The 72,089-nt window shown below is 36.6% G+C and overlaps 1 protein-coding gene across 1 annotated transcript; it reads right to left on the reverse strand.

Moving 5' to 3' along the window:
- Positions 1 to 31,403: 31,403 nt before the first annotated feature.
- Positions 31,404 to 40,134, reverse strand: DSEL (dermatan sulfate epimerase like). Its single transcript, XM_072330211.1, has 2 exons — positions 40,019 to 40,134; positions 31,404 to 38,450 (listed from the first exon to the last, which is right to left on the reverse strand). Exon 2 carries the CDS (start codon positions 38,409 to 38,411, stop codon positions 34,761 to 34,763), a length of 3,651 nt encoding a protein of 1,216 aa, XP_072186312.1. The 5' UTR covers positions 38,412 to 38,450; positions 40,019 to 40,134; the 3' UTR covers positions 31,404 to 34,760.
- Positions 40,135 to 72,089: the final 31,955 nt, after the last annotated feature.

The following is a 72,089-nucleotide window of genomic DNA, read 5'->3' on the forward strand; positions in this document are numbered from 1 at the left end:
AACTACACAAAAATGAAGCACTGTCACAAGATTGATGTGGGTTTTGGAGTTCTTATGATCTAATGGATGCTAATATGTTCTGAAGGCAAGAGAGAGCACTTCACTTAGCTTGTACTTAGACCTACCTTCTGTTGAGGTTTTCAATTTGAAAAGTTCTCCTCTTTCATGGTTTCTTCTTTCCAAATACTCTTTTAGCTTATGTTTTGTCCTTTTTGCACGTTCTGTGTTTTGCATGGACAATCTACTTTCAACAGCATGATTTATTTGCATGTTAGTGGCCATTTGTGAAATGGTTGATTTGATAAATGCTGCTTTAAATGCTTTTTCAACTTTCTCCTGTGAGAACTCTTAACTTTGCCACAAAAGGAGGATATTACAAAACCAGCTTTTTTTTTTTCCTCTGTTTGATCCTAGTTTTCTGACTAGAAACCAATTCCAAGAAAGGCAAACTGGTTCCACAGAAAATCACATTATCAAAAACATAGCTACACATCAGGAGAGGTTTGGATGGAAAATATTTATTCCAGTTTCATTTCTTTCTGCACTAATATCTGCCTTAAATGCACAAAACCTTGAATGACTTCTAGTTAGATCCATGCGCGTTAAAGATTAAAAGCGTCTCCTTCCCAAACAGTTACCGTATTAGTAACTGCCTGATCAACACTGAGCCCTCAAGAAAAGAAAAAAAAGAAAAAGGAAAAAAAAGGGAGAACAAATTTAAGGGTGCATACCTTTTTCCTGTTCATAATAACATCCTTAACAATATCCTTAATTTCAAAGTTTTACTTATAGTCCGTTAATACATAATCCCTTAATAAATTGAATTTATGTAAAAACTATTATTTTACGGTTAAAAATATTATAGCAATCTGAAACTAGGCAATAACTTTAATTCTCTGTAGCTGTAATCCATTATGCAGTTTTGTTCACACACCTCACTTCAGTAGTTAGTGCATGTTTTATAATACTCCTACTTTTAATCACATTTTTTTATTGAAGGCCACTGATGACTAATGTTATGTTAATTATTGTAGTGGAATATTTTTAAAACATCTTATGCCTCTCATAAGTTCATTACTGGAATATAAAAATGAGATTAATATGAAGTAAATGACAAGCAAGGCTTGAAGACTTCAGTAAACAGTTGCACAATATTTGGGGGTACATGCTTGGAGATTTTACTTAAGTGCTGTGTGGTTTGTTAAAACAAAAGAGAAAAAAAAACTAAGAAAAAACAACAAAGTATGTCAGTGTGACTGATCATAGAATAACAAGGCTGGAAGGGACCTACAAGATCACCTAGTCCAACCATCTTCCCATTACAATAGCTACAGAAAACCACTAAACCATATCTTGGAGCTCCTCATCCAGACACCTCTTGAACACTGCAAGGGACTGTGGCTTCACCATCCCCCTGGGCAGGCCATTCCAGTGCCTGATGACTCTCTGTGAGAAAAAGTTCCTTCTTATGACTAGTTTAAACCTTTTCTTCAATAAGCTCCTATAATGGAACATGAAAAAGAAAAGAAAGAGAAGGGTAATGTGCCTGTAAATCTCAGTGAGTATAATAGTGTATAACTGACCACAGCTATTGGAAAGAAAGCTAACTGGTCAGAGAGCACTGGACTTTTAACAGTTCAAAATGTTCAAAACTTCAGTAAAATAAATTCTATGGCAGGCATCACAAAGGAGTGAGAATGTTTCAGAGAAAAATTGCTGAAATAAAACATCAGGGGAGACATATGTATAAGATTGTCTAAGAATAGTTGGTCAGACCTCTTGTACAATTTGCATGTGGGTGTGCTGCTGCTAAAATAAAGTCTTCTAGTTTTACCTGGCAACATCCAAGCACTTACAGAATTTACTAAATATGTCCATTTAGCCCCCCAGACCAAGTATAAGCTGAAACCCTGAGAGTGGCACTTGAAAAAGAATGAGTGAACAAGTAATGAGCAACCACAACAAATACTGTTGTTAAATAAATAAATAAATCCTCAGTCAGTTATTTTCTAAGGCTCTGTTTTTTAATACTTTTGGTTTCTCCTCCCAGTATGCATTGGGAAGTTTCTTGTAAGTCAAAAGTATTAGTTCAGAGCCAGTTGAGCAAACCACTTCAGCATAAATTAAAATATTCTCTCTTGACTACCCTTAAATTCTTTTCAAGTCTGTAGACCTGAAAAGTTACTAAAAATTGAGAATAAAATTACTTTTCAGAAATAAGAGAAAAACTATACTGGGGATTACTGTATAATCTGAAAGTGGAAAATCTATTTTTTTTTTATTTATTTATTTTTTTTTTTGCTTACTTTTTAACATTTCAGTCTGAAGGTTAAAAATAAAATCTCTACATTCTGAAAACACCTACAAGGAATAGAGAAAAAGGAGAGAGCAGAAAGTACTGCTTTTACAGAATTGTTATACTTTTCTGTTCCTGTATATTTTTATTCTTTTTCAGATACCAATTTCTGCATTTTTCCAGAGATTCTTATTTACTAACCAAAGGTGAGGCAGAGAAATGGGGATTGGAACCAACTGATCTTTAAATTCCCTTCCAGTCCAATCCATTCTATGACTCTACAATGCTAAATGTCTTTTCGTGATAAATGTCCCTGACAGATTTTATGGTGTTGTTTGTGAGTGGATGAGTCAGTCAGACTGCATCCCTCTGACAAATACAGGGTAGGACCACAGTGTGAGATAGAGTTGTTGGATATATTTTTCATGTTAGTAAGAAGCAGTTCCACTGAGCAGAGCTGTTTGAGCATGATTTTGAACCAAAAGGAACAATCTTTACTGAGAGGTACAGTGTGTTGTTTTGAGTGCTGTAGTGTTTTAAAGTGCTCTGGGACTGTAATCTCATATCAAAGTGGAACAGAAAGGATGGATGTCCATCCACATACTTAAGAGGTTGTTCTATGGCATTATCCGGCCTTCTGCTAATAGATACATTTGCTCTAGTGATAATAAGAGTGATTAATCTTCGTATTGAATTGCTATGGCATGTCTCTGCCTTTAATTTGCACACACTTTAAGACAGTCCTTCTGAAGAATACTAGTCGGTGATCATTCAGTGCTTGCCAGAATTGGCACACAAGTCATCCCATGAGTTGAGGGATTTTGCTAAGCCTGGGTCTCAAGAGACATGAGATTGGCAGGAAAAGTAACTACTGTTGTATGAAATTTCATGGCTTGTGCAGCCAGTAAACATCAAAATCATGTCTCATGACTGACAGAGAAGAAATACCAAGTCCTGTACAGGATAACAAAGGGTAGGCACCATCTGCTACTCTGTGGAGTAGAATTATAAAATATGTCAGTCACACCATTGCTGAGAAAAACAGAAAATGCTGCACGTTGCTGCATCTGCTATCATAGGTACAACTTTCAAGGTAGAAAAATATGCCTGACATCATAGTGCAGAGAAGCTGATGATGGTGTCAACTTCTGTGTGTGCAGAAAATAAGGCAGTTTAAAATAATTGGGATTCTCAGTTCATAGTTGCATGTAACACACAGGTGAGAATCTCACAAAGAATTTAATTTTCAGGGTTTATACTTTTTGGAATGTAAAATGAACAAAAGGATTTTGTTGTTGTTGTTTTGGTTTGTTTTTTTGTTTGTTTTTTTTTTTTCCTTTTGATATTTTATATTCTTCCATTCACATGTTTAGGGTACCCTAATCAAAGAACACTTCCCTGATAAATCCCAGTTCCTAATGGTCCTTTCAGATCATCTATCATTTCTGAAAGATTTAATTACATGTAAATCCATGGCAAAAGCCCTGATGATTAAATTCTGGCTCTGCATTGCTGTTTATTGCCATTTTCACTGATGTAATGTGTCTGAGCTCAGACAAGTTGCAGTCCATTTTTCACTTATCTAAGCCACAAACAGACCCACAACCATCTGATTTATTAAAGAGTGGGTAACAAAGATGTGTTTAGCAATGATGTAATGGATTTGATTTCCTCTGTCCTGCCCCTGCCTTTTTCCTTTCAGTACTCGTTCTTATTTTACTTCAATAATAGTTATATAGCCCTATAGATTTTGGATTCTGTATGTTCTTTCTAGAAAATCAGCGTATATATATATATAAAACCACATGCAGAATCTTAAAGAGTTAGATTTACATTGAGTTGAGACAGAGTTGTCGTTTGTATACCTTTATAGATTTCTTTTTTCATTTCAGAACAACCATGAACAACAGTTAAAATATTATAAGGTATCAGACTCGCAGAATCATTAAGGTTGGAAAAGGCCACTAGGATCATCTAGTCCAGCCATCAGGACGTCTTTACCGTGCATAATAACTACATCTCTTAGTGCCACAACTACACATTTCTTGTACATTTTCAGAGATGATAACGCTGTCACCATCCTGGGTAGCCTTTTTCAATGCCTCACCACTGTTTATGAAAATAAATTTTTAATTTTTCCAAATATCCAGCCTGAAGAACCCCTGGAACAGGTTAAGGCCATTCTCTCTTTTACTATCACTGTTAGCCTGGGAGAAAAAAAATCCTATTCTTACTTGCACCAAAGTAAGGAGGAAAAAAAAAAAAAAAGCTCTTTTGAAATTATTTTGCATTATACATATGCAAATGTATTAAGTGTATCTCTACCATATGTATACAGTCTATCATATAGTGATACTACTAGGAAAACTTGGCATATATGTAGTTAATTGTTCACAAATTACCTAATTCTTTTATTTATTTTTTTTATTCTAGCATCTATGTTGTTTAAAAGAAAAGAATCCTTCTTTCAGAAACTCAACAGCAAAAAAAAAAATCTCATTCTCTTAGATGCTGGGAGAAGTTATACTCTATTAACAACTGAAATAATTCTGTCAAAACTACTGAAACTATTTAACAAAAGACAGTGTGCTCTAATTTTTTAATTGTATAAACTTTACAGAATGCACAGTAGTAGTAGAAGTCATTTAGTACATAATAGTTACAACTACATAAGTATATTAACATACCTGTATATGGAACCCAAATTTCTACCTAGAAATTTGTCCAGCGAGCTTGGACAGCTAAACTCTGTATTTTTTATCCTGCTTTGTGAAAGAATAGGAAGAAAAAAAAAAAAAAGTTATGTACTTCTAAAATTAATTTGTACAGAATATAAATATGACTCATAGAATCATAGAATGGATTGGGTTGGAAGAGACCATAAAGCTCATCCAATTCCAACCCCTCTGCGATGGGCAGAGGTGCCAGCCACTACATCAGCCTGTCCTGGGCCACATCCAACCTGGCCTTGAACACCAGTAACTCTAATTGTCTGTCCCTTTAATTAATTCTTGCTTTTAATTGCAAAGCATTTTTTTTCTCCAGCATATTAAGTACTCATCTATCTTAACTTTCTTGATCTTGCAATTTCAATCCTTATAATAAAATTCTAAGCTTATCCAAACTCGCTTTGTTTTGAAAATTTAAGGGAAAGTTTATAATGAAAATAGTTTAAAAAATCACACTATCGATTCAGTGTTTAAAATGTTTTTCATAATTACTGAAGAGTCCTTCCTTTAGTTTTTCAACAATATTTCAATGTTACAAAGGTTTCTGATGAAAATTTATTTCTTATTTTCTAGTGAAAACAAGAATTCTTTTCACAACAGAAATCCAAGAAATAAATGAAAACAACAGTAAAAATGAAACCATGCTGTTTGATGTTTTGTGTTGCAAAAGCCTAAGTGCATTATACTCTCAAATATTAAGGATAAAAGGCTTTTGCAACACAATACACTGATACCAAGACAGAGGCATCATATTTAGTGCCTTAATATCATGAAAATATGAAGCCATTAGATCATACAAGGCTTATAATAACATTGCATATTGATTATTGTAGAATTGTTATATTAATAAATATGAAATGCATTTCTACGATTGCATTAAATTTCTATATGCTATATATCAAATCACAGGTTTGATACTGTTATGAGGAATAAGGACTGAGAAATTGTTGTCTGTTTTATAATCTGCAATTGTATTATGTAGTGTTGCTGACTATCTAAATTGCTGTACCTGATGGGAAAATCCAGCACTGCCTCCATGTAGGCAAATTCACTAATGGAGTTTTCTGGATTCAGCACTATTATTCTAATACAGGCTAATGTCCATTAACACCATTCATAAGCACTTCCAAAACTACTTACTTTTTTTTCTGAATATTGTCAGTTGTTTGTGATATGTTCAGTGCTGCTGTAGCAGTACATAATTAGGGGAACTGAAAGCAGAGATTTAATTTATCCTCCACTATCTATGATGAGCCAAGGCTAAGCTTAATATTGAGACACTGCTATTAGATTAACAATTCATACTGTAATATTGTGCCACTATAAGAATATATTTTTAGGTATCATGTATATGCATGCAACAAGCACATATATATACATAAACACACACACAACTTGCTGCAAAATTAATGCCTCCTTTCCATGGAAGCTACAAGAGATACAAAGAGCACAATAATGCTATTTGATAAAACAAATTCTCAGCTACAAAACACTGTTGTGCCACATAGTCACCACCATTAGCTACGCATTTTCACCAGTGATGAACAAAAGCCTGCGCTTTGTTCTCATAAAAATTTGCACCAGTAGAGGTGACTCTCTATCATGTCGCCACTGCTGAAATGCATCACAAACCACCTCACCATGCTCACATCCACTGGTTGGTCTCCATCAATGTTCAGCAAGCATTGATGAATGTTGATGGGTGCCATTTTTTCACATTCATTCACACCCTTTTGCCTCAGATGCCATTTTGTCAGACTGCCTCTCTGCTGCCATCTGTTGCATAGCAAGAAAACACAATGGAATACTAGTGGGAAGGTTCAACCTCTACTGCCATATCACCAACATTTGCCATGGATGTTGTGAACCAATGTTATAAAATAAGAGGCATTACTTTCAGAGCAACCCTTGTTTGTTTATCTGTCATAAGAGATTACTTCTGTGTGAGATGCCAACCTAGAAAGAAAAGAAAAAAAAAAAAAAAAAGAAAAAAGAAAAAAACACATTCACTTCCCTTCAAAATTTTTTCTACAATATCTGTTTTGTTTTCCATCTTCATTTTGCTGAAAATCCTTACAAGTTAAATTTCCACAGGAAGTGTTTTGTTTTTTAAAGGCTCTGTGCTTAACTGTGTGTGTTTGTGTATTCCTTATTCTTACATTATTTAATGATCATGTAAAATCTAGGCGGCCATGAACCTGAATTGTAGTAGCAGAGGATCTCTGGAAGGCAGCAGGCTGGGATCACTGCCAGCTATCTAAAGTGAGGCACACAGTACACGTAGCTAGCAAAGGCAGGCAAGAGTGTATCTGCATGCTTCAGAAGTATTTTTGTCGCAGTCAGAGTGGAAAAGCACTTTAGTCAAGCCCAGTAATGAACTGATTAGTCTGGTTGTGAAACCTGTTCACAGTCAATTCACGTGATAATGTAAACCAATTCAGTCACAACTAGGATAACTTCTACAGTGTCTAAGAAGTGATTGCTTCTTGAGGGCTACTGAACTACAGGAACAGGTGCACAGCAAAATGAAATCACCAAAGTAAAAGTAAAATGAGACAAGAAAAAAAACACCTCCTCCCCTCCTTTAAATAAATAACGTAAATTCCCTGCTGCTGTTCTGAGGAAAAGCTGGCAGACAGCATCAATAGAAGGTCATCATGACTTCCAATGAAATCAGAAGTCGACAGTGAAGATTTGCCATCTTGTGATTTAAAACAGCAAAAAAGGAAGAGAAAAAAAAAAAAACAAACAAAAAAACAAAAACAAAAACAAAAAAAAAAAAAAAAAAAAACCCACAGCTTTCAATCAATCCTCCCAAAGCCACAAACGACAGAGTGATTAGGATGAAGGGCACTTCTCTGAGCAAGAGATGGAAGAGGAACTGGGTCCATGAAACACAATGGATTTCTATCACTTCCATTTAGATGCCAAAACCTAAAATGACCATACATTTCAAAGTCAGGTAATTTGGTTCCCCCCAAGTGGCATCGCATGTGTGTGTCAGAGGGAGCCAGCACTTCATGCTTCATCTGAAAGTGGCCATAGTTATCATTTTAAAGACTTCAGTTATGCTGCTTTCTTCCTGTCCTTCTGCTGCTGGACTTTGCTGGATGTCTAAACTGCTAAATATTACGTGAGTCATATTTCATTACACTGTGCACTCTGAAACATCTAATACACTTTGATTTGCTTTATCACTGAAAATTCATAACGTAAATTAGAAGGAAGCACTTTGCTGAAACATATTTATAAATAAAAGGCAATCTTTTTTAAAGATATATATATATTCTTTTTTAAAGATATATATTTTAATGGTGAATTTAAAAGAATAAATAAGCAAATAAAGCACCACAGACACCACACTCCTATTAAGGATGCAATGCCAAATAAATCCTGCTCTGGGTTTTTGTTGTTTATTGTTTTGGTTTATTATTTTTTCAGACTACTACTCAAGCATACTACTACTTCCCCCTCCTCTCTCCTGCCCCTCCACCTCTCAGTTGCATCCAAAATAAGAATCAATTAAGATGGAAAGTTGCCCACAAAACTGGCTCCAGCTTAACTGTTGGAAAACCCAGATCAACTTCCTTCTGAATTACTGCATTGGCTCCTTTTGAATTGGCAATTTTCAGCCCTAGTTCCCAGCTTTCAGCAGTTATCAACATGATGCTTTGTTCTTTCAAATAAACAGAACTATCAATTCACAAAATTAAAGATAAATCATTTACAGGGACTCCTTAAACTGCCCACAGTTGCCTTCCTGGTAGAAAATGCTTTAACAATCAGTGCTTTTTTTTTTTTTTTTTTTTTTTTTTTTTCTTTTCCTTCTCCCCCTCAGGAAAGCGCAAGAAACCTGTAGAAGACAGGGAGCAATATATGACTTTGAGTTATTGTTATGGTTCTCCTCTAAAAAGAGAGAGAAAGCACTTTAAGCATTAAAGGTGAACTTCCACACCAAATTTCCCTGCTCCCCACATGATTTAAGGGTCTGAAAAGATTGAAGCAGAACTGAATTATCTATATACTGAAAACAGTATTGCTGTCTGTCCGATTAGTGCTAATTAGGGGTTACAGTTACTCACTGAACAAATAAACAGAGCAAACTCCTCAAATTTTTTGAAAGCTAAAAACTTGCCTTCCAAGTCTAAATAGATACCCATCATATTTTGCATGTCCTAAAGATGTTGCTATTCTTTTAAGGTCCCTTCCAACTCAAATGATTCCATGATTCTGTGATTTTTTTCTGTGATACAGGTGTGATGTTGAAGTAAATGGAGCTGTTGCTATTTGTCTATCTTCAGTTTTTAGCTCTGACATAAACTTTCAGTAAGACCACCACAGCTGTTCTATTTTTTGTAATACCATAACTTCCTCTAATGTTATAATTCCTAATTTCTAGTTTTAAGCAAGATGAGAGATCTGTTTCTTTTGTTCTTACACACTTGTGCCAAACCCTGACTACTTTCATCTTAAATAGGGATGGTGTATCTCTGGCAAGAAAGCAATAGATTTTCTGCCATATCTTATATACATTCAAGTTTTTCCTGCACAAATATAAAACTAGAATTGAACAAATGAATGGCATATCATGTGCATTCCTGTTTATAGATAATTTCTCAAAAAGTGGAAGCTTTTAAAAAAGTGTTTAAAAACAAATCTTCTGTGCTGCACACAGCAAATAAACACATTGCACAGGAAAATATGGATGCAAATATTAGAACATAAAATGTTTAATTTAATGAAAAGGGCCCCCAGAAGAATGAATTTAATTTATACGAGCAATAAGTTGATTGGGACATTTTAATATATAACTCAAGATTTAAGGAAGCCTTTATTAATAAAATTTACACAGCATATTTCATGCCTGTCTACAATAATAGCTGTTGCCAGCCATCATAGACTCTCTTCAACTCAAATGAACAACAACATAATACACTGAAAAATTAACAAGAGCCCACTGGCCAGCTTTGACCACTAGAGATTTTGATAAATTTTCAGGCATTATGTTATATTCAGTATGGAATTGCAGTATATTTTAAAGTATTTCTTCTAGAAGCCCATTTTTGTATCTCTTCAATGTTTTTTGTTGTTTTTTTTTTTTTTTTGCTTTTGACAGCAGGTGTATAATTTCTCATATCCTAAATTACCCTGAACCTCGCAGTATCCAATTAATACTTCTCCATATCCGTATCTATCATACCTACCACTATCTATCTGTCATTAAACTAGCAATTGGAGTGATCTTTGATTCAAGAAATGTTAAATATTTAATTAATACTTTAAGTAACGAGTGAAACATAACCTATGCAAAAAGGAAGTAGAATCCACATAACATATTCTTTTACAAAAATATTTTAGCGAATATTTGTCATTGGGAAAATGGGACATCATATATATGTATATATATATACCTCATTTATAACTGCATGTTCCCATGTAACTGATTATTCATAAACAGATATTCTGATATATTATGATGATTTTTACATGCTCAGATTCTAAGTTTTTCATAATTTCTCTACTAGGCTTTTGAATTAATTTCTCATTTCCACATTTTATTTCTGTCTTGGGCCATAAAAATGTAATTGTTACCACTGAAGTTGCAGCTCTTCCACTCCCAAAAGGCCAATTCACTTTACAAAGCACATATACTGTACAACTTATTGGCCTTTAATTTCATTCATCAAATGTTAATACTACTTGGAGGAAACTGTAAGTTAGGAAAATGCCAATGAGCAATGGAGATGGCTCCTATAATAATGATTTGTCACCCAGCATTATGAAGTGGAGCTTTTATTAGAATTCATTTCCCTGAGATTAACTATTTGATCTAGTACATCTTTTGCACTGCATCATGTGTCTAGGGGAGCTAATTTTCATATCAAACAAAAAGATGAGATGAAGTAGCCAGTACTACAAGTTCATGTGCAAGCTGCTGGAAAAGCAATGTCTCCTACTTATTTCCATGGAAATTACAACAGACAAAAGTTGTACAAAAGTACTATTTGATAGAGCAAATAGACTTTTGTTAGTTAGAACTACAAAACACTGTTTTCCAACATAATTAGTTGTGCATTTACATCTGTGACTAACAAGAGCAAAAGAATCTGCAGAGCCATCCAGAATGTGACTTGACATTCACATAACTGTTGCCTGATGAAATGCACCTCCCACTACCTCACTGTGCTCACATCCACCAGTTGGTCTCCATCAACACTCAGCAAGCATCAGTGAGTGTCAGTGGGTGCCAATTTTTCCACACAGAGGAATTCAGTGACAGACCTTTGCTTCATGCACACTTGCATGTCAGATGTCTTTCTGTCAGACAGCCTCTCTGCTGCCATCTGTCACACAGCAACAAAATCTAATGGAATAATGGTGTGAAGGTTCGAAGGTTCAGCCTCTACTGCCATACCACCAACATCTGCCTCTGACCTTGTGAACCAACATATTAAAACAGGAGGCATTACTTTCAGAGCAGCCCTTGTATATGTCCACATTGCCTATACAGCCATTACAGCCATTACAAAATGCAAGCAAAAGAGAAAGAAAGGATCAAAATAATTTGCAGCTAACCTATAATGTAAGGAAAAAAAAAAAAAAAATGGGTAAGATTCAGCGTTAGGATCTTATTATCAATTAACTCAAAGTCACATCAGTGATTTTACCTTTTATAGCTGCTGTAAATCTACATAACAGCACTGTCTCCAAAGGTTTTCATGGCCCTGAGATTCTGAAGTGATACACATATTTATGGAGGTGATACATGAGATTTACTGGCACTTAGGTACCAAAGAATAGAATTAGATAACATTTTCAAGCAACATTTCATGCTTTCTGATTCACGAAACATAGGTAAAGAATCACATCTTTGATCAACAATGATCAAAATGCATTTTAATAACAGCCCTCTTTATGTCAAATAGAACAAGGGTGGATATAAAATTTTAGAACACTAACTAGAAGGTAAGAAGGTACAGACAACAGATTTCTGATAGCTGAAATACACCACAGTTTGCAAAGTTTTTTTGAGTGACTTTAAATGTTCTGATAAACAGCTCCAAAGGAAACCTGTAAAATAACTGATTGAAGTATAAAGGTGAACATGATTTGCTAATGTAAGTTGTACGAATTAAGTTCAGGGGAAATGTGGATAAACTGATGTTTAGTTAATGACCTGGGAAATCAGCAACAGATAACAATTTTTAAAAGTTAATAGCAAAAACCTTACCAAATACAACTTGCAGTTGCATCAGTTACAAACAAATTCAATGCAAAAACACTGTGTTGAGGCATAATAAAAGTGTAGTATTTAATTTTTCAGAATGGTTTTTCATTGTTTAGTAATCAAAAATAAAGTAAATTAAAAAAAAAGTTAATTTACACATAGACTTCAAAACTTTTAAAGATTTTAATTCCAGTGCTCACTAAAAACTACAATGCATATTTTTTGAAAACCTAAAGGTTACATCATTCTCATACTTGACCTCTGTACCTTTACATTCTACCTGGGTTTTCCCAGGTGAACTTCCTAGATTCTAGGTTAAAAAGTGCTAAAGACACTACTCTTTCACTCTTGTGTGTGCCCCAGAAACACAATAAAATATGTTTGAAGAAAATATCTGTCCCAGGAGTGTTAGTTCTTTTGAATAATTTACACATTTCTAAATAGGGAAATAGATATCTAACTTTGGAAAGGGAAGTATCAAATGCCTTTAAAAATAAGAACCAAATAAACACTGCAACAAACATTATGGAACCTATAGGTGTTCTGCCCACCTAGTGCAGGGTCTGCAGCCATTACAGCCAGCAACTGTTTCAGCAGAAGATATAGCGATACCTATTAGACATTCACAGAATAGTTTTTCCTGAAGTTACAGTTCCTCCTATTTCCCTGAATGTACAGGTCAGTCTATAACCAGTGGGGACTTTTTACTCTGGATTTCTGCTTTACTTTTTATATTGAATGTAGTTGTATAGATAGACAAGAGAGGAAATGATAGATAAAGATATAGCTAAACAATTAGCTTTTTAGTTAAAGCTTAGCTTTTAAGTTCAGATTTCATTTGGTTCTACATACAGACACATTTCATGCCCATCAGATCATAGCTTCCCAATATAATTTCATAATAGGATTCACTGTAACATCTTAATTCATTTTTAATGCAATTACAGCAGCACTATTTAAGTATAACCCTCTACCTCTATTCACTGCAGCATTTATCTTTTTATTTATAAGTACCAGATGCAGACATTAGTCAAACATATGTGTTACCCAAAATAGGAATCCCATGAACCAAACTTGGCCTCTGTAAGAAGGTCACAAGTCAACTGAAATCATTTAGGTCACACAGTGGCTTAAACTGAACTGTTCCAATTTTCCTTGCTGTACATTTTGTTTCCTTTAAAGCACTTTTTAAACTTTCTCTGTCATGTTTTATTTTTATTTTACTGTGTTTTCCCCTAGGAAATAAAAGCATTCCGCAAACTTTTATACTAGTTCTTTTCTGTGTGCCATCTACTATTAAACCTTAGCAGTTACCCTTTGAGAGGATAAACATTCTTCTGACTTTGGTTGCCAACCTTATTATTTTCAATATACATATCCTTTTCCGTAATAAATATCCTTTTCCTTTAACCATTCACAGTCCTGCCTGCAGATCTTATTCTATAATCTTTGTACTTCTTAAGAAAATAATATTATGAGCAAATATAAAAATTTTAATCCATCATAAAACCAGAATAATGCAGCCTGTAAAGGAAAGGAAGTCTAAACACACAGCACAGTTCCCATTACTAAAGCAGTAAGGAATGAAAACTTGAGCAATTATAATCCCAACTCAATTAAGCAAAGTAGATAAGCAAACACTTATTTTCCTCATTAAGAATATACACAAAAGCTTTCCCAGCAGTGTTTTTCACTTCCTATCCAAATCACCCTGATGTTGAATATAAAATCAAATAGATCTACATAACTGAATCCATATTCCTAGGAAGGACAGATCAAAATCGTTTAGTACTGGGTTCATGGGACCAGACATGGAAGAATGATCCTCCAACACTGGCAGTGAATGATAATCACATAAAAATATCATAGTGTAGTGATCATTCTGACTCTTTCAAGCTTGTAAATGGGAGAAGAGGTCCATTTAAACCAAAAGCATCCTTATTTGTGAAATGCTGACTTTGTTATTCAGTTATTCAACTGAAGCTAGTGTGATGATGTGTGATATGTAGTATGTATTATAGAACTTTCCTGAAAGAGTTCAGAACTGTAACATGGTACATAAATAATATGTGTTCCTTAAATATTTGAGACCATGTGTTCCAGAATAATTGTTAAGAGCACATAGAAAAGAGTACCTTTGAAATATTACTAAGTGTTAAGGATGCTATTGTGTATGTATATTTGCATATACAATTAAGCACTAGTATTTAAAACAAACAAACAGTTGGCTCTGATTGGAAATTATTTTTGTAGGTGAAAAACAAAAAACAAAACAAAACAAAACAAAAAAACTTTCTCATTTGTTACTGTTTCATAACCTCTGAGAATTGTCTCTCAGTCCAGATGATAAAAACAGTTCTTCTGATAAAGAAGATTCAAGAGCTTCATAATGTATTCAAATACAAACGGTGACTATTACTCAATGTTAAAATATCACAAGCATTTCTGACATTAAATTTTATTGAAGTCTGTTTTCACCAACTGCTTCATACATAAGAGATGCACTGTACTGTGTACTAAGTACTCTGTAAACAACACCCAAAAAGGAGGCATGTTTGCATTCCATACTGGAAATCAGTAGCTATTTTCAGTAAGAAAGTGTTAACTTTTACACTGCTTTGAGTCTGCGTAAGTTAAAATGAATGCAGAAAATTGGCTCAGAGTAAGACATTACTTTTCTTTCTTTTTTTTTTTTTTTTTTATTTTTCTACCCAATTTAGTATGGCAATCATTTCAGATCCAAAAATAATTCATTCAACTCCTCAGGAATTCAAATTTTCTGAAATGAACAAAATAGGGACTGCTACAGAATGAAACATGAGTCAATGCAGAAGATTGAAGAAAGCAGCTCTCAACTGTAAGACTATATGATTTCACAAATGTTAGAAGAATGTAAAAAATATATACTTTTTTCCTAATGCTATATTTCATCTCACTAAGCAGATTACTCTGATTGAAGATTAGTAAATTATCTCAGATTTTTAATAATACCTTCTAAAACTGTCAATGGAAATTGAGCATCCACTGACAGTCTCAATTTCTGAAGAGCTTGAAGGCATAACATGGAGGAAAACCAGCTCTTATATAAATAGGATGTTGGGAAGCAGAGAGATCATGACCTATGGGACACACACAAAAGCACTCACTGGATAACATAGTACACCAGATATTCTTTGGGGCTCACTAAGATCTTGCTGGGACATCAAATTGCTGCAGAAAGCAACTAGGAAGGCTAGAGTTCTACAAAAGAGAGGGCATTACATCTATCCAATAAGATATCCCAGTGTTCATGAAGCAAAGGTCAGATGTGATGTTGCTTTTACCTTCATGGCAAATATCACATTTCAGCATCTCTCCCTCCTCCTGAGTTTAAGACCTTTAACTGTGTTCTCTCTCTCTTTCTCTCCATTCCTTCCAAGTTAATTTCCCCCAAATCAATTTCGCTGTTTCCATCACCTCTGGAGACACAGGATGTTCTTTCAATATCCCTGGTATCTAAAAAATTCATCCTTTCTCTCTCACTACATCACAGAGAAAACTCATTACACCCTGGAAGATGGCTGTCTTATTGCTGTTTTCACCCTGAAAATATACCTCCTAATATACTGTGAAGGGACACTTATGATATCAATCCTTACTTCAGACTTCCATGCTGGAAGATCCATGTTAGGAGTGATATAATTCTTTCAGATATAAGCATGCATCCTCCATAGACTGCAGTTTCACAGTAGGAATCTGGCATCTCTAGACTTCAACCTGCGTGGGGGGAAAAGCTGGTCAGTGCCAAGCATAAAGCAAAGAATCACACTTACACAGTTTGCTGAGAGAGTGCTACCCACACAGCACCTCTCTTGACTTTTCTGTTTTTTTCCAATTCCATATTTTTTTCTGGGTTTTCTAGTATTTACTCTCTGCCCTGACTGAATCCCAAATCCTCTTGAGAGTAACCAAAAGGACATGCATCTTTTAGAAAAAGGAAGTTCTTTGCTGCTTACACTGTACCTGCTTTTACACTGCAGATGGAAGAGTCCTCTAAACCACTGCCTGCAGACTGAAAAATATAGACTTGAAACAAAGGCTCTTGTCCTCTGCTAGGCAGGAGCTCGGCTATATCTTCACATGTGCAGTTTAACAGCAGATGTGTTTTGTTACCTTGTTTAAACCATAGACGAAATAGCAGAAAATGTGATGTGAGAGCTTGCTATTTTAACAACTCAGATGATGTGAGATTGCTTATATGAATATCAGTCAAAGTGTGACTCTTGCCTTTACACCATTTTCATAGCCACCTCACAGATTTATCCTATGATGACATCTTTGAATTCAGTACTCTCAGTGAAGGCTGTAGGTTGACAAATACACAGAAGCTGCTGTAATGACCTAGATAATTTGTAAGTCAAGAAACTGAATATCCTGCTTGTGTGGTAGGTAGAGAGTTTGGTTTGTTTGAAGTACAGGAGCTCGATGTGAAAGAACAGTGGAGGGGTCCACATTGTGCTACTTTGCCATCTGTGTATCAGAGGGGTAATAGAGGGAAAAGCACTGAAAGGTCCAGCGTGGAATCCTAAGCAGATAACTTTCTTTCACAAGAAGCATGTGCAAAGAAACACATGCCTTCACAGACAAGGTTTCATAATTTTGGGAATATTTTACTTGTGAGAAGCTTTTATATAAGTAGAGAGTGAGACAGGGAGAGTAAATCTCTTCAAAACACAACACACTGTACATTCCAAAAGCATGACAACAGTCTGTTGTGCATTTAAGGAGTTAATTAAATTTTCTGGTATCTTTTATTTTTTGTGCAATTCAGTGCAAAATCCCAAGTTGATTCCACTTTCAAATATAACAAGCAAAATCTTATGCAGATTAATAAGCTTGGTAAAAAAATCAGAAATATACAACTGACTTTGAATCCTAAATCGCATTAACTTTCAAAACAGAGACTCCTCTGTTAGTACTTGTATCAACTTATTAGATATTCCATGGCTATTTCATTTTGAAGATTCATCCATTCTTCTCCGTGATTAAACTGAAATCTAGTAGAAAGTTTCTATTCTAAGAAAAAAAGAAAAAAGAAAAAAAGCTTAATTTTCCTAGTATTACTGTTGTGTTTATCTGACGATTCTTCTTTGTAAAAAGAAGCCTTGCTTTGTAAAGCAATGTCTGAAGCATTTATCTATGACTTGAAAATACACAGTTAACATGATCATATTTATATCACTTTTGTGCTAAACAGAAAAGTGAACTTCAAAATCTGAGAATCAGAGAGAGAGAGTGCAAAATTTCAGTTCTAGAAATATATAAAAAATGTGATTAGACGTGTGATTAACATTAACTTTCACCACCAAAGGCAAACTAATTCAGAATACAAGAGAGAGATATAATGTTACCATCAAAATCTGTGTTTGCTCACATATTCAATATTATGCATAGCTCTCACCCCCTTAGGTATGATAATAATAAACAAAACAAGACAAAATTAGAAAAAGGAAGCAAAGATCATTACAGGAATGCAATGCTTTTGAGGCAAAAGAACAACCAAACAAACAAAACAACAACAACAACAAAAACCACTAAAAGATGGCTTTTAAAGTCAGGAATAACTGCCTTGTTGGACTCTTCGTCATGATGGATTCTAAACTTTACATGGATTCAAGGGCGGACTGAAAAGTCTAATGGAAAAGAAACCCACTTAGATTTGCTAAATAGATGAGCCTGGGAAAGGGATCATACAAAGAATCCTATTTTGCCCTATCCCATTCTTCTCTATTTGTCCAGATAAGGCAACTACTGGAAGCAACACACTAAGTTAAATAGTCCTTCACCTTGATCAAGAACAGCCCTTTTTACCTTCTTATAACCTTAAACTGACCCTTCCTTTTTATCCAGTGGAAAATTGTATTTGTCTTCAGTAAGAGTTACATTATGTGCTTAAACTACTGCTAGCCTTTATATATGGAAAGAGTGTTTTTTTGATTACACCTTGGCTCTCACTGAGGAGTAAATCTTTTCCACATCAGCAAGTAGTACATGTTCTGTGCAAGCAAATGATAGAATATCCCAAGTTGGAAGTGATCCACAAAGATCACTAAGTCCAACACAGATTCCGCAAAGGAATGTCCAAAATTCAAGCCCTTTATCTGAGAGCATTGTTCAAACTCCTTGAACTCTGGCATCTTGGGGCCATGATCACTGCCCTAGGGAGCCTGTTCTAGAGCACCACCCTGGACCACCCTCTGGTGCAGCACCTGTCCCTAACACCCAGCTGCCTCTCCCCTGTCACGGCTCCATGCCTTTCCCTCGAGCCCTGTTGCTGTCACAGAGAGCAGAGCTCAGCACTGCTCCTCTGCTCTGTGTGAGGAGCTACAGCCACCATGAGGTGTCCCCAGAGCAACTCTGCACTGTGGCACCCAAATTGCATGCAGTGCTTAAGGTTAAGCAGCACAGTACAGGGCACAGCAAGACAGTCCCTCCCCTCACCTGATGCAGTGCTGGGCCTGATGCACCCCAGGTTGTGCTTGTCCTTCTGGCTGTCAGGGCACACTGCTGACTCATATTCAACTTCCAGCACCCAAAACCCCCAGATCCCTTCCCTTGGGGCTGCTCTCCAGCCTCTCACCTCCCAGTCTGTACATAGTTTCAGGTTTGTCCCATCCTATGTGCAGAACTCAGCAATTGTTAAACTCTACATGGTAGTTCACTGCACAGCCCCCTAGTTTACCAAAGTGTCTTTGCAAGACCTTTCTGCCCTCGGGGAAAGTCAACAGCTCCTCCCATTGTAGTGTACATTCTCATCAAGCACTGAGAGACAGTTCAGGCAGAGATCTAGGTGGCTGCATGTTCCCTCCGGAGCTCTGTATGGGTAGCTGTGTCAATTTCTGTGGCTGAATAGGCCACAGAGGACAGAAAGGACATTGCTTTGTGCCAAGTGGGTGACATGACCAGAGCTCCTTGTGAGTGGGTTACAACCACTGCTGGAAGGAGCAGTGACAGCACTCTCCTTAATGCCTGCCCTTAGCTTCAGCCCTCCCCGGGGCCACCTCCATCTGTGTAGGCAGTGACTGCTGTGCTCTTGGCCCCATGCACGTCCTGTCAGCCTCTCTCTGAGCAATCAGAAGGATCTCTGCCTCCCCTGGGGTTTCACTGACACAGGAAGCCCCCGTGTGTCACCATCCCCTGCTGTGCTTCAGAGTGTGCCCACCCTGGAGCTGATAAGGTTCCCCTGAAGGTTTGGTTAATTACTCCATTCTTTTATCTGTCTTGAAAGTTGCAAGACTTTCAAACTGCAATTTGAGGATTTTTTATTTGTGTTATTTTTTGTCTGATTTACTTGGCCATTCTTTGTATGACTTTTCTTAAAATAAATACTAATCTCCCTGTTGTTCTTATATAACTAGATCTTCCAATCCATTCTACTTGCCTTTACAGAAACACAAGCAGCATTGTGCATTCATGCAGCAGAAAAGGCAGCCAGCAGCATGAACTGCTGTGCACTTTAGAAGAATCAAGGAAGCAAATCAATTAGAATAAACAGCTACTTTCCCAGCTACCTTGCCTTTACTTTTTAACATATAGAGTGGCAATCAACTTCAATGATGTCAGTTTTCAATCTTTACTTTGTTTTCAAATGCACAGGTTTGCAATCCAAGGATATTATTTTGAATTCTAAGCTGAAATTCAGAATCATTAGATGAGACAGTTGAAACCACTGGGGGCTTCATGGTTTTACCATTTGAAAGCAGCATAGGTATCATCCCTTCCTCTTATGCTCTGTAGAACAAAATCCTGTTGGCAAGGCTTTTCAGGATACAACATTATCAGATCTGAGATATGTACCAAGTTTCAGGATTTGGGTACATGACGTAGCTGTATGATAAACCTGGACCTGTACATTCAGAGCTCATGCAAACATACTCTGAATAGAAAACAGCCCCAGGAGTATGCTATCCCGGGGTTTATCACATAGGTACAGATGTGATCTAAAATAGTCAGTTCCTCACAAAACCACAGTAGGTATGCTACAAAAAAAATCCCTCATCATTATGAATTGAATCAGATTTTCAGAGATATAAATCTAAAGCTTAGCAACAACTTGGCCTGTCTTTCAGTGCATTAAACCTACGTGATCTATGTTGCTGCCAATAGGTACTATTCAACATTCACAGCTAAATACTCTGATCACATAAATAGGTACCCAGCTAGTTTTTGCACAGCTTTTAAATACAGATTCAAATCCTTCTTTATTGTCAGAACAAGAACTGCTACACTGCCTTGTAACGGAACAAAGTAGAATGTAGTTCAAGTGCCAGCATTTTCCCTTTGTGTTTCTGATTGCAGGCTGATTATACAACACAAATGAGAACTTTTATTTATTTATCTATCTGAACAGAAGCCAAAACAAAGAAAAAGGAAGGGGTTAAATCTTTAAAGAGATCACTTTTCCCTGTTGTAATGGAGCTGTGGGCAGTGTTCCTCTCACGGCTATAGAAAGGAAAGAGAGATGGAGAGAAGGGTATAATGCATTATACAGGCTTGTTTTGCAGTAGCTACCTTCTGACTCTCTTTCCTGATGCTATGCTGTCCTGTTATCATGATGAAGTCTCTGTTTCACACTGACATTTATTCTGCAGGTAGAATGCTACCTATCCTCAGCTGCTCATCATCACCATCTTCAGTGATACTGTGCTAATGTACAGGAATAGAGTATCAGACATTTAGGAAATAATATGCTCTCTGCCTGGATGTGGAGCCATTTTTTAAACAAGAAGGTGATTCTAGCCAAACAACAACAAAAACGACACCAATTTGGATGTTCCTATAATGACACTCTCAACCAAAGCTCTGTTGCAGAGAGAACCAGAGATTTTCTTCTTCTTCAATAAGGATAATGCAAAGCTTGTCTCAAGATGCTTCATGGGAATACAACAACCCTGAGATATGATAACAAAGTAAAGTTTGACTCAGGAACTGAATTAACAGGTTTAATCATTGGCCCAAGCTCGACGCTGTGGGACAGTTTTACTGATTTTTATTTACACTTAATTTAAAAGCAAAACAAATTTAGAACTTTCCTTTCCATTAACAGTAACAAAGAGATATCCAATCATACTTTGTACTAAGTAGCTATTTTATTGTGTGGTTGAGATGTCGGTGCTGTTAGTGGGTTTTAAGGAGAGAAAAATATAAGTGAAAATTAAGTCTTCCGACACAGTCCCCTGTGACATCCTTCATTCCAATTTGGAAACATATGGATTTACAGGTGAGCTGTTTGATGGATGAGGAACTGGTTGTGAGATCGTATTGGGGAGTGGTGGTCCATGGCTCAACATTCATATGAAGATCAGTGACAAGCGGTGTCTCTCAGGGATCAGTACTGGGACCGCTGCTCTTTATTATCTTCATCAGTGACATTAACAGCGAGGCCAAATGCTCCCTCAGAAAATTTGCAGATGACACCAAATTATGTGCTGCAATCAACATGCCCAAGGATGGTGTTCATGATTCAGAAAGACCTAGATTGGCTCAAGTGGTGGGCCTAGGTGAACATCATGAGGTTCAATAAATGGAACTGCAAGGTCTTGCACCTGGGTTGTGGCAATGCCTATTATCAGTACAAGCTTGAAGATGTTAGGATAGAGCACAGCCATGCTGAAAAGGTCTTGGGGGTACTGGTGGATAGGAAGTGTGAGCCAGCAATGTGCGTCACAGTCCAGAAAGCCAACTATATTCTGAGCTGCATCAAAAAAAGTATGGCTTGTAGGTCAAAGGAGGTGATTCTTCTCCTCTACTCTGTGCTGGTGAGACCTCACCTGGAGTACTGCATCCAGATGCAGAGTTCTCAGTGCAGCAGAAGCATGATCCTTTCCAAGATCATCTAAAGGAAGGCCACAAAAATGATCTAAGGATGGCACACCTCCCCTGCAAGAACATGGTGAGAGCTGGGACTGATTAGCCTGGAGAAGAGAAGGCTTTAGGGAGACCTGATAGTTGTTTTTCAACATCTAAAGGGGGACAATAAGAAAGAAGGGGAGAGAATCTTCAGCAGGGTCAGTTGTGTTAGGACAAGGGAAAATTGTTTCAAACTAAAAGAAGGGAAATTTAGTTTGGATATAAGGAAGAAGTATTTTACAGTGAGGGTGGTGAGACACTGGAACAGGCTGCCCAGAGATGTGGCAGAATCTCCACCCCTCGAGACACTGAAGGTCAGGCTGGACCAGGCTCTAAGTAAACTGATGTAGCTGCAGTTCTCCTTGTTCGCTGCAGGATAATTGGACTACACAGTCTTTCCAAGTCTCTTCCAATTCATAAGATTCTGTGATTCTATGAAACATAGCTTGTCAGTGTTTATTCACTGAAATAATAAAAACCCACATAAATTAGATGAAAAAAAAAGTCTGAAAACAAATGACTATACATGATAGGAGTTTGCTACATTAATTTATTTTGGTGTAATCTAATTTTGTAATTCTGAGATATCAGTACAGAGATTTTGCAAACTACACCCTACTTTTAAAGTATTTTATTTTAATTTCTTGGAACTAACAAAGTTCTCATCCTCTTTAATCTTTCCTATTATTTTTTAGTAGCTCATGGAGGTGCATATTTCATTCATCTATTCTTAATAGAAACCCGTAAATAAAAAGACAAAAAAAAGAAGAAAAAAAAAATATTAAATATTAAAACCAAAAGTAACTTTCACAATACTCTGAGACCTAATCTGTGGCTAAATAAACATAAAATATCCATCATTTTCATTTTTGCAAAATAATAATAATTATTATTATTATAAAATATCTTTATAAAATATTATTGTAAAATTAAATTAGACTTCTTTACAGAACAAATCATGCTGTTTTCCTTCGCACAAACCTGAAGATACAGCCACATTATGTAGTAGCTCATTTACATAAGTGATATCATTATAAAAATTAACAGCAAATTTAACATGTTTCAATTCTGCCTCCTTGCAGATGGCTGGAATTTCCTGTATGTCCAGTAGAGGTTATTCATATCTCCTTCCTTTTCCTTCCTGTTGTTCACCTCAATCTACCAGTGTGTCTGCATTCACACTATGTACTTCCCACCTCTCATCCCTAAGTCCTGAACTTAAGACTTCTACAGATCATATTTTGGATGTGCATTGGTGTACTGTGTTAGTTCAGAATCAGTTTGTTTAAGACAAACAATTATAGTGTTCACCAGCATAGGAAATTAAAGGAGTGGAGTTCATTCTTCTTAAGAATTCATACAACAACACTCCTCTTGCTCACTGTCTTAATCAGCAACTAGCTATGGGGATGACCCTAGCCACAGTTTATCACACTGAACCAGCACTGAACGCTGTGCAGAAATCCAATATATCAATTTATTTGTCTACCTTTAAGTTGTGCTGAGTCAGGTATGTGAGGCTTGATGAGCTGAAAAACATTTCTTATACTCCAGGAAACAATATTTTCTGTTACGGGACTTTATTCCACATTTGGGCAAATTCAATCAGTCAAGTCAATTACTTCACATATCATATGAGAATAAAATTAATTTTAAGTTTTTGCACGTTGCAGTGTTTTGTTGTCGTTTGCCTGTGCTTTTGTTTTCTTAATAAAAACACCTCATTTGTGAGTCTGCAATGTGTACACAAGTAAAAGATTTTCTCCATCTACTTGGAAGAAGCAGAAGCTCTCCTATAATTTGTATTTGTGGCACAGGAAAGGTGATACCCCCAAGGGTCATTTCATTGCATGGACATCTTGCCACGTATCTTTTCCTCTAGCTATGCCCTTTTTGCTCTGCTGTGCAGTCAGCAGGGAAAGATATGGCGCAAAAATCTCTGCAAAGTCTTCTGATGAAGGAAGAGGTGACTCTTTCCACAGCTTTAAGCATGCCCTATAAGCACAAAAAACTATTTATGATGTACTTTTTGTCAATACTAAAATGCATCCAATGAAAAGCTCTAGTCTACTCTGCCAACTAATCCTTCTGATACAATTGTCTCCCAGGTAAATATTTTAGGTAACTTCACAATCATTTGATGGTACAAATTGAATGGTACATTGTTTTAAAACTAACATACATGTATTTGCTGTTGCTTGAATGCAAAATATGAGGAACACTCAAATCCAGAAATTATGATTAATATGATGCACTAATGTAAAATCCATTAGAACGTTCAGTAGGATCTATGATGGCTATAACCCAGGAAATGTTTATATTTATAAGGATTACTAGGACATAAATTTGAGGTATTTATTTCTGAAGAAGTACATCTGTAATTCAAGGAAAAACACATGTAACCAGTACAGGCCATATGCTAAAGACATTTCGACGGGTTTAGCTCCTGATTACTTAATTTCAATACTATTGGGTAAATTAAATGAATTTAAACTTTATAGCTACCTTTTTTGTTTGTTTGTTTGTTTGTGTTTTGTTTTGTTTTTCACTATCAGAAATCTGTCTGCCAGCAAATCTTGCAGGGGCAAAGCTAAGCTAATTTACTGGCAAGGTTACTTAGATGAGCAGATTTTTTTTTCTGTCAAGATAAAACCAGAATATTCTGCTTTCTACTACAAAAAATCAGTAATAAAATATAATAAATACTGTTAAATTAAGTTTGTTTTCTGTGCTTTGCAGGTATTTTCAAGTGCTCAGAACAGATTTTGCCTTAGTGTGAAAAGTATTAAGTTGTTGGCCACTCTCATCACAGTTGAAATTCCAATGGTTACAAGAGATAATGCAGAAGATACAGTTTACTACAAAAAACCAGTTTGCACTACTCATCATTATCATTAACAGCAGTATCAGTGTAAACTGTATTATTTTAGAAAGTATAGTATTTTCATTGTTAAATAAAATCTGGTGTAACTTCAACATAAATGACATATTTATTTCATTATAGCATATGCTGTTATTAAATGGTTCAATTATTTTGCTTTTTCTCTGCTGCAAGAATAAATTTGGAAGTAATTGCTGCAGTTTGCAACCACGGCTATCTTCTATTTCTCAAATTTCCAACTTGAAGAAATTTTGATAAATTCCATCACAAAATGCCTGAAAGCAGGATTTTTCTCTTTCTAAAAGAACAGAAAGAAGTAATGAAAAAGTTTGTCATATTCACTCTTGATAAACAAATTTATACTTATGAAACAGATAAGTTCGAGCTTGTTTTAAGCTCTAAATTCAGAGCAATTTCACTTTGCTGCATACATTTTCTATGTATTTTCTACGAAGCTGTTGTTTGCCTATCACCATTCCTCTGAAACTTTTCAGGACATTGTGAATTTGATGATATGTATATACAACCTGTGTATTGCAAATGATTGCTGTTTATGTTTTGCAGGATTCAATCAAAAGACTGCAGTGTGAGCTAACTGAATTCAACTTCATTCTCCTATAGAATTTTCTATAAGTCTGATGAAAGTTACTTAACTTTTTCTAAAATGGAAATGTTAATGGTTATTTTAACACAAAGACTATGAGATTTACAAAACACTTCTTTTAGGGCTCATGCTTACTTCTGATGACACACTTGTAACTGTAAAAAAAAAAAAAAAGGGTTACCAAAACTTCACTGATTGATTGATAACATTACATAAAAGACAGTAAGTACAAGAGTAACTGCAGTATGACTAGATATGAGTAAGGCCATCTTTTTTCATGAGGCTATCGCACCTCTTTTCAGTTTAAAGTTATGTATCTACCTGATTCTGCTTCAAAAATCACACAGCAGTAGACTGGTCATATACTTGTTTTTCAGGATACATTATATAGCATGGATAGTAATACTTGAACAATGCATATAACAACAGCTCTGCTAAAAACTAACTCGACAGGTACTTTTTCTTTAAAATATAATAATGCCTAAACATCATTAGTTTTTTTTGTTTACACTTCAAAGGGAATTTAAAAACTTTTTTCTTTTTTTTCCTCATTTCACTTTCCTGGCACATTTAAGTAATAAATAAAATGAAACCCAGATTAATTTAAGAATTACAAAGGCAGTGGCAGATACTATCTACTGAATATTGCATTTTTGATTTCTGAACTTCTGAAAGGAGATTCTGGAAAGGATGCTGTGAGTCTGTTGTTATGCACAGACAACAGCACTAAATGCAGATGAAGCAGACTGCTGACAAGCACTTTCACCAATCTGTGAACATCAAATATCAGGGCTCACTCTTTATTGCCTAAGTTGGCTTTTTACTAATCAATCAGTCACTTAATATGTTAATTATAGTAATTATGTGGCTATTATCAGAAAAGCAAGGAATACAAATAGGCAAAGTCCAATACATTTAAGTCAACAAGACTGTTCATAAAGAAAATTTGCACGTGTACACTGGAGCAATTTGGAGGCAACAACATACATTCAAGTGACAGCAGCTTAAAAAAAGATATCCTAGTATATCAACAAAGTCATGATGCCTTCATGTGCACTTACTCTTTCGGCAGATGGAAAGAAATACAACCTACTCATCAATTACAAAGGGTAGTAAGTAGGCTATTCAATAAGTATGTTCTATGAATATATGAAAACACCAGAAACAAATGCATTGGCAGTGGAGGCATGGACATGCGTTCTGAGATGATCATAGAAATGTGGCACGGGAATGTAGGCATGGGATTATGCCTAAGCACGTAGGCAGAGATAGAACTAAAGTTGGCTAGGGACATAACGAGTAGCAAGAAGATTACCAAGCACAAATACAGGTTGGGCAGAGAAAGGCTTGAGAGCAGCCCCAAGAAGAAGGATTTGTCAGTTGATAAAAGACTCAACAAGAGCCGGCAATGTGTGCTTGCATTCCAGAAGGCTAATTGCACCCTGGGTTGCATCAAGAGATGCATGACCAACAGGTCGAAGGGAGGTGATTCTGATCCTTTGCTCTCATGAGACACCACTTGGAGTACTGCATCCAGTTCTGATCAGAGGAACGGAGCATCTCTCCTGTGAGGACAGGCTGAGAGAGTTGAGGCTTTTCAGCCTGGAGAAGAGAAGGCTCTGAGTGGATCTTATAGCAGCCCTCTAGTACCTGAAGGGGGCCTACAGGAAATCTGGGAAGGGGCATTTTGTAAGGGGATTTAGTGACAGAATGAGGGGAAATGGCTTTAAACTGGAAGAGGGTAGATTTAGGCTAGATATCCAAGGCCCCCATGTTGGATGCATTCCAAGGCCAAGCTGAATGGGGCTCTGAGCAGCCTGATCTAGTGAGAAGGGTCTGTGCCGAAAGCAGTGGGGTTCAAACTACGTGATCTTAAAACGTCCATTTCAACACAAACCATTCTATGATTCCATGATTCTACAGGTACATACAACAGCAAAGAAAGATAAAAGAAATTGTGCATCCCCTGAATAGTGAGATTGGGAATCTAGCTGGAACTGATATCAAGAAGGCTGAGGTACTGAACAACATTTCTGCCTTAGTTTTCATCAGCAGTTGCCCTTACCATACTTTCCAAGTCACAGAATCTCAAGGCAGTGACTGGGAGAATGAAGACCCACCCAGCACAGGGAAGATTAAAGTCCCTATTGGAGCGAGTCCAGAGAACCATTAAGATGATCCAAAGGGTGCATAATACATAATTCTCTGATTGTATTATTCTCTCCATATATAAATTTTAGTAAATACATGTGCTACCAGAAATTAGCAGTGCACCCCAATAGGCTCAGTGTTGAAACTTGGTAAGTTTGCTAACAACACAGATCTGGAATGAGAGACTGACACTCCAGAAGGCTGGTTGTCACCTGGAAAGACACTGTCAGGAGAAAAGGGATGACAGCAATCTCATGAAGTTCTACAAGAGGAAGTGCAGAGTTCTGCATCTGAGGAGATATAGCCTCAAACACCAGTGTGCTAGGGATCACCCAGCAGGAAAGTAGCTCTGTAGAGAAGTACCTGGGGGTCCTGTCATCAAGTTGAATATGAGTCAGCAGTGTACCCTTGTGACAAAGACTTATGGTATCCTGGGATGCATTACGAAGAGCACTGTCAGCAGGTTAAGGGGGATGATCCTTCCCTACAACTCAGGACTGGTGAGGCCAGTCCTAGTTCTGTGCTCCTCAGTACAAGAGAGACACAGACATGGTAGAAAATCAGAAAGAGTCCAGCAAAGGTCCATGAAGATAATTAAAGAACTGGAATGTTTCTCCTATGAGGAAAGGCTGAAAGAATTGAAACTACTTAGAAAAGAGAGATGAAGGCCAAGGGGGTTTATATCAAGGTATATAAATAGCTAAAAGAAAGGATTAAAGGAGACAGAGGCAGGCTTTTTGCAGTTGCATGCAGTGGAAGGATGAGAGGCAATAGGCACAGCCTAAAAGGAAAGAGATTATCTGAACATCAGCAAGTGATGGAACAATGGCACAGGTTGCCCAGAGTGGTTGTGGGGTCTCCTTAGGGATCTGCAAAAGTTATTTGGATGTGGCCCTGGGCAACCTGCTTTGGTTGCCTCTGTTTGAGCAGGGGGATTGAATCGCGTGACCTCAATAGGTCACTCTTAAATTAAACCATTCTGCGGCTGTGATTCTGTGGCTGTATCACTAAGCTTTTTGATACCCTAAATGTGAGATGTTTCATAACATTTTCTGTGGACAGTACATGCACTAGGAATGCTCCAACACAAAAATCTACTTAGAAGTAAGAACATACACATTTAAACCTAAATTAACCCTATTTCACTTGAGGTCTTTCAGCAGGCAGCTAAAGTAAAGAATGTAATCACCAGCGGCTTTTGAGGATTTACAAAAAGTAGTGTCTGATTACCTTCTGAAGGTGACATTTGTTCTCTGTTGATTGTAGAGCCACGGTTAAATTACCTAATGTAACGTCAGATTAATTTAGGTCATGTTTTTAAACACAACAATATCTTCCTCAGTAAAAAGAATAAACTAAATGTTGAAATTGTATCAGTGAAATGAATAATCTTTCACAAATTATCCTCTGTTTAGACAGGTGTGAATAAAATCAGAGTTTTTACATCACATATGAATCCTAGCATATTGTCAGCTCTAAGAGATGTAGTTTAATTTAAAACAGTATTATTTTAGTAATGTGAAACAGTACTTTCCCACTCTAAAATACTTTCTGACAACACAGAAAATAGTGAAAATAGTCAAGATTATTATATCAGAAATTTTCTCCTGACTAAAGAAATCCAAGTCCTGTTATTTGAAACCACGTTTCACACATTATTTGAATATATTTGTTTCTACATCTACTTTAATGAGTTTATAAGTATAACAAGGGGTAGCTTTGGTTACAGTACAGCACAATTTTTCGTACTATTAAAATGCATTTAATTTCCTCTTCTAATATTAAGTAATGTTCACTCATTGTAATTTTATTTGATCATTTGGATGACAGAATCATAGAATCACTTATGTTTGAAGAGACCTTAGCAATCATCTAGTTCCAACACTCTTGTTGTAGGCCCCAAGTTGTACATGGCCACATCCATCCTGGCCTTGACTATTATATGTCTGATGTTTTGAAATATTCAGGCAAGGTTGGTGATAATTCTCTAGATGGTAAAATTTATTTACAGAAGAAATAAAAATCCAAAGAAATCACATTTTACAGTTTTGAAAGCAGCCAATATTGTCTCTTTAATAAAGAATGATTTAGAGACATTTAGTCAATACATTTTACATAGTTCCTTCCAGAAATAAATATTTAGGATAGTTATTTTGGCCCTTTTGAAGTCATGTCAAAACATTCACTGAAGTCAGCAAGGCACCATTTTACTTACGGTTCAGATATGAATAGCTTACAATTTAAAGATTTGATCTTGTAGTAAATGATATTCCACACGGAAATTCAATGAAATGGAATCTGAGACTGTAAGAGATTTCAGACAGAATGTCAATTCAGAAAAGAGACCCTTGATGTTTGCATTTAAAGTAAGGTTTTACTCTGAACCAAATCTAAAATGAAGTTCAGAAGAAAAAAAAAAAAAGAAAAAAAAAAAAAGAAAAAAAGAAGGAATGATTATGTTATATATATATAATTATATATTTGTTTATATATATATATTTGTTTAATATATATTAATATATTAATATATATTTGTTTTTATATATATAATATAAATTACCTCTAAGTCCCCTAGAATAAATATCATATATTCTAGTTATAAAAGATACCTACACATAGACTCCAATATATGGGCCACTTCTTAATTTTTTTAACTCAAAGAATTATGGAGGTACCATATTTTTATCCTTAACCGGGAACTGTGAACTTACATTTTGTTGAGCAAATACACTATAGCATTCCATATTATATTTGTACGATCGTGCTTGTCAAAGAAAAATATAACCAATACTGATACTGGAAATACCTGTCAGGCAGAGCCAAGACTCCCTTAACAGTCACATCATGAAGTCTAAACAACATGTGAAACCATATTTATGGTTAAAAAAATAAGTCAGACCCATGCTTTATAAAATAGTTATTAATAACTTTATAAAACCTGAAGTACATTTTTGTTTTGCATTCTAAGACTATCAGAATGATATTTCAGTGACAAATGAATTGTGCTGTACATTTTACATATAACTGAGGATCTTGTCCAGCAACACAACCCTAGCTCCTGCAAATTAACAGTTCAAACATAAATTTCAGTGCAGAGGTGAATGGCAGTTGCATGCTAAGAGAGAGAAGGGAATCAATCCGACCATGAAACTGAGGCACATCTTCACAGATTCTGCACTTTGAAAATGCCTTACTGGGACAATAAAAGCATTTAAAGGTGTTCAGAGACTACAGATATGCAGTTTGATAGAACACTGAACAGACAAGACCCACGTGTATTGGCCCCAGGGCCAACGTCACTTAGTTACAACGTACGTAAACAACTGAAATTTATCCCTTGTTGTTTATTATCCTTAGGCTTCCAAATGAGATTCTGAGATATGTATTTAAATAAAGTCATCCTTTTTAATTTATGTCAAAATTGTAGCTCTCTCCTAATTGGAGAGTTCAACCTGCAATACAGTACACACAATTATCACCATTTAACTGAGGGAGAAAGAGGAACTAAAGTTAAGATATTAAGACTATTATCGTGAATGTCTTTCTGAAGTGTAACTGAAAACAATACAACACTCATCAATTCAACATACTGAAATAGACATGCTTTTCAAAAAAGTGTGATATTAATTCTCAACTGTTACTGAAATTCTGGAGCAATAATATGGAGATGTATGAGATTAAAGTCTACATCTGTTCTTCCTCCGGATGCAAGTGACTGAAGATAATTTTAAGGGTAACTGTGCACCCACAAAATCATCTCAGATAATAAAACTGCACTGACATTCTTTATACACAAAACCACAAGACAAAATGAATGCTTGTAATATGGAAAAAAGTTTGTTTAATGATCAATCTGACTTGAGATCAGCACAGATTTAAAATTATAATTTATCCTTTAATAGAGAAAGACAAGTTTATTTATCACCAGACCTTCACAGTATATCATATCACAACTGTAAACTTTATTCATAAATAAAATTCATAAATGGTGCCACTGACATTTATTCTGCAAAGACTCAGATTTGAAATAGGTATTCTCTTCTAACATATGCATGTTTTATTGTCTTGGGTTGCCATTCATGCAGTTACAAGGCCACAATTTCAATAGCCAGTCAACTCCATGACTGAGTAAACTCTTGTCCGGTACTAACTTCAGTGAAGTGCTTAAGCAATTTATCATCTCAAAGTGAACGAATAAATTTTTTTATTAAAAACTGGAGAGTTGACATGCCCCAGGTATTCTGATTCTGTTGTTATCAAAGGCATCACCTTTCCCTCTACATATTTTACCATAATTATTTTAATAAATTTGCCCTCACAACAAGATCCAAAAATAGAGAACAGAGTTCTCTTATCTTATTAACAGTGTACAAGGAACACACACTGCTTCAAAATCTGAATAATATATTATGCATTCTTTGACCCTGTAAAATAGAGAGGGAGAATAAATAACTCCTAAAATAAAGAAATGACAGCCAAGGCATGTATTATAAACATAAATGCCTGAGATAACCTGTATTCCAAAAGAAGCATGAATGACCCTCCTGAGAGATCATCCTCTCCACCTAAACTCCTCAAAAAACAAATAAGAAGTAGATTTATAAGCTATCATGACAGTTCAAGACTGAATTTAAAGGTCTCTTCTGCAAGTACACAGTCATCCTTAATTCTCACCTTCAGTTGCTTTAAAACATTTGACCAAAAAAAAAGAAAAAAGAAAAAAGAAAAAAAGAAAAATTTGCTTTTTCTGATTCTAGAGTGTAAATCCTGTTAATAGAAGGCAAATGATGAAACTTATTCTGTCAAGTACAAAAATGGTACAGACAATAATACTTTGTTCTTTTGTGTTTTTTTGTGTTTTTTTTTTTTGTTTTGTTTTTTGTTTGTTTTTTTTTTAAGCCAATTTGAGAAAATGATCGTGGGAAACCAAAGTTTCACTAGCCTGTCAGTGTATATAAACTTGTTTAATATTTCCTTTAACTTGACATCCAGCTAGTCAGCGGTGAGACCTAGAACTCAAGGAGGGGAAAAACAGCAGCTGCTGCTAGTAAATGACAGTTAAGTCTAGTGAGATTCTAAAATATCAATGTGTTTATCGTGCTAGAGGCCCATTTCAACATACAAATGATTGGAAGAGAAAGAATTACTTCTATCTAGGTCAGGATGAGATATCACTACATGCTCCAAAGAATATGATATGTATGTAAGAGAACAAGACAGTGAGGTAAGACAGGGACACAGTACTAAGACTGGAAGGAAAGGCAAGAACATGTTTATATTTTATAAATCAGATAGAGTATTGGTGTTCTGTACAAAAATACTCACTAAACTTTTGTTTTCATCTAATGGTTATCACCCAAATAAACAATATTTAAACACATATTTCAGTATAATAACCCAAAGCTCTGAACCCAGCTCCCACAAACCTATGGAAGCATATTTCAAGACAATTCAATACATAACAGAAACAAGTGGTAAAGGAAATAGATGTCTCTTTGTGATCTGATTTATACACCTGCAGACATTTGCTGTATACATTTATTAAAAAAAAAATCAAGAAGAAAACAAGTTGTGACAAACAGACATCTATCCAATCAAGCCTATCTGTTCTGTTTCCAAACCAATACTGTATTACAGCAAAGTGTTAAAGAAACAACAGTCACGATTTAAAAAAAAAAAAAAAAATAATAATAATAATAAGCAACTTTCAAGATATTTTACTGCAGGGAATCGCTCCTCAGATGTGAGGTGTTTGAGAGTGAATGAGTTTCAGATTTCTCCATTCTCTGAGGGGAGACCTGAGATTAACAATAGTTGTCCTTCAGAAACACATCATACAGAAACGCAAACCCCTCAGCAACACAGACATGGAGATTTATTTAAAAGATCTTCTCAATCTTAGATTTCCATTTTATGCAGACATTAACAACAGACCACTGACACTGACATCAAATATTTGCACTGGCCTCAGTGAAATTATGCACAAGAATCATCAGAGAAATGCTTTACAAAAAAGGATGGAAAAGTCTCACTCAAAGAGATCCTCAAAGAACTTCTTAGGCAATAAGAATAGGATAAAGCAGCATGTGGTGCCAAGACATAAACAACCTTCAAAATGAGTCAGGTTTAGGCAGGTCACACTACGCATTTAACTGATAGCTGGGGATATCTTGTTGGCTTCTTAGATTGTGTCCTATTTCTTCTTCTCTGGGTAGTTTACTTCAGGTTCACAAAAGGTACCATATTATCAGGAATGGAGAACAAAGTCTTCTCTTTAATCAAACCACAAAACCCAATAGAAGTGCTGTATCTCTGAGCTGAAAGAACCATATCATACAATTATATTTAATATCCATGTCTGCTGAGGCCACACTAAACTAGGGAACTAAATTCATTAAAATGTTCTGGCTGTTTCCACCCACTGAAGGGGTGCTAAACCCCTCACACCACAGCTTACATTTATTTTGCGCTACTATAGTGACCAGTGAGACAGAATGTCTCAGTAAATCTGTCAGAAGGGGTTAAGGGGTTAATTATCATCATTGGGAACTGGGCCAATACCACCAGTTCAATTTCTTATAAACCATCACACAAACATCAGATAGTAAATACTTCTGGGAACTAACCACCTGGGCTGGAGTAAAACTGGTGAGCTGGAGGTAAAAAGCTCCATATTCTATTACTTATCCCCTGAGCTAAAGAGTCCTCAGCTGGTAGTTCCAAAGAGGTTCACACAGCCTATTTTTTTTTTCCTTTTTTTTTTTTTTTTCTTTTCCAAAGGCAGCAAAAGCAGTCACAAGTTTAAAAAAATAACAATAACAACAAAAATCACACCTTCAAGAACAATTATATTTTTCATAAAATAATTTCTCTGAAAGTAGCAGACTGTACACATTTTACAAGAATAAACAAACTTCTCTAATATTTATTCACAAACTGGGAGTCAGAGATAACTAGTGCAAATTTCTGCTGACCAGCAGCATTTATTCTACAAACTTTGGGTATCCTAAGTGCTCCATTAGAGAAAAACAGGTATCTTCAATCAGTCTAATTTCTTTCTTGGGCATGTTTTGTTTCCAGGCATGAATGCTACTTGGTGAAATTTCCCCCTCATAAGGAAGATAGAAAAGACTGGTGGAAGTGGCAAATAATATTTGGTTTAAGCTAGCAGGAGGAAGAGGGATACCAAGAAAGGCAAAAATCGCTTCAGCTGTCTTCTGAGGAAAGCTCACAATATCTTCAAACTTGACCATCAAATAATTTGTTGGCAACAAGTCACCATTTATTCTCAATGCTGCCGCTGTGTTTGCTAGCCATAAATGGGACAACACAGAAACAGCATTTGAATTAGAATTTGAAAATTCTTTTCTTAATGATTCATATTCAAAGGCATAGCCTTCATTGATACTACATTTTCCTTTACCATTTTCCCATTTAAACATTGCAGCTAAGCGTTGCGGAACCTTTTTCAAGGAGTAAAGGCTTGGCTTATTTTTGTACAGCAGTGAATATATCCATGCCCGTGGATCTCTTACTACATATAATGCTCTCATTGATGGTCCTAGGATTTCCTGAAAGAAGGGAAGCTTTAATGTCCAGCTCCCACTACTTAAACTAAGCACCGGTCGTGCATTAGGATAATAAACAAGGTGTCTTCTCAATTCCCTGATATATTCAGCATCTTTATCTTGACTTGCTCTTGCCCTACTTCTTTGCTCCAAAAGAGATTCTCTCTTCTTGGATCTTTTCTTTTTGTCCTTGTTTATGGCAGAATGCTGAGTAATTTTACTTCTGCTAGCTTCATACAACTGAATGTTTTGTAAATGTAATTTTGTGTCTCGAACTAGAGACTGGAGCCACCCCTTGAGAAGATGAAAATGCCCATCTTGAACATCAGAAGCCTTCCATTCACATGGATCTACAAAGGAATCAATTTCAAAATCACTCTCAGGAATCTCTAGATAGGCTGTAGGTATCCTCATGTATAGGAAGTCACTGCTGTTGAAGAACAGCTGTTTTAGAATTTCTGCACCAGAAGCAGGAAGTGAAGCAATTATAACATCTGGAAAAACAATGGGAGTCTCTTCTAATCGTTTGGCTTTATTGCCTTCATCATGTTCTAGCCTTGTCAAGTCACTGCTCCATTTTGCACAGATTGGCTGAGTACACATGCTCCACACATCAACCAGTTCGATAAGCCACAGTGTGATAACCAGTATCAGGATCCAACGCAACATTTTACTGAAGGACACATAAAACCGCCACTGAAAGGCCAGTATGACTAAACTAACCCCTAAAATTAACCCTGCAATTATGTTCACTTTGAATCCAAATGGCAAAACTACCCTATTATTTTTAATCAATTTTTCCACAGGTTCAGTACCTAGTCCAAACTTTGTCACTTTGTTTTCATGAACAACTTTGGCAAAACCACCAAATCCCAAGTAATCAAACCGGGCCCTTAAATTCTGATGATCAGTCACAACAGAAACAGTATTTTCAGTGTTGTTGACACTAAGTGATATCTGAAATCCAGACTTTACATTATCAATGAGTTTGCAGTTAGAAACATTGACATATGGGCCATAAAAAAGGTAAACAATCCTTGTAAGAGTGCTTTTCATCGGAAAGGTAACATTTACAAACTGAGTCCATCGCTTTTTGAATTCAGCAGCTTGTTCTGCCTCTTGTATCCTAGCAACAGGACTACTCCCATGATGATCAAACCAAAACATCTTGTAGTGGGCATCCCACACATCCATCATAGCTCCATTGTACTTGCTCTTAAATTTATAGGGTATGTATTTAAAATCAATGTCAAGATTGTGAAAAAAGGCACTGACTGAATTAACAGGAGAGTCTGCCTCCTTCTCGATGTGGTCTACTACTAACAAGGTCTGAGAATTTAAGAGCAGCAAAATGCGGTACACACTTTTCAGTTTCATTGCTGATGTATAAGCAGACACTGCCTCCCCACTCACAAACATCATGTCCCCAGACTGGGAGGCTGTTATAATTTCCCCAGCTGAGTCTCCAACCTCATGACCAATCCACTTCAGCCACTGGGCACATTCACCAAGCTGTCCCTCCCAAGGCTGGTTGCACTGGCTCGTAGGAGATGGGGCAAACACCAAGACATTGTTCAGGTGGCTGAGTTTAGGTCCATAGAGAGCCTCAGATACAAACACCTGCCCATTGGGAGCAAAAGTGAAAGAGTTCTGATCAGGATGCTCATGCCCAGGATTAAAACTTCTCCATCCATCAATCCAGGCATATGGCTGAAAGTGGACAATATCATAAACTGCCCTTCCACCAAGTTTTCCAGACTTGAAGGACACAAAGGTGTTTGTCTGACTGCTTGGCAATCCAGCCCCATAAGTAACAACTCCCCAGTTAGGAAACACGTGCATTTTAGCAGTGCCATAGTCAGGAGGTGGTTGAGGAGTGATTTCAGCAGAGTACCATATAAACTCAGTGTGCAGAGTGCTCCACCTCTGTGCAGTGGATGGCACCATTGGTCCATCTTTGGGTCTGTGTTTTCTAATTTGCTGTGCCAGCCAGTTGCCAGCTCCATTCTTCAGGACAAACTTATCCAAGAAAACAAGCTGGCTCTCAGGACCATAAAACCAATTGTAATTAGAATCCGCTACACCCACAGTCCTTTGAAAGCCTGGTAATAGGGTAGCATAATAAAACCAAAAGTGCATTTTCAGCCAATTATTTTCAAAGTTGTTAATGCCAAAGTGTCGCTGTGCCAGGAAAACATACTGTGTTATTGACTTAGCAGTGTAACTCCCATAAGCTACTCCCTCGTCCAGGGACCCATCTACAATGTGATTGAGCAGAAACATTGTTTTCTCCATCACATCAACAACAGTGTGTTTCCAAATATTTGCCTGAGATCCATTGTCCACACCAGTCACTAAAGCTCCAGTGAGCAAAGCCAGCATGTTGGTTGCTTGGTGATTGTGAAGAAGCTGCTTTCCCCAAGAACGAACCTTTGAGTACTCAAACATTTCTTTGCTCGCAGACTGTATCTTCTCCAGATATTTTTGTCTTCTCACATTTTCCAGTGAATTATAGAGAAAGTCATAAGCAGTGGCAAATCCTGTTAGGGAGTGGCCAAGCGGCACTTCATCACCAGGCGCACTCTCAACCAACCAGTTCTTGTAAGCAGCCATTCTGTCCATATACTCCACAGTAAAATCCAATGCAGCTTTATCTTCAGGGCACAGCAAACAATAAAATGCTAGAGGTGGCAGATTGTTACCATAAACCTCATTCCACTTTGCAGCAAAATCAACATGTTTGTGTGGAGGTAGGTAGTACAGTGGGTTGGATAACATAACCATCACTGCGCTTCTGATGGTTCTGAATATATGTGAATGGCTTGTGTGAGCTTTCTGCCTCAGCACATGGACATCTTCAGCATCAAAATACAAGCTTGGATGAAGAACTGCTTTTTTCAGCTTCTGCTCAGCACCAAGGCTACCAAGTTTCGCTTTCTCATACTGATCTATATTTTCCATAAAAGTCACCCAATCAGAGTAATTGCTTACAGATTCTTCAAAAGTGAAGACAGCAAACATCATTAATGCTAGAAATAAGGTATGCCCTGTAAGCATCAGAGCCATGATCCATTAAGCAGCTCCTCTTCCCCAGGCATGCATTTCCTAGCAAAACACAACATTCAGATATCAAGCTTTGATCCAGTCAGTATAAACATGAACATCTTAAGGCATTATTTTTTCTTAAGACAAAAGACTTAAGTGTTTGCTGCACATTCTAACAGTTACTCAGATTACTGAGAACTACGACACCGGAATAACAAGTCTGCCAAGAAGCTGAATCTCAGGTGTCTTCTGTTCACACTTTTCTCAAATACAACACCACAGCATGTATACTAAAATCAGAGAAAAGATATGCAGACAAACACAGGACGATGACAGTACACAAGAAGGAAACAGAATGCTATGCCTTGGTAACTTGAAAACCTCAATTTGAAAACAGGAATCAGAGCCACACGTTTCCTGTGTTAAAGTTTTTCAATCAGGTCAAATTCCACTTCTAGAGCTGAGCAAAAAAAAACAACAAAACAAAACAAAACAAAAAAAAAAAAAAACAGAAAAAAGAAAAGGAAAAAAAAAACAGGAAAAAAAAAAACACTGATCACAAAAAATATATATAATTTATTCAAAACAATGTGGCGAAATTTAATTATTTCGGGAATTTACAGCACTTGAAAGACAGATTCAAAAATGGAAACTACTTTCTTCAGCCTTCCCCTTATCTCAATTTGTATACACGTTCTTTATTATCTTTCTCTTAGGACTTGTGGGAGAGTGGGAAGGGAAGGAAAAAAAAAAAAAGAAAGGGCAAAAATCCTTCATCAGCTCCTTTAGATGAGTCTGTGGTGTTTTAAAGCACTATTCCCCTCAGTTAGTAAAAAGTTTGTCTGAATTAATAGTCAGGGAGTATTGACATATATTCCGGTCTTCTTTCATCTCATCTTCAGCCAGTGATGCCCAAATTTTGTCTCAATGATTCAGAGAATCCTGCTCCTCCCAGTATGAAGCAAAATGAAAACATATGAGAGGAGCTGAAAGCCAATGCTTTTCTGCTAAAAGAGCAGTTTTGGTTTTTCTTCCACTTTGCATGTTGGTTCTTTCTGTGGAAACACAAACAGAAGTTCTCTGAAGCGGTGCAGGTGTCAGAACACAGACTATTCAGTCAAAGGGAACTGATAATGTTCTTAGGAAGCTGAAGGTTAATACATTTTTTCTTTCCCTTTTCCCAAATAAATTAAATACAGAAGGGGCATTTTCAAAATTCCACAATAATTCTCTTAAACAAAATGGAAATGCAAACTGGCAACCTCAACTCTCGCTATTCCATTTTTCCCTACACGACTCCCAACGCTCATGGCACATTCTCCCGTCACGCTGCCACGAGCAACTCAACAAACGGCACCGAGAACACATCACCAAAAGACAGCGCAGCTCACATCCCAAGGAAACCACCACGGAGCCGGGATGCCCGCCGGGAGCCGTCCGCCCCCGCCCGCGATAGCCCCGGGCCGCCCGCTGCGCCACGTCGCGACCAGCAGAGGGCGCCCGCCGCCGGCCGGGCCGCGCCGCCGCCCCCGGGCCGCACAACTTGAGCAAGTTTGGGCGGTGGGCACTGGCGAACCGCTCGGCCCGGCTCCTCGCGTCTGCCCCCGCGCGGCTTCACCCCGACTTACCCACGGCGCTGTCCGTGCGGGCGGGGGCCGAGGCGCCGAGCCAGCCCCCGCGCCGGGGGCGGCGAGGAGCTGCACCGTCCCCTCTCGGCTCGGCCGCGGCCCGTTCCGCCTCGCCGCTACTTTTCGCCCGGGCTGGCCGCAACTTCGGGGCTGAGCCTCCTCCGGCGGCTCGCGGAGCGCTGCGAGGAACGGCGGGCTGCCGGCGAAGAAGCGGAGCGGCGGGGATGTCGCTGCGGTTGGAAGGCGGCGACGCGCTCGGCGGAGCCCTCCCGCGGAGCAGAAATCCGCCGGCCCTCCGCGGCGGGTGCACCCCCGGCTCCGCCGGCGCTCCCGGCTGCTCTCTTCCCTGCGACTGCGTGAGGCGGCCGCCGCGCCCAGCCCAGCCCAAGCTCCACGCCACCGCGATGCCACCGCCGCCCCTGCGCATCGGCAGCGGGCTGCCGGCGGAGCGGAGCGCGGCGGACGCGCCCGGGGGCAGGGCCGGGGCCCGAGCGGGGGGGCTGGGCCCGGGAGCGGCGGATGGTGGGGAGAGGCGGGGCCGGGCGGCTCCCCCGGGTCCGCCGAGAGGGAGGGCTCGGGTTGGGGGAGCAGGTAGGTAGGAAGGAGGGGGGAGTCGTCTGATGTGCAGCTCGCAACTTTATGAAGAGAAATAAATGCGTAAAAGCGCCTCAGGAAGCATGGAGATGCTCAGCATCCGCCTGTTGGAGGGGTCCCGCGTTTTACAAGTACCTCCCGGCACAGGCGGCTTATTTTATTTCGAGGCACTAAAATGGCTCTCCTTCAGCTCGAGCAGAAGGCTTCTGAAGTACGACATAAAACCGTTATGGCATGTGGAAAACCTTTGCCCCGCAACTCGCGGTGCGGAGCCCTCAGATTCTGCTGGGCAGCGCTCCTTGGTACCCGCACTTCGGAGCGATAATGCCGCTGTCGGGCTCGCAGCGCAGCTCGCGCTGCTGGTGGCGGCCTGCCGAGCCTTCGGGCTGTGTCACCCGCTCGGTTCCGTGCCAGCCCTGCTCCGGTAGGCTGTACTTTCTAGGAAAAGTGATGTGTTTGATATGTTACCAGTTACTGGGTTTGTAAACTGTACGTCAAAGGATGTGTGCTTTCATTAACCAGAGAGCTTCTTCTTCACCGCTTCTTCTGAGGCGTAACCCGGATTCTGAACTTTTCTTCCTGCAAAGTCTCAGCTAAAAATTAGATTAAAAAATAAGTGCAACTGTGCTTTCTGTTTTGAAATGAATACGTAATAGCCATGCATAATGGATGCCAATTCTGTTTCCTTGTGCCACTGAGAGCAGCACCTTAGAAGGATTGCATTATTAAATTATGCACATTGGTGATAAACTACATCTGGCATCATCCTAATCCTTTAGACGTGACCTTAACTTAGGAGGAAAAATGGCCGATTATTGCCTGGATCTTATCCTTCCATCAGAAGAAATTTACATAATGACCAAAGATCAGCATATATTTCCCTGACCTTGAAACAGCAAAGTTTCTGCCGTTTCATGCTACCTACTGAGGAAGTTATAACAGGAGGAAAGGAAAACTAAATCTGAATTAACAACAGAGTCTGCTTTCCTCTTTAAGTTAGTAGAAACATTGAGACACACTGCAAGTGGAAACATCCAAACCCGTTTTCCATTTGTTCCCATTATATCTCGCATTGTATCTGTTATGGTTTTTGTTCTTTTTTTCTTTTCTTTTTCCCCTTCCAAGGCTGACCCTTTCTGCAATGCATTAAGTCTCGGAGAATGACTTAGGAGCAGAATATGTGAAGGACCTTTGTTAGGTTAAAACCAGAGTAAAGCTCTCCCAGGATCCCTTCGCACTCTGTGGAACCTTTGCTGAGATTTTTACATTGACAGTAATGAATTTCAGTATGATACTTATGAAGAAACATGGAAAAAAAAAATAAAATAAATCTGAATTATTGACTGTCCCGTATGTTCAGAAATGATACCATTTTGACAAAGTCTTCTTAAAATGGCAGTGAAGGCATTTGTAAGGCATTTGGGTGTTGTTGTTGTTTTTTTGTTTTGTTTTGTTTTTTTCTGTTGAATCTCTTTCACAGTCAGAGATGTGTGGTGATGGTGTGGTGAGCAGGACTAGGGAAGTCATCCTGCCCCTGTACTTGGCATTCGTGAGGCCTCACCTCGAGTACTGTGCTCAGTTTTGGGCACCTCAGTACAGGAAAGAGATGGAGATACTGGAACAGGTCCAGAGAAAGGCAACAAGGCTTGTGAAGGGCTTGGAAAATCAACCCTATGAGGAGAGGATGAGGGAGCTGGGGCTGTTTAGTCTGAGGAAAAGGAGGCTGAGGGGAGACCTTATTGCTCTCTTCCAGTATCTGAAAGGTGCTTACAGTGAGAGCAGGGCAGCTCTCTTCTCACTGGTGACAAGTGACAGGACGAGGGGAAAGGGCCTCAAGTTGTGCCAAGGTAAGTTGAGGTTGGACATTACGAAACACTTCTTTACAGAAGGGATAGTTAAGTACTGGAATATGCTCCCCAGGGAGGTGATTGAGTCGCAGTCCCTGGATGTGGTTAAGCTGCAGTTGGATTTGATGATCTTCAAGGTCTTTTCCAACCTGAGTAATTCTATGATTCTGTGATTCTATGTTGCTCTGGCAGAATAATTAAGACTAATTTTCCGCTAAACAAATGACAAAACAGGAATATAATTAACAATGTATAATTTCATTGAGTGGAATCTTCTTACACTAAAACTGAAAGACGGGAAAAAAAACAAACCACAAAGCAGCAACTTGTGAATCCAAGAAAAACAAGTAAGTGTACTAAACTTCAGAGGAACTGATTTAAGGTAATTATGAATAGTGATCATGAGTTATAAGCAACTCTTTTCCATGAAGTGAGCCTCTAAAGGCATTCTGCCATAGCTGGTGGCATAGTGCCATTTGAGGAATGATCAGTAAAATCAAGGTCACATTCAGAACAATTGCTAAATGTGAAAGCAAATTACTTTTTTTGTTGTTTAGTGGAAACACTGAGCATCTGGCACCAAATGGCAGTATATTCTTTGCAGTATATTCTTGAAATTTCAACTATTCTTCATCTATGAAGAATGACTGGCATTCTTATCATGAAAAATATCAAATATCTACCAAGAACGTCAGTTTTGACACATGGGGAAGTGACCTTGCTTTCATTTCTAGTTTTAGATATGACACTGGATCATTGTTAGAGATGTGCTCTTGTGTACTGATTCAGGGATACCACAACCAACCATTTGATTGATCTTGAAAAGGCTAGTGATGTTATCCTGCCTGAGTACAGGCCAAGTTCTAACAGATGAATGAAGAGTAGGATAATCAGCTGGACTACAGCTAAATATTTGATATTGTCAAAGAGCATAATAACAACACAAATGTTTATAAATGAATGAGATGCTGCTATCATAGAATCATAGAATTACCCAGGTTGGAAAAGACCTTGAAGATCATCAAGTTCAACTGCAGCCTAACCATAGTACCCTAACTCTAACAACCCTCTGCTGAATCATATCCCTGAGCACCACATCCAAACGGCTCTTAAACAGATCCAGGGATGGCGATTCAACCACCTCCCCAAGAAGCCTATTCCAGTACTTAACTACCCTTTCTGTAAAGAAGTCGTTCCTAACATCCAACCTGAACTTGCCCTGGCACAACTTGAGGCCATTTCCCCTCGAGCCAAGTAGCTCAGCTAGGATCTGAACTGAGGTAACAAGGTGTGTGATAATGGTGGACTCTTAAGACTTCTACCTAATTCCTCAGGTAGCAAAAGTACATAAACTCCTAAATTTAAAGTCAAAATCGTGTTAATTTTTATTAATATAATCACACAGAGAAACATATACACATAAATGAATTAACTGCTTTAGAAAGAAGTAGAACTCCGTGCCATAGCTCACACATTCTCCAGCAAATGGATATTGGAATGAAGTGCCTTCCCAGGACAGGGATCAGCTATTCATATCTGTCTCAGACATACTAGATCCAAGTCCACTTTCTCTCTGTGTAACTACACATAGCTGAAACATAATTAAGAGCAACAGTACCAGCTAACAAGGAGTTTTTGGAGGGAGAAATCTGAAGTTGCTGATTTATGATTTATGAATGTAAATTCTATAAGCAATTGACACATCTAAATTCCAGTCTTTTGCAATTTGAGTGAGTAAAGAGGAAACAGACTGTACATTACACACACACACAACCAAAACAGCATGTGGTGGTACTGTTCCAACAGGTCATTTTTATATCTATTTATTTTAAAATGTATTTCATAGAATCATGGTATCAGATAATGGCTTAGATTGGAAGGAACTTTTAAGACTATCCAATTCCAACCCTCCTGCCACAGGTAGGGCTGCCACCTGCCAGGTCAGGCTGCCCAGGGACCCATCCAAACTGATCTTGAATGCCTCTATCAACTGGACATTCACAGCTTCTCTGGGCAGCCTGTTCCAGTGCCTCACCACCCTCTGAATAAGGAAATTTTTTCCTAACATCTAACTAGAATCTCCTCTCTATTAGTCCTGTCATTCCTTGTCAAGTTGCTATTGCCTCCTCCTTGTTCTATCACGATCAGATAATGTAAAAAGTCAGGCCCCCTCCTACATACAATCTCCTTTCAAATGCTGCAAGGTCACAAGGAGATGTCCCTAGAGCCTTCTTTAAGCTAAACAAGCCCAACTCCTTCAGCCTATCTTCATAGTAGAGGTGCTCCAGCCCTCTCATCATCTTTATGGCCCTCCTTTGGATCTGCACCAACAGTTCCGCACCCTTTCTGTGCTGAATACCCCAGGCCTGGATGCAGTACTCCAGATGGGACCTCATTAGGGCAGGGTAGGGGGGACAATCTCCTCCCTCCCCATTCTGGCCACCCCTCTTTTGATGCAGTTGAGGATGATATTGGCCTTCTGGTCTTCAAGTGCACATTGATGGTTCATGTCCAGCTTTTCATATTTACTTAACAGTTGTAACTAAGCAAAAGCAACAACAACAAAACAGAAGAAAAGAAAAAGAAAAAAAATAACATAGCTATGCTTATTATTAACAAGTAGAACAGAAACAAGGAATGTTACTATTTTTTTTATTTTTTTTATTTTTTTATTTTATTTTTTTAATGGTGGTGGTGTGTTTGCTGTTTTTCCATATTGAAGCATCTTCTTTCAGTTGGAGATCTCCAGCGCTGCAAGACAGAGCATCACTCCAGCATGGTGTCACTGTCAGCAGAGAGATGCAGGATGGTGCTACTGCCAAAAGTGCTGCACTCTTTCTCCATCCCAGCTGTGTGCTCCTGCCAGCCCATTTGTGTTCCAGGAGTTGGCAGCCTCCTTGCTACATAATTGCTCGTGCAGACACAACAGAGCTGCGCTGTTTTAAGCCAGCTTAAGTAGATTGTGAAACTGCATTTTACAAATGCCAGCTGTTTAGAAGGGGTAATTTTAAGTCCATTCATAACTATCTCAGACACTGCATATGAAGTAAATGCAACTGTTTATACTTACTTCAGAGATGTTTTTGTGGGTTTTTTTTTTTTTTTTTTTTTTTTTTTTTTTTTTTTTTTTTTTTTTTTAATCAAACAGTCTTTAATTGAAGTGGTTTAAATATGTGAAGAATGACATTGTAAACAGCAGTGAGACCTCAGGATGATTCCCAGCAGCAGATCAGCACAACACAGTGCAAAATTTTAAGGATATCAAATTCATTGGAACAACATCTGTGCAGAGCTAGACTGGTGCACATTTTTCACCATGGAAACTTGTCATCAACTGTACAAATTATTGCCAACAATGTTGTATTTATGGAACCATTAGAGTATTCAAGGCTTGCTGATCGTATTTTGGCTGTTTTGTAATCCTTAAATGATGTCTTATTTAAATAGAGTAGGTTGGCAAATTAACAATAACAGAACCAAAAGACTGAAAGAGGAATGACTTGTCTTTTCCCTGCCTCAGTGTCAGGACATTTCAGAAACTCTTAAAATTAAATAAATTCTTGCCACCCCCTCAAACAAACAAACAACAACAATAACAAAACCCCAAAACATCCTTCACTTGGCATAAAGCTTTGAAGCAGCATATGATATGTTCACCAGACATGTGAATGATCAAATATATGCTTCTCTAGCGCAGAGATCTTAACATCAGAATTTTGTGAGACATATGGATTACAAATAGAGGTCGTGCATGGAGAGTCAATGAATGGGGGCCTACCTATCCCTTAGTTTTGATATAACAAATCCAAGATTTTTTATTTTAGCATAGGTATATCAGCTGTAACTTTGCAATTCTCATATTGTCAGTCACTGCTGAAAATTCAATGATGCACATAGCTTTTTGTTCTTTCTCCTGTCTTTATAAGCCTTAGATCTGGGCCTAAATCACAGAATTCACTAGTCACCTTCCACTAGCGGGAGATAGTGTGCTTATTTGTTACCAATCATAAATTAGAATTAGCTTAAAGAGATTTTTTAATATATGACCCATCCCATGAGGAATATATTTGAAAAATGTTTGTGCTGGACAAGCAGAACCTACAGGGTAGCAATTAAATCATAAGACTGAAAATAAAAACTATTATAATCTACACATTTTTCTTCAAATTGTATGATTAAGGAGATACTAAATTAGTCATTATAGTGAAAGAATACAACTACAAATCTTAACTAAGCATATTTGTCGTAGTTCTATTCATTATACTAATATACAAGCTTATATTTAGCAGTTTTAGAAGCATTAAAAAAAACTGTAAAGCTTCAGATTACAGCCCATATGGGTATGCTGAAGTTGGCAGCAGTGATTAATAGTATCTTCTGGTTTTGCTTTTTATAAACCAAACAATGTTTAAGACAGCCATTAAGATGATTTAGATCACAAAGAATTCAAACACTGCACTTACTTGAACAAAGATTACTGCATTAAAAGGAGTGTGGGCCAGAGTAACATGTATTAGTTCACTCTTTATCGTAGTAAAGCAGGTAAACTCTCAGGGTGAAGTGGAACATCACAGTTCACAGCAGAGTGCTTTGAATTTACATAATACTTAACCCATTCTACCTAAATATTCCTAAATGATTTGCTGTCAGTGAAGGCCACATTCATCCAACTTAATGGTGTGTCTTACTTTGCACAGTCTTATTAGATTTAATACAATTGCTAGGAAGCACTACTAAATGGAGAGATGTGGCTCTACAAGTGCTTCAAATTAACATTAATGAGGGCTACTTGGAAAGGAGTAACCATAGAATCATAGATTCATAGGTTGGAAAAAAACTTAAGATCATTGAGTCCAACAACAACCTAGCCAAACTACCCTAACTAACAACCCTCTGCTAAATCATGTCCCTGAGCACCACATCCCAACGGTTTTAAACACATCTGGGGATGGTGACTCAACCACCTCCCTGGGGAGCCTATTCCAGTGCTTAACAACCCTTTCTGTAAGGAAGTTTTTCCTGATACCTAACCTAAACGTATCCTGGCTCAATTTGAGGCCATTTACCCTGGTCCTGTCACCAAATCTACTGCCTTTTTTATGTGCAGTTATTTATATCCATCTCCTCTTTTTTTTTTTTTTTTTTTTTTTTTTTTTTTTTTTTTAAATTTATTTTTTATTTTATTTATTTATTTATTTATTCAAGGATAAGGGTTTTTCACAACTGACAAACACAAAACTGTAAAATCTCAGCTGACAAAATGAAGATTATGTCCCCAGCCTTATAGTTCTCCTTAGTTTAGTTCACCTGAAATGGTACATATCTGGAAGTAGGAATTAACAAAAAGCACTTCTTTTTGAGACTACTTTAACATTTACAGCCTTTGTGAAGCTGACTGAATCCTCACATAGCTAAGTCTCATCTTTTTTTCTTTTTTTTTTTTTTTGTTTTTCCCCAGAATGAGAAGAAATTTAAAATCCCAAATATTTTTACCATTTAAAAAAAAAAAAACTGTAACAATTTGAGAATAGGGAACCTAGAAATGTTGAAAGTATTAACTATTGAAACTTTTAAAGGAAGAACTCATTATTGACAATATTTGTCAAAGTTACCTTTTGAAATATTCCCAGGCAGGTCAATTTTAATATTTGATTTGCTAAATGTTGAATATATTTTCACTGGCCTCTTTTAATTCATTAATTTCCTAACAATAAACCAATGAATTTCAATTATTTAGTTTGGATTATAGGCAATACAGTGAACACTTTTTTGTGTGTGTTGGTGTGGGGGGGAGGGGGGTTGGAAGGCAGGGGGGGAAGGTTCCACTTTTATTACAGTTTTGCCTAGTAATCAAAGTGTCTTCTCCATCTGTTACTTTGTTATTCAGAGTGCTTTTGCTGTCTTTATCTTTCAGCTGTAAATATTGCCAGAGAGACTAGTCACGTCTGTACAAAACAGTGTAGCACCACATAGTAGCTGTAACAACCTTAGCTGACTAGAACAGATAACATGCTCTGTTAATGAAACTTCTTCTAAAACCTAAGCCAATACATTCAAAATGAGCTTGAATAGTGCTTCAGGGCAGCAGATATTTCTTAGCTGACCCGTGTTGAAGTGAAGGCTCTATTTAAATTTTGGAGAGCTAAAATTAGGATACAAGTTGATCAGTCTGTAGATCACTATATAGAGAGGTTATATTGGAGGGTTTATAAATTAATGCCATGAGGTATAAGATGATCAAATAGTTGGAACCCGAAGCTCAAAATATAATGATAAGTTATGCATTATTCACACTGGTAATAATTAAGACTGGAAGAGCTTTTCAAATAGTAGGATGGATTCTCTCTAATTTGAAGTATTTAATTAAGGTCAGATGTACCTCTCAAAATATATTGTAAGACTTGGTAGTATAGGAACTAACAAGAGAAATTCCAAAGTCTTAAATTCTGAATTTTTCATCACATAAGACATGGCATTCATTCATCTGGGAAAGAGGAAAAATACAATGAACATTTTATAAAGGTCATGTAAATAAGTTTCTTATAATGGCAATTGAACTGCTTTCTGTTCTGCTAACGTAATAGCTTTTGGAACCAGCTCAAGACCTCTCACCACATAGTCAAAAGTGAACGTTGCCATTCTAAGTCCAGGGAGGTAAGGCTGTTCCTTCAACAGTAAACCACAGTGATGAGGTGAGGTAGGGCTGAACAAGGGCAGCAGAGTTTCACATCAGACTTACTGCCTTTTTCCTCTCCCCCAGTTCCACACAGCAGTAACTTATAGCCCATGTACCCTGACCTTTTCACCAATTTTAGCCAACCAGTCTGTCTTTCCAACAACATGGCATATCTAGGGGAGTGTAATTAAGCTGTCCGTTGTAGTTTGCTACCTAGGCAACTGCTTCTTCTGCCTATGCCTGGAGTTGGCCCTGAGTGCACTAGTGATTCATTTAACTATTGTGGACTATTCAGAATCCCACCTGAATAACCATTACAAGGCCATTTTAAAAATCAACAATTTAAATACAGTATAAAAGACTTTTATTTGCTTATGAGGCTTTAAGGAGTAACAGATACATATAGGGAGGTGTTGTATTTCAAATGGTAAATATATATCTTTCATATACAGATAAATACAATGAATATCTTTGGCACACATAAAACATGTCACTTTGATTCATAGGATTGATATATTCCCAGAAAAATAAATTCACTCAAGTGAGCTTTCTGAACAGTATTACTGAAAGGTAATAGATGTAAGAACAAAAATATTCATCCATTTAACATGAGAGTCATGCTGCAAACAACACTTCAGAGAACATTTATGCAGTTAATGTATTTCTGATACTTTACATTTCCAGACAATATGGCAATTGATAGATGTATTTTCTAATTGTCGTCAAACATGGGGCTTTTGGTTTAGAATTTTTTACCACCAAAAAAAAACCCAAACAAACTGTCACCATCTCTAGATCCTTTGCAATCTATTTACATGAGAGCAGCGGCAGACAAATACAAAAAAGAGCTAATCATAAACCAAAATGACTTCAATCGCCTGTACTGACCTATGCCAATCCTACAAACATGGAATTACCTCTGACAGACAAGAAAGCAGAAAATTGTTGCTAGTAAGCTCTGCACCCCTTCTTCATTCTCTCAAATCCACATAGTTTTGCAATATAACTAAAAAACTGATCAAGTTCCAGTTAGCCCAGAGCTCATTAGAAACATAAGAGGCATTCACTGCTGCTAAAAGTAGCAAAGAAATTGCAGAGTTGCTCAGTTTTGTTGTTGTTGTTTTTTCCTGACAATTCTCTGTAGAAGTGATTTATTTATATCATAGAATCATAGAATTGTAGAATCATTAAGGTTGGAAAAGTCTTATATGATCATCCAGTCCAACTGTCCACCTACAACAAACATTACCCATTAAAATATGTTCTTTAGTATCTCATTTCCACATTTCTTGAACATCCCTAGGGATGGTGATTCAACCAGCTCCCTGGGCAGCCTGTTCCAGGGCCTAACCACTCTTTTGCAGTAGCTTTTCCTAATATCTAACCTAAGCATCCCTTGGCACATCTTGAAACCATTTCTTCTCTTTCTATGACTAGTTACATGGGAGAAGAGGTTGACAGCCACCTCACAACGTCTTTTCAGGTAGTTGTAAGGGCAATATGTTCTCGTCTAAGCCTCTTCTTCCCCAGATTGATCAATCTCAGTTTCCTTAGCCCCTCCTCATAAGACTTGCACTCCAGACCCCTTGCCAACTTCATTGCCTTTCTCTGGAAAAGCCCTTTCCCCAGGGCCTCAGTGTCTTTCTTATAGTTAAGGACCTAAAGCTGAACAAAGTACTCAAGGTGCAGCCTCACCAGAGATAAGTACAAGGGAACAATCACCTCCTTAGTCCTGTTGGCTACATTATTTCTGATACAAGCCGGTATGCCATTGGACTTTTGGCCACCTGGGCAAACTGCTGGCTTATGTTCAGCTGAACACCAGCCAACACCCCCAGGTGAATGTGGGAAAAGTGAATGGGGAAGTCATTGCTCACAGAGAACTCATCTGATCTCATTTACAGTTATGTATGTACCCTAAGTCTTTAGAATAAGTATTTAGAATAAGTACTGTGTCCTGTAAACACTTTTTTCTCTCCCAGCTACAGAAGTCTAGATCTAGACTGTTTTAGATATGTCAGTGCAGGCAGAGGTGAATCCAATATCTGATATGCAGTCCAGTGCTATCTAAAGTAAAAAGGAGTTTACTGACTTCTTCTCAAACATTAAATTAACTTTTATATCATTAATAGTAAAGCAAATTAATGCCTGTTTATGTCTTATAATACTGCAATCTTGGATGTAGAAAAACCTTTTAAGATAATTTGTGCAAGAGATACAAGCAAGCTCATAACAGTGAGACTTGTACAGCATCAAAGATTTGCTGAAATAATGTGGTGCATCATCCACATACCGTGCAATAATTTAAAGGCTTTCTTGAAATGCTACAAATTTATTCTAAAAATGATACACCAAAAGAAATGTCCCTCTTTAAAGTTGTTTATTTTCATCTCAACAATAGCATCATGCTGCAGTTTAAATATTGTGATGAAATAATTTATGACAAATAAATAACATCATCATTTCAAACTCAGCTTTATTTGGGGTTGTAAAAATAATTTGTTATGTATTTGCTGTTGACATCTCTATAAATACGTGTGGGGAATAGGCAGAAGAGAAAAGCAAGATGGAGGGGGCAGAAATGTTGAGAAAGATTAATTAATTAAAAGAATGCTTAGCTGTAAGAGAAAATAGACTATAAATATATTATAACTTATACAACAAACCTGAATAACTTAATCTATATCAGTTGATTAACTATAAAATACTGTTTTGTTCATGATTGTGTAGATCTGCATGAGATGTGGATTTTTTTTGAAACAGAGAAGGAAGGCAAATGCCAGTTTTAGCCCTCAGCACTTTCATGTTGGGTGCCACTCAGTGAAGGGAAAGTGAGGTAACATATTATTCTGGAATAGAAAGAAGCTGAAATACCTCAGTCAACATAATGTCAGTTATATACTTTGACTTTTTCAATCAGCACTCTGAACAGCAGCTCCACTTCTCCATATCTTATTCTGAAATTCTAACCAAATTGCAAAAGGAAATCATGTTGGCTATAATATTACAAAAGCAAATTGGAATGGATTATTTGGGTTGTTTCAGTTGGTAATCCCCAGTTATCACAGAATGGTTAAGTGTGGAAGGGACCTCTGGGTCCACCTGGTTCAACCTCCCTGCTTAAACAGGACCACTTAAAGCAAGAAACCCAGAAAGCTTGTTAAGATCACCAGGGCAGAGACCCTATAGCCTCTGGGCAGCCTATGCCCGTGCTCCATCACCTGCACAGCACAGGAGTGCTACCTGCTGTTCAGATGGGGAATGTTCTGTGCTCCAGCTTGTGCTCATGGCCTCTTGTCCTGTCATTGGGCAACAATGACAAGGGCCTGGGTGTATTCTCTTTATACCTTTGCCTCAGGTATTTATAGATAGTGATGAGATCTCTCCAAGTTTTCTCTTCTCCTGGATCAGTCTCAGCTCTCTCAGCTTCTCCTCATAGCAGAGGGGAGACAGTCCCTTCCTCATCTTTGAGGCTCTTCTGTGGACTCTCTACAGTGTGTCCATACCTCTCTTGTACAGGGGAGTTCAGAACAGACAGTGTTCCAGTGCTGAGTAGAGAGGAAGAAGGCCATAATGTTGTGGGTATTTTTTTTCTGTAAGCATTCACTAACTAATCAACAGTTACACAGTGGAATTTGAAACTTACTAAATTAAAACAGAAATTCATCAGCCTCTTTGGATTGAAATAATGGATTCATTTCCAGAGAATTTGTACTACGTGTAAATCAGGGTTCAAAAGCAAGTTCCTTTCTGTCTTAAGATTCATACTTTTGAAGGTTTTCTCCAGACATCATAGCAAAATCATCAGCAAGTATATTGAAGCAATTTACAGCAATTTTATAATTATTTTATACAGATTAATTACTTGCTGTTCCAGTCAGAATATTGAAGGATATGTCCAAATATTTTCATCAAACTTATGATTTCCTCATCTCTCTCTCTCTCTCTCTCTCTTTTTTTTTCTTCTGTTTTTTGTTTTTTGTCAAATGGAGTTACATTTCCATCCATTCTCCATTTGCTCCAAACTGCAACTTGCAGTAATGCAGATTAGACATGTTAATACAGCAACAAGAGGAGGCCATAATAATCACTGCCAGGAAAAGATCACCAACAATAAAAGAGAGATCATAAGATTTTTTTTATTTTACTTTTTTTCAAATGAGCGCCTCTTAGGAAATATACTGCAGATAAATTTTCATGCATTTTTCCTGCCACAGTTTTCTCCGTCAGACTGCTTAACCTAGGTCACTCACTTTGAAATTACCCAATCTATTTCATGTATTTGGTAACATATGCCTAAAATGTTCTCCATTATGCTGCACTCTTCAGGAAGGCTGCGTTCAAACAAAACTAAGCGGTAGAGCAAAACACTGGCTTTAACGAACGTAAGGAAAATGGTAAGAAATGATGACAGCTAAAATGCTCAATTTTGAGAGAAAGAAAGTAGTTTAAGATATCATCTAGCATGGAAACTTTATTTTTTCCTTTCTATCATTCTCATTTTCTTTTTTCTTTCTTTTTTTTTTTTTTTCCCCTCCCCCCCCCCCCCCCCCCCCCTCCTTGACACTAGAGAGAAACAATGCTGAGGCACAGGAGGAGATAAAGCAGTTTTTATTCCAATTTCATAGCTCTTACCTAACCTTTTTGTCTCCTGTTTCTCAAGGGTCCTATTTTCCAGCATCCTAACATCTGCTTTTTGTTCCTTGACCTTACACTTTCCCTCTTTCCCTCCAGGCTATTCACTGATTTCCAACCCACTTCCTCCCCCTCGCTAGAGCATCAGCAGGGAGAAGTGCAGGTTAAGCAGAAGACAGAAACTTCCTGTTCATAATGTTGATTTTTACTCGGCACCATAGACAAACTTCTGCCTGATGAACTTCCCCCTTCCGTATCATTAAGTTACAAGAAGCTAACCAGAGAAGTCAATTTGATGCAGTTTCAACTTGATACGTAAAAATTCATTTTTTTGACAGTGCTACTTTTGTTACTACTTTTTTTGTCCTGTTCTCTGCAGATTTGGTCCAAGCTTGTAACTCCCAAGTAAGTGATACACACATGCTCTTGATACCAGAAAGGTATCATTTTCTTAGTTCTGATTATTTTCTTTCCTTTGCTTAAAATAAAGGAAATCATGGAGTTTCACTTTTTTTTTTTTTTCTTAATATCAAGAAAATTTTGCTTTTAATTTAAGAAATACTGATTTAGCATAAAATGCACAAAGAAAGACAGCCTGATGCAGACAGCTGATACAGAAACATCTCAGTACAGTAGTTTAATTTTAGCAGTTAGAAAAAAATCTTCATAAAATCTTACAAATACTACAAATATATAAATATTTAAATTATTTTTAATACTACCACTATTTTTCCATAGATCAAATTACATTTTAGTTTAAGTTTAACCATCTTCCACAACTGCGAGAATAAAGCTGAGATCTGTTTTGTTTTCATTTAATTTTGTTTATTTCTTTGTATAAGATACTCTCATTTTCTTACAAGAGACAAAAATGAAAAAGAGAGGTTTCTGAAGATGTTATAGGTCAGCTTTTACTCATTTCAAGATGATCATTTTCTACTTCCCAGCATCTAACAGAAAAATGTCATTTACTTAAGACTGTTATTCAGAGTGCAGGCGTTAGAGACAAATAACATACATATTAGCATATGTATTTTACAGCAGCAAGTTCTTATGCATTTTTGCACCCAGGAGTACAAATGACAGACTAATGTATTTCATACTTTATTTAGGAAACAAGTAGAATGAGGCAGAATATTTCAAGATAAATCAGATCAAATTAAAAGCACGTGATTAGTTTTCTTCTCTCTTCCACTGACCTTACTGAATATGTTGTCCCTTTTTATGTACCCGACAAAGCAACATTTTCAGATTTTTTTATTTAGTTTTTTTTCCTAAATAAAAAGAACCTGATAAACATAAATTAACATATTTTTATAACATATAATTTATTAACATAAATTAAACTCACAATCAGTGATTTTTGTGGCAGAAAACTTTCTTCTATTCAATTTGTGTCTGCTTGAAAAAATTTTACAGGATATGAAAAAAATAATCTGTAGCTGACAATTTTTTGTTTCAAGCTGTGAATTTACTAATTTAATTTTACTTTATTTTTTTTTTAATGAAAGAGGGAAATCTTATTTATAGTGGTAAAAATGTATAGTCTATATGTAAACAGTACATTAGATTTATACTTAAATCTGTATATTTGTACTTTGACAGGCAGATGGATGCTCAAAATGCAGCTGGTTATTCATCTGAAAACTATGAGAATATCTAGGCATAAAACAGACAAAATTCTATTTAAATTCCATCGGGAACGTAAATATTAATTTAATGGTCACCTAGAAATGAAATCTCTTTGGCCATCCTTCGAGTACATGCAACTTAATTGGTAACAAGATGGATATAACCAAATGATTAAATTTTCAGCATCTAGATAGTAAGGCAATCAGAAACTCCCTGATTAAAGGCAAATGACTACAACTCTAATAAGCTTTAGAAAGTGCAAGACCAAGTTTATGATCCAAACAAGTTTAAGTTGTGACCACTGGCACCATATTGTGCTGCAGTGCTGTCAATGAATTAATATTTATGAAGGTTGTTTGAAGTTGTGTATCTCAGTTTCTTCAATAGCCCTGGAAAGCCATCTGCAACCCTGTGGTTGCCATTGAAGAAACGAGAGTAAGAAGCATCTACTGTGCTCAGGCAACACTAGTAGCAGCGTTCACCACTTTCATGGCAATCATTGTGGATATCCATGACAGTGTCCTTAGTAATCCATTCCCAAGTTACTACAGGAAAAGTAAGCCTGAGACTCCAGGGATATTTTCCCAGATTCCAGATCAGAGCAAACCTCAGCTCTGTTCTTGTTCTCTGCACTTTAACTATCCTGTGTCAGAAGCAGCAAAATTCAATGTTGCCTGCCCTACCGAGAATTCATGGGCTGCTTTGTCTCAGTGCTAAAACACATTCACAGAGAATAGAACCAATGCATAATGAGTCTTTCTAATCATGCCCTTGCCCTTCACTTCTGATAGCTCTCAGAAGTGTGAAAAGTACAAACACATAAAGAGCTTTCCATGATTTATTTGTTTACTGTGAATAAAAGTAATAATGCAGCATCTATCTAGAAAGCATATATTACCTTTCTCCATTCATAAAATATTCCCAAAAGGTTAATTATACAAAAATAAAATGCAGTTCAGCATTTATGCATCATATTATTACATTAATTAAGCTGTAATAAGGCCTGCAGCAGTTCTGGGGGATTAACGGCCAGCTGGGACAGCTGGTGGCCCAAGGCTATTCTACAGGTCATTTATTCCTCCTAGTTATTAATTTCCTAGGAAATGTTCCCTAGTCAAGGTCATTACTGATAGGTCACTTGTATAAAAATAAGCTGTAACCACCACAGACTCCACCTTGTTATGCTTTCACTATTCCAGAATATTTCTCCAGAGCATGACATACACTTTAAGGCATGTTGTGACAGTTGATATTTAAAATGATAGGAAAACAACTACAGAGATATATTTTTACACTCAGATTTGTTTTCTTAGGTAGAAGTAAACATAGCTATCTTCTTGCTAGCACTGAGCAAAAGTGGAAAAGAGTCAAACTCCGGTATTGTATATTTTGCAATAAATTGTCTTGACCTTTTAATAACTTGAAAAGCTAGCAATTCATAAACTGCATAAACTTCATAAACAAAACTGCCATCTTTGAAAACACCAAGAAAACCCACAAACTCATCTATTCCATTTATTTATTTTCTGGTTGCCTATTCTGCAAAGTCATTATGAAAACTGTTTTTTCTTTACTGTATCTATACCTTATAATGAATATCAAAGTGAGACCTTTGTCCATGTGTGGTCATGAGGTCCACTATCAGGAATCTTTCTCAAATTAAAAGAAAGGCAAAGCAGTATACATCATTCAAAAATTACAAAAAATCTGATAAACATGCATCTAAGGTACCACTCTTTATGCCTAGGTGTCTCCATAATTTTGTTTTTAATCATCTTGTCTTAGATAAAAAACTAACTTAAATATTTTTACCAAGTTCCAACATCTGTAGCCATTGTGACCTTTACTTGATAATGTTTACAGCTGTTATATCCTACTTAATGCTGTGTTAATCTTTGAAAAGTGGACACAACTCTATGTGTGTTTTTTTGTTTGTTTTTTCAACTAATCATTACATGGAGGCTTTACATTATCAGTTCCAAAGACTGTAGTAACTTTCTGTTTATTTCTGGGTGTAAATTTATGCAGTTGTTCTCCTTTGCAGCTATACATGAATTGGGATCTGTCTTTTCTCCTTCTTTCATGTTTTTGAAATTATTTCTACACCATGACAGCAGGGATGTCTGAGCCCTTCTGTGCTATCTCTAAAACTGGAAGCTCTGAGGAGCAAGATGGTGAGAATTGTGAGCCAGCATTTATTAGCTCAGGCAAAGCGCCATGCAAACAAAGCCCTCTGAAGTTTCTAAGCTGAGCTCTTCTGTCTTCACAGACACTGTGAGCATACCAGCTGGAATGGTCATGATCTGAGAACCTCTGCATCATCTATTGTTTCCTAACACAAACTTGTCAAATTCCATTCCTAATAGGTAACAAAATTCAGTGATACTTAGATCTATCTATCCAAAATGTTTTGGCAGAGCTCAGAACTCTTCAGAAGATTCCTCAAAGCCTGAATTGTTTTGGCTCCGGAATATACTAGTATTGGAGCTTGAAATTCAAACACAGTATTGAAATACTGTGGAGAGTCTTCCATCTTTGCTATGTTTTCTTCATCTTTAGTTTACACATAAACTTCTCATGCTGTTAGTCCAAGTCTCTATAAAGGCAACACTTTGTTTCTGTAAGATGATGTTATGCTCCAACAAACAAAGGGAAACTGTCACTCTACTTTGATGTCATCCAGGTTCAAACAGAGACGATCTTAGTATAAACAAATCTTTATCATTTCCTTTCTGCCCTTTGAAACTGATTTGTACATATACTAGTGGAAGTTTATAATCAGCATCTCCTGTTTTTTTTTCCAGTTTCTATTTTTTTTCTTTTGTTGTTGTTGTTAAATCCCAAAATAATTTAAATATATATATGCGTATATATATAAAATAATATATATGTATGTATATATATTTACTCTTTTGGTTACAACATTTTTATATCATTTTAGATATTCTTTACTATTCTTGCAAAAGTCAAATATTTCTGTGTTAATAATTTTCTCAGAGTTAGTAAAGTTTTTACAGTATTTTTGCTGGAGGTTGTATGTCCCTCCATGTTTAATTTTTTTTTATTTTTTTTTTTTAACCTAAAAGCAGGTAGTTTTCCTTCTAATTATCCAGTGTTTTCTTTATTATTATTATTATTATTATTATTATTATTATTATTATTATTATTATTATTATTATTATTATTATTATTATTATTATTTTATTTCATGCCTGTGTCTCAGTGATGTCTAATGGTGTTTTTCCCTGCGAAAGGGTCCAGCAGAGGGCCACAAAGATGATAAAGGGCCTGGATCACTTCTCTTATGAGGAAAGGCTGAGTAACCTGGGTCTTTTCAGCCTTTAAAGAAGAAGACTCAGAGGGAATCTGATTTAGCAAAGGGTTGTTAATTAAGGCAGTATGGCTAGGTTGTGGTCGGACTCAATGGCCTTTAAGGTCTTTTCCAACCTGAGCAATTCTATGGTTCTATGAATGTCTATAAATATCTAAGGTGTGGGATGCAAAGAGACGAGGACAGACTCTTTTCAGTGGTGTGTGGCAATAAGACAAGAGGAAATGGCCACAATTTGAAGCATAGGAAGTTCTGCACAAATGTGCATAAGAACTTCTTCACAGTGAGGGTGAAAGAACACTGGAACAGGCTGGCAAGAGAGGCTATGGAGTCTCCTTCTCTGGAGATATTCAACACTTACCTGGACATCTACCTGTGCAACCTGGTCCAGGGAGCCTGCTTTAGCAGGGGGGTTGGACTAGATGATCTCTACAGGTCCCTTCCAGCCCCTACAATTCTGTGGTTCTGTGCTGATTCCACATTGGGTAAGGACTATCATTTAGGTTCATATGATATTTCAGTGTATTTCAATGTATGCAATATCAATACATCTACTTAACTTTTCCATTATATATTAATTCTCCCCCTAAAGTAGAAGTAAAATGAAAAGAAGCAACAATCAGCATGTGGAAGAGTGGATTCAGCTTGCATAAAGAGTAAACAACCTGTTATCACTAAATTTCATGTATCTCTGTTGCATCCTGAGTTAAAGAGATGTAATTGGTGCATCATAAAGTGACACGAATCTGTAGGACTCATTGCCTGGAATAGAAAGTGTTAAAGAGCAAGTACTGTGCAAAGAGTCAAATAGCCTGTCCTACATCTACTTAGAAACCTTCCCAATGACATAGAGTATCACTGCTTCCATCACAACTGGAAGGAATGGTGAAGGAATCTCTGCTATAACAAAATTTATCTGGGTCATTTAGAGCAGCCAACTGTGCTTCTGCTTCCTGGAAGGTAAAATATGAGTGGGTTGTGGTACTTTCAAGACAGACTGGGAGCCAATTCTGATGTAAATCATACCCTCTGGTATAAATAGCACTCAATTTACTAACTTCAAAGAAAAGAAAAATAGCAGCTGAACAATCTCCATCATATCCTATAAGGATCAAACCACAAGCTCATTTATAGTACAGGCTTTTATCATATCAGATACACGACCAACTGTATTAGTTGACATCCATATACTGTCACAGGACAAAAATGTTCTGCTTGAGACAAAGGCAGTGAGCTCTTTCACATTATTCTTCCACAGCTCCTGGCTGTTCCTAGGACAGCATGCTGCTTTAGTTACACTGGTTTGCAAGACAGCCTTGCTCTTTGAATGGGGGTGCCTAGTTGTTTTCTTCACATCTTTCAGAATATCTGAATTGAATTCAAATGAAAGAAAGGCTGTGACAAATATCCACCACTCATATAAAGAAAAACATCTTTTGGTGAAAAAAGATCCCAATTGAGTCAGGGAAACCCTCTCTATCATATCAGATGTAATAGAGGTAGTAATTATCTCAGAAGAGGTTTTTATAGATAATTATTTTCTAATTAATAGGATTTCTTCCTAAGAGAAAAGTTGTCTCTATCTTCCTTTTATGATCATAACTTAAGCAAAATCAGAACAGACTATCTTCTTATTAGACCTTAAAGAACTGTCAAATTTCTATTACCATATTATTTTAGAGACAGTACTAGGGAGCCATTGGTTTCTACATACAAAATTTGGTATCAAAAGTCCTATTTGTGCTAGATTTTTAATGGATCAGGGTAAGTAAAACAAAACAGCAAAACTAAGGATTTATAATTTATCAGTTCTAAGGGATTGATAAGGTATGCACAAGGATTATACTTTCCTTTAACCTAGAGATTACCAGTAGTGAATACCTACAAACTATGAGATACAGCTGAAGATATTTACTTTGTCTTTGTGAAAATCATCAGCTACTTTTCTGGGAAAAAAACTTAGCTCAGATTCTGAAGCTGCAATTTATAATGGATAAAAGCATGAAGTAAACCCCACGAAGAAAAATTGACTTTAATATGTCTTTCTAATATGTGTGTCTTTTCTAAAAATGTTTACAATAGGAAATATTGTGAATACCAAACCAAGAAAGATACAATTAAGCAAAATAAATAGAGTAGGTGATACCAGCAAAGTGCAAATTATATGAAAACTGCATTAAACAAGGGTAGAAATATTTAAGTTGATGGTGAACACCAAAGAAATGGAACTTGCAAATTACCTAAAACTTCAATATTTTCTACCTTTCTGTGGCATTCCCTTTAAAAGAATGAATCTCATGTTGCAGATGTGCACAGTAACTTTTTTTTTCACTTACTGTAGGTAGGCTGGGCATTGGGATTTGTACCAGCTCCTTTTCTCAAATCACATCAAATCACAGATTCCTTTGAGTGTGTGCAGAGGATATATTAAATATACAGAGTCCAGACACTGCTGTCAGTTGATTCTGGGGTAGCAGCCAAATCTCTGACACTGGAGCTGCATTAATAGATCTCTGTACTGTGTTGAACATATGCTTCCCAACAGGCAGCATAGTACTGTTTACAACCAAGAGATAGTGCAGTTATTTGCAGAATTTTGTTTTTGCGCAGAACAAAATGTAAGATCCGACCTGATACTTCCATTGACAGACAAAGGAATTCTCAAGTATCGGCTCTGTGATATACACATTAAAGCATCTCAGTTCCTTTATTTATTTTCACTCATATTTGTCCCACACACGGAAGATTTTCAAATGTGTTCTAGAAACTGGAATTCAAACTTTCTGAAGGACTTGAGTAACATATTGCAAGGTGCAAGAAACTTTAAAACAAATCAAACCATTTAAAATACAGCAGAAAAAGCCTATCTGAAAAAGTAACATTTGTTATACTTAACAAGAATAATATTACAATTTGCATGGCCTGTAATTATGAAATCTATGTTTCTAAAGTGAGATCTTGACTCCCTATATATTACAAAGTAGTAATATTTTTCTTCTCTGTTCTCTTTTCTATAAAAAGTTGTGAATTTTGTGGTTGTTTTTTTTTTGTTTTTTTTTTGTTTGTTTGTTTTTGGAGGAGGGGAGCTGTTTGTTGTTATTTTTGCTTTTGTTTTCATTTATTTGTTTGTTTCCTTGTTTGCTTATTTTTATTTCCTAATATGCCCATTAAAATCTGTGGAAGCTGTACCTGCCTAAGAAATAACTGCATAAATAATATTCAGTCACCTGCTACACAGAATCTGTGTGGAGAATAAATTGTTTCAAATGAAGTCTGTACATGAAGAGAGAAGCATCTCACTTCATGATGTGTCTGAGGATGTAATGTTTCAATAATTATTTACAGACTTCTTAAATCTGGAATCTTGATTTTGGCAAGAGGTGGAGAGTCCTGCTTTCTTTCAAAAATATCACAGTGAGATGTCTCTCCCTTCTGAGGTTAAAAGCTCTCATCAAGAATGTTGTGAGCACTGACCTTAGTTATTCCCTTTGTGTAAATAGATATAGATATGTACTTGTCCCCTCTCTGGGAAAATTTTTTAATCATCAAGAAACTCTCTAGCCCTTCTGCTTAAGTTTCATGAGACAATTTTAAGAAAGAAGAAAAAGAATCCCTCTCGAGTTTCAAAGTCAAGAAATTTACCCTTCAGTAGGAAAAATTTCAGTTTAATTCCCAGTCTAATGAATGTTAATGTGCAGTGGCATCTACTTTAGAACAAGGACAACTCTTAAGTACGAATGTTTCACACATATTTTACACATAGTAACCAGGGTCTTGCATACTATCTGCACTTGACTTTCCACCTATCTCCTTCCAACGACAAATATTAGCACAATTAACTGAAGCTCCATTTTTATCTTTTGCTTTTGTATAACAGCATAGATGTACTCCAGCCCATAAAAGGAATGAAGGCTTCCTTATTTTTCATGGTAAGCTAAAAAGAAGACAAAATTAATCAGCCAAGTGTTTCAGGAATTCTCACCTGAATATGCACATTGAATACATGAATATTCATACCGGAGGAATATGCACATTGCAAGTCTGTTTTTTTTAAGGGCAAATTAACTCATGACCTCATTCCATTTTAGTAATCAACAAGTGTCAGTAGGAATCCATCATCTTCCGTATCTTAACAAAATGAGGTACTAAACATTAAATTCTTGATAGTCTAATTTGACATCTAGTTGGAGAAATTATTTTGTATCCTGAAATATAAGAAGAGTGCATCAGGGAATAACACTCCAAGATGAAGAGTTAGATGTTATTTTGGAGGCAGGATGTCCTGCCCAAATCCTTACTGAATGGAGATGTTAAGTGCATTCAATCAACTAACCTGACTGCAAGTTGATGTATCTGAAGGTAAAAAGCTCAATAGCAGCAACTGAAATATCATTATAACATATGTACTGATGTTAAGTATAACACACTTACATATGTAACTATGAAATTCTCACAAAAATTAATACAGATTCACTGTGCATTTTTCCGTAATTCACACTTGCTTATTTTTTCCTTTTAATAATAATAATTTTGAATTGGAAGTCACATCCTCCACTGATTCTGTAGTGCTGGTATGCCTTCATTTTTGAACATCTGACACAATGAATGTTACTGGGAAAACCCTGATTTCAAGTTTCAGAAGTACAAATGTTTAAAGCTTCCCAGCCATCTGCAAATTTATTGAAATCCATCATATTTCCTGCTCAATGGTGATTTTAAGTGCTTTCAATGAATTTGCTTCAAGTTGGTATATCCTCAGGAAAAAAACTCTACTACAGCGCCCCAAATGCCACTGTCATTCTTGCTGCACTAACCTGTGGAAGATTATCATGCAAGCCTTCCAGAAGGTCTGAATGCGCTTTAGTTTAGCTTGACAAAGTCAGAGACAACAGGACTAATTACCATAACGATATTAGTCTTGAACACCATCTGCACATAAATAATTGCAATGTGCATATAAAGCATTTTTCCTTGGTCTTACACACAAGGCATGTGCTTATGGATGGTGTTACATCTCTGCCCTGGTCTTCAGTAGTAAAAAAAGTTATCAAAATTAAGGCAATTGTTTGCAAAGGTAAATTAGGAATGTTTCAGCATGACAGCACACACAGATTTTGCAATGACAGCACACATAGACTTTGCAGTCTAAATGAAAGCTATTTGTCAGATGCATGCTCCAAGTATAACTAACAGATTAAGCAATGCATAAGGGAAAAGCTCTAGATCACAGGAGTGAGAGACAAGTTTAAGGACTAAGTTACTTATCATTTTTAACAGTGAGGAAATTCTGTATATTGAGGAGTTCTGTAACTTCAGAAATCTTTGTAAGTATATTAACTTGATTTCCAGAAGACTTGGGAATAGAAAAATATTTAACAAGGGTTAAATTAGTGAAAATTTGTTTCAAGGGAAATGATTATCTTCAGACTAACCTATATTCACTGGAATTTGAATTCTTCTTCCTTGACATAAAGCAATGCCTAAATTTATTACAAACATTAGAAGATAGTAATACTTTAATGCAATTTTTGATATATTTTCTTGTCTATCTATAGAAATTTCATTTAGAACTTTCCTTCTCCTGCTCACCATAGAATAACGGTCATGCTAATTAGAATTTAAAAAATAATTGACTAGTGCCATTTTTTCCCTATCTTTCCATTTAAGCTTTTCTCTACAGCACCAGTATAAGAACTAAAAATGCTGATTTAACTGACTTTATTTTAGCAGTTTGAAATCTCTAAAGAATATTCCATCATTATAAGTTTCAGAATAGTTTTAAGAAGCTCTAGACATTGGAGAATTGCTGACTCCTGGCATCACATTATGTTTTACAGAGTCAAATAGACATCTACAGCGGGTTCCAGCCAATATTCCAGGAGTACTTCTAAACTTAAGATATATGATCTTACCATTTAATTCCCAATTCTTGGTACCTAGTCCATTTAAACCTAAATGTAATGTATAAATGCCTGTGTATAAACTATTTTGGAAATACCGACCGAACTTCTCTTGACACAGGAGTAGTTCTGGGAAGAGATTTCCTTACTAAGAATTCCTGCCTTCCTATCAAGTCATTCTTCTCCATCCTAGAAAACATGCTAGTCATACAAAGGTCCATATGACAGGAAAAATGTCAATTATTGGTTTAAAATATTTTTTAGGGCTATCATTTCAGACATTGTGAACCAGATTAAAAAAAAAAAAAAAAAAAAAAAAATCAAACAAAATAGCAATGCTTACAGAAACAAGCGTACCGAACTTGCTGTTCCTATTTCTATCAGAACTGAAGAGTTCCTTTTATAGGATTATGTTTTATCTAAGTGTATTATTTTAATGAAAAAGTGGTATGGCAAAAATAAAGTTACGCCAATCTATTTTTTCTTGCTGTTTTGCTTCTTTCTTTTTTGTAGGATTCAGATAAAAATTGATCATACAATAGTAAAAGTAATCAGTATTTCAGTCTTCTATTTCCTTCAGTAAGTAAAAGAAGATAATATTTTGTTTTCATTTAATTTTGACCTTTCTATTCTCTTCCATGGAAATGGAAAAAGTAAAAAAATAAAGAAGTAGGATATACTTTGTATAGATACTATACTCAATCTTCTGGAGGAAAGAAAAAAAAAAAATAGTTACTTGGAGATACTTGTTATTATATTTACCTTGTTTTGCTTGCTTAAAAATATTTTAAAGGAACAATTGCTGGAAAGCACTCTTCTATTTACACATATAGGAGTTACAGAACTATAAAATATTCTCCAGACTAACCTCATAAGAACATGCTCCCAAATAAATGCATTGGGTACTAATGATCTAACCTATCTCCAATTCCTTGAAATTATTTTTCCTGAGAATACACTTTAGCATTCAGTTTGTCCGGCCCTCTTATCACAAAAATTTTTCCTCAATAAATGTTAGATTATTTTCACAGTTTATTCTTAAAATCTCACACAATCTATTTTTCCTCTGACCTCTGGAGAGAAGTTCAGTTCTTCAAAATCTTTGTTCAGTTATTTTTAAGTGTTGGGATTCACCATGCATCTTTTCATTTTCTTTAGGATAAGAAAATGCATTCATTGTATGAATCAGTTTGCCTGTTGTACTCAGTCTATAGCTTGTTTCTAAGACTGCCAGAAATTTTATGTCAGCCCATGTATAATGGTTGCTCTATTGCTACATTGTTTTTTCCATATTGATAGTGTTTCACTGAGAAGTCAGGTGTAATGTCCTATTTGGTACATTCAAACTACTTTGTTATTGCGCCTTCCCAAATGTGGATTAAAATCTAATGGAGAAAAAATGCGTACAGAAAAGGATCATATCTAACATCTCAACAATATTTCTCCCCTCCCCTCCCCCCCCCTTTTTTTTCCTTCAAATTTGTTCTCTCTTTTCACCTTCATAATTGCATTTGTGCTGTATGTGACTGAAAATAAGGCACTTAAACCCTTTTCTTCTCTCCATTCTATTTAAGGGTTAAGGGCAAAAATCTCAAGATGCTATGTGAGTACTTGTAGTTTCTCTCCAGCCTGAGGAACTTCCTGCACAGAAAGTATGAAAAATTCTTTCCAAAAGTCTGTTTCAAAAATATTTAATGTTTCTCCTTTATTATTTAAGTAAGAGTAAGTTTCCATTTGACAAAATGAACTGAAAAACAGAAAATAAAAACAAAGAACAGTGACAAAACAAAAGCCAAACCAAACCAAACCAAATCAAATCAGAAAGCAGAAACACCAGATCAGATGAAAGAACAATAGTTATCAATTAGTCTCGAAATGAGTGTTTATGGTTTTGAAATTATAGGAGGAAAATTATAGGCCAGACTCTTTACTGGAAAAATGTGTTTCTGTTCTTAAGCTGAATGCATGATCAAACTTCTCAACTGAAAAAAAAAAAAAAAAAAAAAAAAAAAAAGTAAGGAAGAAAAAAAAAAATCTGAACTTATTCTAACTCTAAATGATGCTTTAAAAGTGTGCTACTGGTGCCTTAGGATATGTACTTTTAGTACTTTAAAACCTGTTTGCAAAATGCAGCCAACTGGCATTTGTTCAGAGCATGTTAATTATGTCTATAGGCATTCAGAAGGGAGATTATGGGAGTAGAACTCTGCACTGCTCTTTGTGCACCATCTTTTATTTTCAACTGGTTGCCTGAGCATTACTGAAGAAGATAGTCTGCCACAGATTAGTACTGTTCAGTGAGTAATCTATTTCAGCTTCATGTTATTTACTGAAACATAAATTATACATCAAAAAAATTATTTTTTGTCCCCATTTAGGCTTTTGATCCTTCCTTGTCAAAGACTAATATTGAAGTGCATTTCAGTTGGCTGCACTAGTAAGATAAAAATAAAAAGAGAGAATACCCAAGATAGTGGAAAAAACTGAAAAACAATGTTCCTACTAGCATATTGAGCACAGTTTCAAAGAACCAGATGATCCTCCCATCTGCCAGATGGGTCCTACCAGCTATGTTTCAATTATGAGATGAAGATTCTCAAGGGAACCTCATATACACAATAGAAATCCTTGCTTATTTTCCCTTCTTGACTTTATTTGGGCATAAACTGCTCCCAGATTGAGACTGAAGCTGTTTCTTTAGGCATATGTGTAAGTTGAGCAGAAATGCATTATGAATCTTTTAAGATCATTCTTTTATAATGAATCATGTACATATGTTTATGCATATCACATAGATGAAAAATTTATTATGCATGTACGCAGATATATAATACAGACATACATATATAGGTTATCATACACTCTTTCTTCTCCCTTTTCTCGCAAGCTCACAAGAGATTCACCAAACATTTAGCAATGCTTAAAGTCATTGTTTGATTAAAGTCATCGTGAGCCATCATTAAAGGACTATTCCTACCTGGAGCATTCTAAGTAAAGATTAATAAATAATTTCCTTTTGTCAGGTAGACTCCAGTTACCACTAAAAACAGGAAATAAAATCTAGACCACTAAAAACAGGAAATAAAATCTAGACAAACTGAGAAGAATTATTGGTTATGATCCATGAGTCTTGAATATATTTTAGGAAATTAGAATAGATCAGTATTATGGGAAGTCACTGCATGTCAGTATTGATCTAATATTTCTTGGGGACTGATGAACAGTGTAGTATTCACAGGTTTTTTATCCTTTGGGGATTTCTATTCTTGCAGTGTGGAAGTACGACTAGAAAAAAGGGGAGTTTTCAGGGAGACCTCATCATATCTTTCTAGTATTCAAAGAGACAATATAAACAGGAAGGAAGTCAGCTTTTTACATGGGTAGGTAGTGATAGACCAAAGGGGAATGGTTTGAATCTAAAGGAGGGAAGACTGAGATTAGATGTCAGGGAGGTTTCTCACTGAGAGGGTGGTGAGGTGTTAGAACAGGCTGACCAGAGAGATTGTGGATAGCCTGTCCCTGATGACACTTAATGCCATGGGGCCTTGGGCAGCCTGATCTAGCACTTAATCTAGCAGTTGACAACTGCAGCAGGAGGGCTGGAACCTGATGATAGTTGAGCTCTCTTTCAACCCAAGCCATACTATAAACAAACAAACAAACAAACAAACAAACAAACAAAAAACAAAAAACCAAAAAACAAACAAACAAAAAAAACCAGAAATATAAAAAATCGGAGCTAACTTCAGAGCTGGCCAGAATTCTTTTAAGATGAGTATTCAGAAATCTAAGCAAAGAAAAAAAAAAATAATTCAATTTGTAAATTCAGGATAGGATTTTGGAGGCTAGTTGGATTTCCATAAATTTTCTTAAATAATGACTCTATAGTAAGGAACTGAAGTTTATTCAGAGAGAATGACCAAGAAAATTCAGTGGACAGTGAAGATAAATTGTCCCAAAGACCTGCATCAACAAGTCTCACAAAAGAAATACTTCAATTTGAATCTTCGTTAGCAGTAACTATGTTATAAATTCTGTCATAGAAATTAAACTGAAACTTACATGGTTAATGGTCATAGGGACAAAAAGCTCATAAACAAAACCAAACCCAAAAATCAACTATAAGAAAAAGGAATACAGTGTTAAAATCACAACCTAAAAAGATAAAACCTCAGGAGAATGTGGAGGCTTTCAGTTATGGTGTTCTTTACCTACTAGATACTACATTTTTTAGGGAATCAACATTACCTATTTGCTTTCATTTTAAAGGAAAAGCAAAAATTTAAATATTTTCAACCTGGCTCAACTTGATATTGAGTATGTCAGTCAGCAAAGGAAGCAAAGGAAGAAAATGCTCAGTCCTTATTTCATACTTAGAGGAGCTTTTGTAACATAGTTCTAAACATAATCTTTCTATACTACTAATCTTAGACTTCAGAAAGTGAGAATGTGAAACATTTCTAAAAGGATAAACAGTCTGAAAAGAAGTCCTCTGAATATTTTGGCTGAACAGGCTGAATAGAAAATATTAATAAATGATAAGTACGCTATAAGGAAAACCTGCCAGGAACAGGAGTACAAAAGGGAAAGGAGATAGGGAAAGGGAAAGAGAAAAGTCAGGAATTTGAGGAAAAAAATGTAAATGCTTACATACTGTACCAAAAATAGTTAATTCTCAGAGTTTTCACAAAAATATTATTGTGCAGTAGCGTTTCCTAGCACATTCACTTGTGGCTTGTTCTGGTATTCATTTGGCCCAGAGCCACAGTCTCTTTCTGTGAAATGTTTAGAAACGTCATCAGAAATCCCAACTCCAAATGATTTGGCATTCATTTTTTAGGTTTTAACTCCATAACTGAAAAACAGAAAATGTTCTCTCCTCTTGTCCATTTTTATTTCCTTTAATCATAGAGAGACTTAGAAATAGTTTTGTTTTTTTTTTTTAAACTAATGATCCCTATAGTCACAATTTAATGGATTATTTTGTAGCATGCCATAACACATTTTACAAGGAATTAATTGTGCTTTGAATGGACGTATTTATTTATTTATTTATTTTAAAGCCTCCAGATCAAGGGTTACTGGAAAACACTGAATGATCTTTTCCTGTCATGGGTGCTGATCAGTCATGACAGAAAACATTCATCTCTGGCAGCACTGTGTATGTCAGGCACAACAGATTTTACCATCATTGTCTCATTCTCATACCACCTGATAATATGACTGGTGTCAGTGCCCCTTTGTTGATGCTGACAATCACACTGAACAGCTGTTCAGCATTTCCTGGAGGAAAAACTTGCAGTTCATATGTCAGCTCTTGTACACTTAAGGCATTGAGGAGACATGTTTTCAAAGTCTAAGGAATCTAATTGAGAGACTTCAAGAAATATGCAGTGGATGGACAGTTTCTAGTCTATGGCCTCCTGAAATTTGAAAGTGGACTTGTCTCACTAAGGATCACTGTCCAAATGAACAGCAAAGAATCTGTATCAGAGCATTGTAGTACCAAAGGAAAATATGGGTTCTAAATCTAAACCACAATGAAAAGAAAATTAAGTGATATTAGTGTTTAGGAAGTAAAATTGCATAGAGAAAATGTGTTTAATAAATGTGTTTAAGTTTTGGATAGTGTTATGCTTAGAGTTCTGTCCTGATGAGTTCCTACCCAAACCTCTGGCACATCTAGGTGTCAGTTTGGCGAGTTTGGAAATCTGGGATTCTAACAGAAGAGATGAAAAGCAGGGTGGGGTTGGTGTTGCTGATTGATAAACACCAGATGCTTGGTACAAGGGACATAATGACCATCTGGATAAATCTAGGAAGAGTTGGACAGCAGGAGTGCTATCTTTCCCTCTGTGCCATTTGCTTTAGGACCCATGTCCCTCTTCCTGTTCAGCTTTGTTGTTGTTGTTGTTGTTTTTCTTTAATGAAGATATGAATTCTTTCTACATGTTTGAAGAAAGATATACATTAAAATTAAAAGCCATATTTTCTTTAAAATCTTTGGTATAACCAAGTAGTATATTCTGAGCAGAAATAGGGAATAACTCATTTTAAAAATTAACAGTTAGAGCACTGTAGGAGTCAGTAATACAGACAACACAGCCAAGCTTCCCACAGGAATTCAATCTGCAACCAAAAATTCACTCTGTAGCCTGTTGTATGCAATTTAATTAACATATTAATAACAATGCAACAGCTGATGTTTGACTTGGTTTATATTAAATTAAAACTGATGGCCATTTTAACTTACCAAAAGAAATGGCTGCTTTAGTTATTTTTCCAGGCACAAGTATGACTCAAATTCTTTTGCAAATAATCATTTGTAAATATCCATTGTCTTCTTTGAACAATAGAAGGATGTGTTGTGCTCAGACACTAAATTTGAAATTATCCATGATGTAAGTTTCATAAAATGAGTTGTGGTATATATTTTCAGTGTAATTCGAGAAACTGTGTTCCTCTCACTTCAGAAATGAAGAGTAGGATTTTCTTTTTCTTCCAAAAGCTTCTAGCTCTAATGTTAGCAAAAGGGAGTATGATTCATGGAATGTCTGAGCAGGATTCAATGAAATCTGAGTAAAGCTGGAGCCAAGAAAAAAGGCCACAGAAACTATGCTGATAAGTAATCTTTCTTGTTTACCCTTGAAATGTTAATGTATTCACTATATAAAACATGTTACTAAAATGATAGTTGTACATGTTGCTACAAATCTGCACAGTCCAAAATACATTTGATACATTAAAATAAGAATGAAAGTAAAAAAAAGAAAAAAAGAAAAAAACAAAAACTAATTGCAATCTATAACTCTTGTTTAAAATCTTATTAAGCCAGACAGTTACCAGTAAGACACAGAGAGTAAGATACTAAGATACTACAACAAACCCACAATGTAAAGGTGGGAGACCTTCAAAATAATAATAATAATAATAATAATAACAACAATAATAATAATAATAATGGAATTATTGAAGCTGACTTTTCAAGATTTTTTTTTCTTTTATTATTATTATTATTATTATTATTATTATTTTTTTTTTTTTTTTTTTTTTTTTTCCCAGTTCAATATAATATCCTGTAAAGGTCAAATAAATGCCATCAGGAATGTCTGATTCACCAAACTTTTATGGAAATTCCAGTTGATTAGGAAGGTAAACATTTGCTCAGACCAGAAAAGGTGCCAAGTTTTTTACTTAGTCAACATAAAATTATTCTCCAGAGGAAAATTTCTGTCATGGTCAGAGAATGCCTGATCTCAAATTGCTGTTTTTTGGTTCCAAAATGCTTGGGACCTAGAGTCATCTGGAAATTGAATTTCCATTCCCTAATTGCAACAGCACATTAGACAACAATAACACATGTCTATAAAACTAGTTCTTATTCAACCATGTCAAAAACTTCATATGTGAGTTGTAAGTGGAAAATTACTCCCAAGCAGTATGACCATAAGCAAGA

This window comes from Excalfactoria chinensis, chromosome 2 (genome assembly GCF_039878825.1).
Source record: "Excalfactoria chinensis isolate bCotChi1 chromosome 2, bCotChi1.hap2, whole genome shotgun sequence".
NCBI lineage: Eukaryota > Metazoa > Chordata > Aves > Galliformes > Phasianidae > Excalfactoria > Excalfactoria chinensis.

Excerpts from the sequence above, each read along its gene's own strand:
- DSEL (XM_072330211.1), bottom strand. The coding sequence starts at position 38,411 with ATGGCTCTGATGCTTACAGGGCATACCTTATTTCTAGCATTAATGATG.